The following is a 72,089-nucleotide window of genomic DNA, read 5'->3' as shown; positions in this document are numbered from 1 at the left end:
AAAGAGGTGCCCATGTGTTTCATTTACTTCAGCTCACCAAGGTAATTCTGTTGGTCTTTGGGTCACTTGTTTCTAGAGCCTTCTTCCATCCTGACCATCTACTTGAAATATGTGTAATGTATCAGTCAGGGACCAAGAGGTGAGAAACTACAGTTGTTTAACACAAATCCATCCATATGACTGCAAAAGCACTTAGTCTATATTTTCTATTGAATTTAGACTTTTTCCATCTACAATAGATGGCTCTTCATTATTATTGCTAAAATGTCTGATGCTCTGCATAAAGTATACCTAAAAAAATTTGAGAATATATCTCATCTTTTAATATTTTTCCATGTACCAGGAAACTTAATAATGAGAAAAAGTCATAAATATAGACCTAAAGCAAATATTTTCTTTTATTTCCTCAGGTATTTAAGACCTTCTTATGAGGGACCCCTGGGTGGCTCAGCCTTTGAGCTTCTGGCTCAGGGCCTGATCCTAGAGTCCTGGGGTTAAGTCCCTTATGGGGCTCCTTGCATGGAGCCTGCTTTTCCTCCCTCTGCCTGTGTCTCTGCCTCTGTGTGTGTGTGTCTCTCATGAATAAATAAATAAAATCTTAAAAAAAAAGACCTTCTAAAAAAAAAAAAAAAAGACCTTCTTATGCATTTAAAAAATTATCCCTTTCTCTAAACGAAGCTATACTTAAACTCATACTCACAAACACATAAACACCGAATCATAGAAGCATGCTGCTGCCTCCTTAATTTTGTTCTCACTTTGCATTTATTTGGACAGGCATTAGCTGTCTCTAATACAAAGGATCTTCAACTTTCTCCAACTAGTGTTATATTTTATTCCAACAGATGAATCTGTAGACCACCTATTTCCACTTAGCTCTGATTCTATTGAGAAAAGAAAAAATCTGAATTAGATGAAGAGTAGGGATACTTTCGATAAGGAATAAAATTACCTTTGATGAAATATAGATAAAGATGCTTGTTTTCATAATATCACAAAGTAAATATTCACAATAGAAATGTAAGGGATAAACTGCTATAAAGTAATAAATTAAGTGATCAGTTTCTAAAACCAAGAAGACTCTCATGAGTCCCTATGAATTCATGAATCATTGCCTTATGGAAGCTATTACTAGTAGTTTTGTTTCCTATTAATTTGTCATTGTTTATTCCTCTGCCTAATGCCAAAGGTTTTAGTCTAGCTTTTTAATCACAACTTTTTCAAAACATATTTTTAATGAAAATGCACAAAACCAGCAAGTTTTGTATTCCAATTGTATACCCCAATTTTAGATAATGAAAATCTAAGATATTAAGAAAGACTTGAAAAGGTTTGGAGAAAAAGTCCAAAAATAATTATTCTTTAGTAACCAAAAGGGAGTAAGTAGTACCTCCAATCTCTATGATAAATGTCATTAAAGTGATTATTTTTATTTTCTACTTAAGAGAACTCCTTAATGTTAATTTTCTAATATTAATTTCCTCCATCATGTATACTTACTTTCACTAGACATTAGGTCACTCATCCTTTTAAGATAAATGGTATCTTTGGTAAGCTCTCTGATTCCCTCTGGTATTTGAGATTGTAACATTGATGAATGAAGAGTATGCAAGGGAAAATCCATATGTACTAAGATAATTGGAGAAGGAATGACCAATGTTGACTCAGAAATATCTGGTTATATAAGGGAAATATGAAAAACAAAGAAGGCAATTTAAATTAAAAAATAGACATATGGGATCCAGTTCAAATAACTGAAATTACATTATCTGGTGAGAAAATGGCTGAGTAGACAGAGCTATGATTTCAAATTATGGTGTTTTTTTTTTTTTAATGTTAGACAAAAGGGAATAAGAATTCTCTGTAGATAAATATTTTCAGGTAGAGAATGACTAGAAGTTGTCATTCTACGGGAGTGTATTATTTAGGAACCTTTTGTATGCAGTGATAAATGAAACTCAAATTATCATTGAATCACTGGCTCAGAAGACTTGGTCAAGTGGCACAATGATATTACCAAAGACAAACTTCTTCAATCTCTTCTTTCTCTGTCTTCAGTGGTATTATTTCAATTCAAAATTGGCTCTAACTTTAATCTAAACCTCTCCTTCTGGTCAAAAGATGGAGACCAGCTGCTAACAGGAGAGACATGCTTACTTAATTATACTCAGTAGGAAAAAAGATAGTTTCTTCCAGTATATTTCTTAGAAAAACAATCCAACTTCTTTCCAAGAAATCTGCACAAAATGTCATAATTTGCATTTGCCCAAATTGTGTTCTGATTCCAATGGAGGAAGGCAAGGCAGTCAGTTTCCACAAAGTACTTGTGCTTCATGGACAAGGGGATACAAACAATTGGGATATAGTGAACAAGATGAAAGATGAAAGGATCCTGAGAAATCCATTGTGGCAAATATTTGCCTGTGGGAGGTTTTTTTACTTTTGCAAAAGACAATGGGATTTATCCTGGTTTTTGCCATTGTCACTGGGAGCTCACTTAGAACAGGGCAAATTCTGTGACTGAGGTCTTTCAGAGAAAGCTGTCTACCTGAACTTGAGAGGGAATGGTGAGCTTTATCTACTAATGATAAAGGAATCTGATATCTTTAAAGCTAAGTTCATGTTCCTCTCCCTCTCTGTTCCTTTCCCACTCAATCCTCACTTTCAGTACATACACACCTTCAAATAATAGAATCACAAACCAAAAGTATAGAAATAACTAATATGGTTCCTCTGAATCTACTCAATTGTTTTGATTATTCTTTTTCATATTTTCTTCCTTGTCTGCTATCTCTAGTGTCTGATCATGTCTTTGTTCTTCTGTATCTTCCACTAATTTGCAGTATTTTGAAAAATTGAGTATCTTAGGATTCTTTCAAAATAGCTTTTAAACATTTTGGGGTTGAGAAGATTAATGGATAAATACATGCATTAATGTGATATATATTTAATGAGAAAAGTGCTTTGAATTACATGAATTCTAAAAAAATCTTATTCATTTAGTAAACATTAACATGATTATTTGTTCTATGAGGGACATTTTTGTTTATAAAGCATAAGAACTCTGCTTTGTGTTAAAAAAAAACACAGACACATACATGCACACATATCATTTTTAAAAGGAATTTGCAAGACATACAAAAGATAGATTGGTAGATTATGGCAAAATGCCTTTGAGGTTTTTTTATTATACATGTTACTGTATTCTATACATGTTTCATTATATTTTTATGGCTAGATCATAAACTATGCTAAATAGAACCTTCATAGGCACCTTCATTGATTTTACCTTTCCATGGTTCAATGTCCAAACCCCTGACTCAATGTACTAGAGGATATTTTTTTAATTTTCTGCTACTCAACATCTCAAGCCCTTTCTTTCTCAAGAGATTTCCTGATTACGAGGTTAAAAGCACTAGCTATCCTACCCTCTTAGCATCAAAGGAACCAGCGGAACACATAAACTAGAGTCTGCCAATTGCATGGTTCTATTCTAGACTTTTGAGTCTTAAGGGAGTGATTCAAAAATAATAAGATAGCTAATATTCACATACTTTTTATGTTTCAGACCATGTTTTAAAAGTTTTACTCATTTAATCTTTACAACTTTATGAAGTAGAGACTTATTTTCCACATTTTGCAGACTACAGAAATGGAAGCCCAAAGACAAAAGCCCAGTTGGTTTAGTATTAATGGCAGTCAACTTTTTTTTTTTTTACATTTTATTATTTATTCATGAGAGATACAGAGAAAGAGGCAGAGACACAGGCAGAGGGAGAAGCAGGCTCCATGCAGGGAGCCCGACGTGGGACTCCATCCCAGACCCAAGGATCACAACTTGAGCCAAAAGCTGATGCTCCCCCACTGAGTCACCCAGGTGCCCTTGGCAATCAACTTTGAAAGTCCACTGACAAGCTAGGCACTAAGATTTGAGCATCAGTTCATTCCTGCTGCCAGCCATGCTAAAGTAACGGTCTCTATGAACAATTCTAAAAGTGGATAGAATACACAATAAAATGGTTTCCACGCATTGGATAACAGGAGCAAAAGAAAGTGATCCCTGAGACAAGGGGATGTCCAGGAGATGAAACCTGGTTACCACCTCTTGCCCCAGCTTTCAGCCGGGAACAATTTTCTGACCAAAACACAAGTAGCTAGAGTCCATGCAAGGAGTGCATCTCATTGAACTGAGAAGTGCAGATCAGAGTCTGAGACTGCTGAAGCATCTGGTATCTGCAGGGCAAAGTACTGGAGAGACTTAATATTAACAAGATGCCCATTCTTTCATGTCTAGAAATTCAATGCAATGTCAATCAAAAATCAGCCAGGCTCTTATTAATTTATTTTTTAAATTGGTAAACTGATTTTAAATTTCAGATAAAATCAAAGAATCTAGTAAACCCAAATTTCCTATTAAAATGAAAAAAAGGAAGATGAAGAATAAGAACAATAAAATTAAGATTTAGCCTACCTGATTTCAGGACTCATTAGATGGCTACAGTAAGCAAGAGAATTTTGTGTTGGCATAACGATCACTGAAATACACCATGGAGTCCAACATGGGCCTATACACATGAGCAACTGATTTTTTTTAAATAAAGATATCAAAGTAATTTAGTAAGAACAAAAAATAAGCTATTTTCAGCAATAGTGGAAAAATGAAATATCCAAATAAGAAACAAAAATAAAAACAAAAATAAAACCCTGACACTATCTCATACCAATACAAACATCAATTCAAAATGGATCATAGACCTAAGTGTGAATCCTAAACAACAAAATTTTAAAAAGGAAATAGAAAAAAAAATGTCGTGACCTTGACATAGGCAACAGTTTCTTGTAGAGACTACACAAAAAACACTAAACATTTTTTTAATGATAAAATGGACTTCAAATTAACTCCACTCTTTAAAAATCACCATAAAGAGAATAAAAATTCTAGCCAGACTAGGAGAAATATCTACAATCATATATCTGACAAAGTGTTAGTGTCCAGAATACTAAGAAAACTCTTACAACCCAATCATGAAACCAACCAACCCAAATAGAAGATAACCAAGAGGCTTAAACAGACACACCAAAAAAGATGGACAAAGGCCAATGAACACGAGCACATGAAACATGTGAAAATATGTTCCATCTCAGTTATCAATGAAATACAAACTAAAACCCTAATAATATATTACTTAGCAGTCATTAGGATGGATAAAATTTAAAAAGAGTGATGGTATGAAATGCTGGTGAAAATGGAATTTGAAACATTGCCAGCAAAACTGTGAAATGATACAGTGGCCTTTGAGAACACTTTGTCAATTTCATGTAAAGCACACATTTACAATATGATGCAGAAATTCTACTTTTACATATTTGTTCAAGAGAAATGAAAACATATCTATACAAAGGCTTTTACAAGAATGTTGATAGCAGCATAGTTAATAATATTTCAACCCAAATCCCATCAACTGAAGAATGCATACGTTAATAGTGATATATTTATTTATTTTATTTTTATATGAGATTAACTTTTATGTATTATTATTATTTACAAGGACTACAACTAAGCCCTAAAATGAAACAATTGACAATAATAAACACAACAATATGGACAAATCCCAAAACACTATGCCAAGTGAAAAAGAGCCACATGCAAAAGACGGCATAGTGTATTCCTTGCATTTAAATGACCTTCTAGAACAGGCAAAATTAATCAAAAATGATAAAAATAAATCAATTTTTGATTCAGATGTGAGAATGGAGGTTGACTATGAAGGGAACGTTCTGGGACATGAAAATGTTCTGTCTTGATCAAGATGGTAATTTCAGAGGTATACACAGTCATCAAAACTTATCTAAAATTGCATGCATTAGACGATAAAGTAGATTAAAAAAAAATTTCAGCACTAGCCCTGGAGTCCTGAGTCTACTGGCAAGCAAGAGCATCAAGTGTCCTAGACAGCCGTCTTAACCACAGTGTTCTCATGTGTTGACCTTTGCTGAGTTTGCTAATCCTTTGGTTTTTCTCTGGTTATAGAGCCTGAATTTCCAGACTGCACCTTGATTCTGTGAACTCTCCAATAGTCTGCCACTTTCTTATTTTCTGCTTAATGTAATCAGAGTCAGTATCTGTTGCCTGCCTACTAATAGAGCTACCTCCAGATATATGGGAATAGTGTGAGCAGGACCTAAATAACTCTTTGGAAATTTAAGGTCTGCTCTTTATAATCCTAGATCTTATAATAATATGTTATTTGATTTTTAGTCAGTCTATTTCTTCCTACCATGTGACTGAGTCTCCTTTTTATTCAAGTCTTCATGAACACTGCTGTATTGTTTGAGAATTTTTTTTTTTATTGGTGTTCAATTTACTAACATACAGAATACCCAGTGCCCGTCACCCATTCACTTCCACCCCCCGCCCTCCTCCCCTTCTACCACCCCTAGTTCGTTTCCCAGAGTTAGCAGTCTTTACGTTCTGTCTCCCTTTCTGATATTTCCCACACATTTCTTCTCCCTTCCCTTATTTTCCCTTTCACTATTATTTATATTCCCCAAATGAATGAGAACATATAATGTTTGTCCTTATCTGACTGACTTACTTCACTCAGCATAATACCCTCCAGTTCCATCCACGTTGAAGCAAATGGTGGGTATTTGTCATTTCTAATAGCTGAGTAATATTCCATTGTATACATAAACCACATCTTCTTTATCCATTCATCTTTCGTTGGACACCGAGGCTCCTTCCACAGTTTGGCTATAGTGGCCATTGCTGCTATAAACATCGGGGTGCAGGTGTCCCGGCGTTTCATTGCATTTGTATCTTTGGGGTAAATACCCAACAGTGCAATTGCTGGGTCGTAGGGCAGGTATATTTTTAACTGTTTGAGGAACCTCCACACAGTTTTCCAGAGTGGCTGCACCAGTTCACATTCCCACCAACAGTGTAAGAGGGTTCCCTTTTCTCCGCATCCTCTCCAACATTTGTTGTTTCCTGCCTTGTTAATTTTCCCCATTCTCACTGGTGTGAGGTGGTATCTCATTGTAGTTTTGATTTGTATTTCCCTGATGGCAAGTGATGCAGAGCATTTTCTCATGTGCATGTTGGCCATGTCTATGTCTTCCTCTGTGAGATTTCTGTTCATGTCTTTTGCCCATTTCATGATTGGATTGTTTGTTTCTTTGGTGTTGAGTTTAATAAGTTCTTTATAGATCTTGGAAACTAGCCCTTTATCTGATATGTCATTTGCAAATATCTTCTCCCATTCTGTAGGTTGTCTTTGAGTTTTGTTGACTGTATCCTTTGCTGTGCAAAAGCTTCTTATCTTGATGAAGTCCCAATAGTTCATTTTTGCTTTTGTTTCTTTTGCCTTCGTGGATGTATCTTGCAAGAAGTTACTATGGCCGAGTTCAAAAAGGGTGTTGCCTGTGTTCTTCTCTAGGATTTTGATGGAATCTTGTCTCACATTTAGATCTTTCATCCATTTTGAGTTTATCTTTGTGTATGGTGAAAGAGAGTGGTCTAGTTTCATTCTTCTGCATGTGGATGTCCAATTTTCCCAGCACCATTTATTGAAGAGACTGTCTTTCTTCCAATGGATAGTCTTTCCTCCTTTATCGAATATTAGTTGCCCATAAAGTTGAGGGTCCACTTCTGGATTCTCTATTCTGTTCCATTGATCTATGTGTCTGTTTTTGTGCCAGTACCACACTGTCTTGATGACCACAGCTTTGTAGTACAACCTGAAATCTGGCATTGTGATGCCCCCAGATATGGTTTTCTTTTTTAAAATTCCCCTGGCTATTCGGGGTCTTTTCTGATTCCACACAAATCTTAAAATAATTTGTTCTAACTCTCTGAAGAAAGTCCATGGTATTTTGATAGGGATTGCATTAAACGTGTATATTGCCCTGGGTAACATTGACATTTTCACAATATTAATTTTGCCAATCCATGAGCATGGAATATTTTTCCATCTCTTTGTGTCTTCCTCAATTTCTTTCAGAAGTGTTCTATAGTTTTGAGGGTATAGATCCTTTACATCTTTGGTGAGGTTTATTCCTAGGTATCTTATGCTTTTGGGTGCAATTGTAAATGGGATTGACTCCTTAATTTCTCTTTCTTCAGTCTCATTGTTAGTGTATAGAAATGCCACTGACTTCTGGGCATTGATTTTGTATCCTGCCACGCTACCGAATTGCTGTATGAGTTCTAGCAATCTTGGGGTGGAGACTTTTGGGTTTTCTATGTAGAGTATCATGTCATCAGCGAAGAGGGAGAGTTTGACTTCTTCTTTGCCAATTTGAATGCCTTTAATGTCTTTTTGTTGTCTGATTGCTGAGGCTAGGACTTCCAGTACTATGTTGAATAGCAGTGGTGAGAGTGGACATCCCTGTCTTGTTCCTGATCTTAGGGGAAAGGCTCCCAGTGCTTCCCCATTGAGAATGATATTTGCTGTGGGCTTTTCATAGATGGCTTTTAAGATGTCGAGGAATGTTCCCTCTATCCCTACACTCTGAAGAGTTTTCATCAGGAATGGATGCTGTATTTTGTCAAATGCTTTCTCTGCATCCAATGAGAGGATCATATGGTTCTTGGTTTTTTGTTCCTTATAAAAGGCCCAACTCAGAAATCTCTGGGTGGCTCAGCGGTTGAGCGCCTGCCTTCAGCCCAGGGTGTGAACCTGGAGTCCTGGGGTCAAGTCCCACATCAGCATGGAGCCTGCTTGGAGCCTGCTTCTCCCCTGCCTTTGTCTCTGTCTCTCTCTCTCTTTGTGTCTTCATGAATAAATAAATAAAATCTTTAAAAAAAAGAAAGGTCCAACTATATTTATAAGTGGTGTGTGAAAAAATAAGTTGGTAATGTAGAGCATTTTACATCCTGTTTTATCTTGTATAATTCTTTCAGGCTATTTATACTTACATATAAATATAAGTATCTAAAAAATTTAAAAATAAAAATAAATAAATAAATATAAGTATCTTACATATACTTACTTACATGTAAATTCCCAAACAACCTTACATGTAAATTCCCAAACAACTTTGTTTTGTTCAACATAAACATTATAGGAAGTCACATTTTAGACTTTGGAAATGTAATGAAAATACTGGTTTTCAAAGTAAAATTATGTCAGAAATATTGCATATTAGGTATCTCCCTAATTTCAAATTAAGCTAAAATCTAATTAAACAAGAGTTCTTTATTAATAGTTTTCTTTTTAATATCTTTGGGGATAAATTTCTGACCTACTAAGGATTTATTGTTTTTAAGCTCTCATTGAAAAATATATGACTTGTGTAATTTTGCACTAGTGGAATTTTAAGATTATGTTGCATCATGAGCTTATTATTTTTATATTTTATTTGATTTTATACATTACAAAATGAAAATATTCATTCAACTTAAAGAGTTCACAAATGTTGAAAATTGTATTGATTTTACTTTCTTTTTTAGTTGTCTAGATAAATTTTGTAATGAAACCAAACAAATTACATATTTAAAATGAAAGCATTTCTGTAATTCTTGACTGCTATATACTTATAGTCATCATGTGGCTCCTAAAAATTTGACAATCTGTCAAAAATAAATAAAACTAGTCATTAGAACATTTCCTTTCCTTTAAAACTTAGATTACAACAATTTTAATACCATGAAAGTAAGTCATTCAGTCCCAGATAACATTATACATATGTAATTTCAAATAATCATCCATAGTATTGTGGTTTAGTTCAATAAGAGTAGTAAGTTGTATACAATAATAGCTGGATTCACAAGTATAGTTTTAAGTGATTATAGAGATTGTAAGGCATCATGGAAATGATTAAACAGAAAATGGATAAGAATGTAAAAAGATGCTCCATATCTCTAACTATTAGGAAATGCAAATCAAAAACACAAGGAGATACCACCTCACACAATGGGATGATTACTATAAAAAAACAAACAAACAAAAACCCAGAAAACAAATGTTTGTGAAAATGTGAAGAAATTGGAACCTTGGGGCATTGTTAGTTGGAATGTAAAATGGTGTAGCTGCTGTGGAAAACAATATTGCAGTTCCTCAAAACATTAAAATTAGAATTACCATATGACCCAGCAATTCCATTTTTGAGGACACACCCAAAAGAACTGAAGCAGACTATTGAAGAAATATATTATACTCCTGTTCATAGCAGCATTATTCACAATAGCGAAAACCTGTTAGCAACCCAAGGGTCTATGAACAGGTGAATGGATAAAAAAAAAATGTGGTTTACACCTATAATGGAAAATTATTCAACCTTAAAAAGATAGAAAACTCTGACACATGCTGCAATATGGATAAATTTTGAGGACATTATGTTAAGTAAAATAAACCAGTCACGAAAAGACAAATACTGTATGATTCCACTTATATTAGGTACCTAGAATAATCAAATTCAAATAAACGGAAACTATACGGGTTGTTGCCAGGGGCTAAGACGAGCTGAGGGGTGGACAGTTCTTGCCTTATGGGTATAATATTTGATTTTTGCAAGATGAAAAGAGTTCTGGAGAATGATTGTGCTACCATGTGAATGTATTTAATACAAATTAACTGAATACTTAAATAAGGTTACAAGGATAAATTTTATGCATATTTTCTCACATTTTGTAAAAGAAATCTTGAATTCTGATGCACATTTGTTTCCAAGGATTTTACAAAAGGGATTGTGGTCCTGTCTTCTTGAGCTATCAATTCTAAGCTAAGTAAGAAGGGAAGTGAGAATGTGAGAAGAACAATGAACCATAAAAAGGGGACATGGATTTGAGGTCCTGGTGAGGTGGGCTTGAAGCATTAATGGAGTAACTTGGAAAGATGCCAGGTGGTCATCAGAGACTTTGAAGCTTGATGTTTTAATTTGGAAACGTTATGGTCTAGATTAGGATCATGGGAGTGGAGAGGAGGATGCAATTATTGGGGAAAAAAATCTAAATAATGGAACTGAGAAGCTAAGATTAATGGATACTGAAATCTCCAAGAATGATAACAGGGGTTGGAGAAAAAGACCAGGAGTTACTTCTCTGTCCTCATCTCCTACTACCCTCCCAGTGAGAATATGGCAATAAGAAAGGAGAAGGATAACAACCACCCCCAACAGGGACCAATATAATTGGGTTGTGGAAAAAATGCCTGAAAGGACTTCAGGGGAAGAAGTTCTCAGGAGAGAAGGAGATTTCAGTAAAATTAAAGGTAAAGGTGATACTTGGAGAAGTATGACCCCAAGAGAGGTGATTAGAAAGAAAATAAGATTCCAGGGAATGGAGAATCTATCTGTTTCACAACCAAGTCTTGAATAGATGGCTGTAGCATATTTAGTTAAATCTGTAAACCTTTACTTTATCTTCCTCATGCAAAGCATTCCATTAAACAATATGAAAAATATATTTCTTTTCTTTTTAGAAGCTCACAAGTTTAAGAAAATTAAAATTCTCAAAGAGAATTTTCACAAAGCAAACCAACCAAACAAACCAACACAAATTAGAACTTTTTGGAAATTCCAAATTCCAATGTATTTGGTACATAGTAGGCATTGTGTTGAATGAATGAGGGTATTGAGAATTTATCTTACACAGATCTTTTAAATAAAAAAAAAAGAGAGAAGCTGAAGGTTTTGGAATTGGGACAGATGCTAGAGATATAGAAGAACATGGGAAATAGATACCATAAGAGTGTCAGGTTCATATATGAAATGAGAAGCATAAAATGCATTTTTGTTGAGTTGTATATCCATCCATGCTTTTTCATACCAAAAGTCATTTGGTTACATATGTTTACTAACACAGTAAGTATTTAAGGCCTCAACTGAAATTCTAATCATTTTAAATGTGAAGAAATAAAAACAAATACAATGAATGGTTTATTCAACTTACTCTTTTTAACTTCATTTTAGATGATATACATATTGCCTTAAAAATATTGTTCCTTTCCAATGTTTGTTTTATTAAATACAATTTTTGATAGTATGACTTGGAATCTATAATATTTTGTTCATAAAAATTAATCATTTCTAACAGATTCTCACTATCTGCCATGTGAAGTAAAGTAATTTCAGCTGCCTTAATCAGGTCAGTCATTAGACCTTTATGGATGTTAGTTTTATCCAATATTATTATTAACACAATATTAATATAATTATTCACATATTTTATTTGTAATCTGATTAACCATTTTGTTCTTTCAATATAATATTTGGTGAGTAAGATTAAGTCAATGACTAAAATAGTTTTAGAAGAAACCAGCAAATATTGCTGAAGTAGCCTGAGAATAAGGGTTATGCAGACTGAGAATAAGGGTTATAAAATTGTTATTAAATGCCTTCTTAGGATCAAAATCATGACTGATGTTAAAAACTTGCATGCTGGTAGAAATTGTTAGATTAATTTCAAAAGACTAAGTAAACCCCGTATACTTGAAATCATTATTGACCTTTTGTCTGTCATTGCCAACATTCCTAAATTGGCATGGTTTTCTTCTGAGCAATGAATGCTTAAATGCACATTGGCTTGCATGAACAAGTGAAATCCTTGCCAAGCTGGAACTTAGGGAAGTATTTCTAAATATTTTATAAATGGAGGAAATAAAAGGTGGTCCATAGAGTCCTAATGGTCTCAGTCCAACCTCTCCCCCTATGAAAATAGCCAGGGAAGTGTAGGCAGGGAACTCCACAGGTTTTAGAATGTGCACAGTAAGTCTAGAGTTGTCTTTCTTTTTGTGTTAAGAAGTGACATTTTGTATTAAGGGTTGAGGTTACAGAGTCTCTTGGTAGATTTAAAGCATCCCATCTAGAATAACCAGTATCCTTATTCTGTTATTATGTAAAGTTGATCAGTAGAGCCCAAATATTTCATTGCATCTGAACATGTTGGTCTATAAACTATCTATATAGAAGGTTAGTCTGTCTAAATGGTCATTATATTTTAGGCAATTAGGATATTTATTATAGTTTTGTATTTTCTATGTACCTTCTTCTTTCTGGAATACATCCAAATGAAGACCACTGTCTAGGTGAAGTGTGAGAGTGAGGAATTTCTTTATTTCCACTGTCTCAGAAATGCCCTCTGACTTGTGGGTGCTTTAAAGGAGCTTTCACTTTGTTATCTCTCCATGTCCCATATAGCCTCTACTCCAGCTCCAAAATCCTATCTATGATGTGCCATTGGCCAGGAAGAAGGTAGAAGGCACTGTAGGAGACATCACATATCCAGGCTGCAAGGACACCACACATTTGTGGTAAAATAGGATTATGAAAGAGAAACACCACCATAAACAATGAGGATAACTGATCCTGGGGGCAACAAAAATGATACTGCAAAAAATAAGGAAAGAACTTCAAACAATTCTAATTTCTTAGGGGGTTCGAGAACATGTATAGACATAAAATAAGAAGAGGTTGCTATGAGAAAAGAACATAAGAAAATAAGACATAGATATTAGAAATTAAAGCTCAGATTGTCAGGTAATTATGCACTGAGCTAAAGATCATGAGTCAGATGGAAAAAAAAAAAAAGTACGGGAAATTTTCCAGAATATAAAATAAAAAGGCAAAGATAGAGCATGAGGGAAAAAGCCAAAGAAATTAAGGCTAGATGAAAATAGTCCAGTAAACATCGAATGGGAATTTTTGAAGGAAAGGAGTGGGACTATTGAAAAGTATCTCTTGTACAATAGTTAAAACAAAAATCCTTTAATTATTGGAATAACTTGCATTTTAAGCCAATCTTGGAAGCAATTACCAAACTGAGGATATGGAGGAAAAAAAAATACAAGGCCATGTATTTATTTTCAAATATTAAGACTGGCTTAAAAAAAAAAAAAAAAGATCTAATACTTGCAGATCTGAAAGCAAATGTTACCAGTTTTGCCTATATGAAAGCACAGCTAATAGAAGATGAGAAAAAAAATTGGGGAAGGGGGTATGCAGCAAGAGATAGGGGCCTTAATACATTGGGGCATCAAGAGAGGTTTAAAACTTGTTGGGGGAGAAAATGAAACATTTATGTAAATTATTTAAAAGTCTAGTGATATCAGTGGAAGAACTAAAATATTAGCTTTCCTTAGTCTACAAGAAGAGGGAAAGCAGAAGTCATATTAAATAAGCTGAATCCTTCCTCCTCCATGGAAGGGAGTTAAGAAGTAATATCTAAAACTAGAAATTGTAAAGAAGCATATTATTTATAATTATAGTACTAACCATTCAGCAGAATTTTTAAAAAGAAATGGTTCAAAGCTTTATCTAGAGAGCTAGATTGAGTTTGGAAAGAAATCAAAGTGAATCTTCTGGCTTTCATTTGATATCCTTCCCTATTTTTAAAAAAAATAAGTTTCATGCATTACTTTATGATACAAATGTATATATAAATACACAAAAATAAAATGCCTAATTAAAAAGTTACACATTTATAAAACTTAATTTGAATTTGTTTATAATTGTATCTGTATGTATTTGAATTATATCACATGCAGATATATATAAAATATTTACTGTTTGAGCTTAAAGAACATGCACATTTTTGCATTTGCAAGAATGCTTATGAGTTGAAACCTGTCTCTATCTCAGTGGTTGACAAAGTTTTTCCTTAAAAGACCAGGTTGTAAAATATTTTAGGCTTTGTGGGTCAATATGAAAAAATTCAAGGACACCAAGTAGGTACATATATAATAAGGGAGAAAACAAATTTCCACAAATTTTTATTGTTGAAATTCAGAATATAATAAAAATTGAGTACACATTTTTATAATATAAATCCACTCATGGAAAAAAAAGAAAACCTACTATGAGAAGAATGGAATTTTTTTTTTTTTTGAAGAGCTGGTAATATTTTGCCCAGTTGAGGTTCAAAGTTAGTACTCCCTATCATCAGATCAATTGCAAACTTTCATACATGAAGGCAGGTTTGTTTTTGGGGCAATTAAATACAAAACAAACCAAAACAAAATCCAGAACAGGCAGTGGACAGGCTCAGGAGTGCACATTGTAGTTTTTCTATTTGGCTCTTTCATTTAGCTACAATCCAAACCTGGATTTCTCAACTATCTACGGTAAAGAATCAGGGTTTTTTTTTTGTTTGTTTGTTTGTTTGTTTGTTTCCAGTTTGTTGCAGAATCAATATTTCGTTAAATAGAATAAAAACTGGATCACTAGAAAACTGAAATTTAAAAAACACGCAAAACACAACCCCTAATTTCTGTATTATTATAATCAATAAACATAAAATTATCCTGTTAAATCAAGGAAATTTTCTCAAGACTACTTTTAGTTTTTATGTTTATCTAGTGGTAAAACATACTAAAGAGTTTTGGGGGCTGGTACTAAGTAGTTTAGGCGTTATTCTGGATTTTTTTTTAATATGTTCCAAATGGATTGTAATATAATTACTAACAGACATGGCACTTAGCAAACATGTGGAATGTGCTCTTCTTTGCCACCAATGCTTTCTCGCTCCTCCAATTGGACCACACATGTGTTTGTTTCCTTCAGGCCTAATTGGCAAGACTTTTACAGATTTTCTAGAGGGAGTGAGAAAAAAAGTAGATAAATCAACCAATGGTTCTGTTCTGGCCTCTTTGGTGCTTCCTTTGTGAGTTTTTCATATGGTGGACACCCTTAGAAAAAGCAGTAAGAACCAGATTGAGTCCATCAATTCTTTTCATGGAGCCCAACCACCATTTCCTGAATTCATTACTCATTATTTTGTAGTAATTGTCTTGTAGTATTTTGTTGCTGTAAATGGCATTTTTTACTGATGACATATACCTACTAAGGGTCCTCAGGTTCATTTTTATCATAATGCTCCATTTCGATTTAACCAACTCAGAGTCCAATCAAATAGAAATATTATGCTTCAACCCTCTATTTTTTTCAACACTCTATCTAAATGATTCGCTTAATGTATTCAGAAATTTCCACAAATGCTGCAGGTACTAACAGAAAATTATTTAAGTTCATATTCTCTAGCCACGCTCCTCTGGCTATGCAAGTTTAAAATGTGAGAGCTAAAATTTTCATTCATTTTGCTGTGATCTTATCCCCAAATGTATTATGTTCATTTCTTTGAGAAGCATCTATTACATTTTTTAAACACAGTTTCCATCATTTTCTTTCTTTGTAAGAATAAAACAGTTTAAAGATACACCAGACCTTTAATTACCTTAAGAAAGGAAGAAAAACCATGTTTCTTTTCTCTTTCTCTGCCAGCTACAAGAGGAGCACATTCATAAGCTGGAAATTAAAGACTTTCAACTGTTTAAGACCATTTTTTTAATGAGATGTGCATTCTGTTTCTTTCTTTCTTTCTTTCTTTCTTTCTTTCTTTCTTTCTTTCTTTCTTTTATTTATTTATTCATGAGAGACACAGAGAGGGAGAGAGGCAGAGACACAGGCAGAGGGAGAAGCAGGCTCCATGCAGGGAGCCTGATACCGGGACTCGACCCGGGGACTCCAGTATCACACCCTGGGCCGAAGGCAGGCACCAAACCGCTGAGCCACCCAGGGATCCCCTGCATTCTGTTTCTGACTTAAATCTTACCTCTCCTCACCTCAGGCTTTTGGAAGCAACAGGAAAAGCATTCTGTCTGCATCTCTTCCAAGTTCTCACCTGATAAGTCCTTGTGGAGTGTTTTTCATTTTAGGGATTCTTGGTCTTTGTTATTGTTTTCCTCATTAAATATAACTCGCATGGCATATGTGTTTTGTCCACCATATGGAAGATGAAATAACTAACGCCTATTCATGGCAACTGTTTACCTAAATATCTGGAATGTTTTATCCAAATTACTCTGTAAACTTCTACTTTTGAAATAAATTATAGGTTAATTATAAAATAGTATACTGGGTCCTAACTTAAAAGATCCTAATTTCTTTCATATACATGGTTACTAATGACCTGACACAAAAAGAACCACTTCCTTATACTATTTACCCTGGTAGCATTAGATCTAGCCTATGTAAAATCATCGTCTTGGGATACAGAGTTGGAGCTCAATTGTATTTGAGTGTTCTCATGTCACTGTTGGGAAAAAAAAAATCTTTTTAAGATCGAAGAAAAGTCAACCCCATGGTAAACAGTCATGGTTTGAATGCATATCGTAGAAATACGAATTCTGACCTTAAAAGACCAGTGAAGGAAAGAGTTTGTGTACTGGATTCTACGACAAACAAGTTCATATATATTTTTAATGTGTATGAATAAGTGTTTCCTTTGTGTGAGATGCTGAATATAATCATATTAGCCCAATGAATGAACATCAAGTTGTGTCAAAAATACAGCCTCCTGCCCTGGTTAACTGTCTCATAAGGCTGTTTTCAATCTTCCTCTCAGGGAGAAATGTATCTGATGTCAGCAAAGTTGATGTTTCTACAACTAATGTAATTTTAAACTATGTAACCTAACATAGAACAACCTTGATGTTTTAAGACATTTTTCTTACAGAACATCAGGACTTGCAAATGCATTTCTAAACCTACTTTGTAATACCTTGAGTCCTTATCAACCCTGACACTAAGTTATCCCAGGTACCAAATTATGAATAAAGAAATAAAAATAATATCATATTCCCTGCAATAAAAGGATGCTATATAGTTTATGCTTCATAGCATTTTCCAAAATAGAAAATTCTGGTCTCACAGCCTTCATTTTAAGCATCTTCCAAATATGTGCCATTTCTACAATCAGAGAGATGGTGACAGGCCAACAATCTGAGGCTGCTAATAGAGATGTTCGGGGACAAATCCAACAGTCCAGTTTGGGTCAGGGACCTTGTTGGTTCCAGTGCATTCCATGGTGAAAGGAGAAAATTGAGTAATCAGAGTCTCACGCATTGGTCATTGGCACTGAAAGCTTGTACACACTCTACAATGATAATGTGATAATATCACCTAAAATGTTTATTTTTAAAATATTTAATAATAATAATAACTAATATAAATTGATTGCTTACTATGTACTAGTCACTATTTTAAACAGATTTACATATGTCGGTTCATTTGATTTTCATAGCAATTTTATAATACAAGTTTATTGTTATTCCATAGTAAGATGGGTAATGCAAGCACAAAGAAATTAGTAGCTTGCTCACAATCATAGGATGTAACCAGGATTCTAATCCTGGCAGTTTAGAGCCAAGGCTCTTAACCACCAGGTGTTATGACAAAGAAACATGCCATGAAAAATTAGTCCTTGTCTAATGCTATAGAAGTTAATCCTCACACCATCAAATCTACTATCATTTAAATTCTAGGTAATTTGGGCTCAAATCATAGTTCTGCTACTTATGAGCTCAGTCACCATTCCCAAATTTCTTCACCTTGTTGGGCCTTGTAGTATTTTAATCTGTAAAATGGTACATCTATTTTGCAAGATTATTATGAGATTGTCAGTATATGTTAGTTACAAAGAAAACCCACCAACATAGTTTCCCAGCCCACAGAAGATACTCTACAAAGCATATCCATATTATAAGCATGACAGTGAGACCAATAAACACATGCTAATATACACTAAATTAAATATCCACCAAGTGGTTAAGCAGGTACAGTCTGACCACAAACAAACGATGTAAATGCAAAGTAATAAATATCTCAACGAAATATTCCAAACAACTTGTTAGGTCATTTTAAAAAACTGCCCATTAGGTGAAGGGCTTTGCTATTGTAGAGCACATGGGATTAAGTGAACAGCAACTGATGTGCTAAGAGAGGCCTGGGTTCCAACTTCATATCCTGAATATGACAATAGGGGGAGTCCAAGAAAGATGTTCAATATGTGCTTGGTGCTGACATTTACGCTGAACTGCAGTGACCATTCTTCTACATTGAAGAGTTTGGCTGAAAATATCAATATACAAGTAGCACATGTGTGCAGAAACTCAAAATGATGCTTATATGATGCAAATAACCTGTGTAAGATGGAGACTTTGATGCTAGAATCACAAAAGCTCCAAATTTTGCCACTTCACCAGAAGGCAGTGGTACCTAACCTGCCAGTCCCCAACAACCTTCAAGACGTCCCTCATTCGACACTGCACCAGGTACTCTTTTTCAAAAGAATCGCAAGCTGCTATTCTGAATAATAGACTGTAAAGTAACTTATAGCTTATAGCTTATGTGTGTGTGTGCATGTTGTGTACATAAGTTTTTATTTCTCTGGGATAAATGCCCAAGGATGTATTTGCTAGATCAAACAGTAACTGTATTTTGTAATGATTTAATTTTTAATAGACTTTTTTTTTTTTTGGAGCAGTTTTTGGTTCACAACAAGTATGGAGAGTTCCCATTTCCCCTCTACTCCCACACATGCACAGTTTTCTTCACTATCAATATCCTGAACCAGAGTTCCAAACAATGAATGTACACTGACATAGCATTACCCCCTAAAGTCTATAATTTACATTAGGGTTCACTCTTGCTTTGGTACAGTCTTTGAGCTTTGATCGATGTATAATGATATGTACCCACCATTTGTAGTATCATACAGAGTAGTTTTACTGCCCTAAAAATCCTCCGTGCTCTGTCTATGCATCTCTGCCTCCCCCTGAACACCTGACAACCACTGACCTTTTCACTGATTCCATAGATTTGCCTTTTCTAGCATGTCATATAGCTGGAATCATACAGTAGTATGTAGCCTTTACAGATTGCCTTCTTTAATTTAGGACTATGTGCCAAGGTTTCATAGCTTGACAGTCTCTTTCTTTTTATTGCTGAATAATACCCCATTGTCTGCCTTCACCACAGTTTATGTATCCATTCACCTAAAGCAGTCAAGATGCCTTCAAAGTTTTGGCAATTATGAATAAAGCTACTATAGCCATTAGTGTGCAGGTCTTTGTGTGGATATGTTTTAAGTTTGTTCGGGTAAGTATCAAGGAGGGTGACAACTGGGTCATATGGTAAGAGTCTGTTTAATTTTGTAAGAAATTGTTTAATTTTGTAAGTACTTCCAGAGTGGCTATACCATTTTGCATTCCCACCAGCAATGAGAAAGTTCTGGTTGTTCTATATCCCTACTGGCATTTGGCGTCATCAGTGTTCTGGATTTTAACTTTCTTATAGCTGAATAGGTTTATCTTGCTTTATCTTAGTAGCTCTTAATATTATATATTTTCTGAATCATAGAACCAAAGCATAATAACTTAATCATGTGGGAAAACTCAAGATTTTGACATGAAAGAAGGGTCCTGATATTCACAAAGGTTGAGTTGAGAACCACTTAAAAGAGGATCCTGATGGGAAAATTGGATATTTTGAAGTACATGTGTAAAAACGTGCCATTTTACCTTCTGGCTATACCCTGTTCCTTTGCCTGAAATTCAAGTGCAGCCCAACAGGCTGCTGTCTTCTCCCTGGTTCACATTCCTCACCAGCACACAATGGAAAATCAACACCATCTTTCCTGAGAGTAAGTTTCTAAAACTGCTCCACAGGACACTAATGCACTATGAGATGTCATTAAGGGTTCCATGGGGGGAAAAAATAATCATGTGTTTGGCCAAGTAGATTATTATAGTTCTCACTTCCTCATCCATGGAAAAATACAGAATCCAACAGGCCATTAAAGGTTTGAAAAGTTTTAGAATCAAACAAATAATAAACTAGCATTCTAAACTTTTTATATGAAATATGTATTAACATGGCAGAGGTCCCATAGGTAACCAGGGTAGGCAAGGAGAAATATTCATCTGACACAGTTTTCTAGAAAACATGTCATGACAAAAGGAAATTGTGTATCCCTGAATTGTGAATTGTGTATCTACTGAAACAGGGCAATTTCTGAAACAGGGCAGTTTCTACTTTACAGACTTAAAAAGGTGAGAGACAACAGTGGAGAGGTGGGTAAAGAAGTCAATGAATGCATGTCACATGCCTTTCCCTGGTATCTTCAAATATTCAGTAAAAGTCTTTAAAATCAGGAAAATGTCGAAGATAGTGGGTTTCCTAGAAAAACAGCAAAGGACAGACCAACACACAAGTGGCCATGGAGACAACCTGTATGGACAAGGCACAGAAGAATCTGTGCTGGGAGCCTCTGATTCACAGGCTGCCAAATTCATTTAGTTGTCCAAGGGGCAGCAAGAAGGGTTGTGCTGACATGCAGTAAACTCAAGGAGCTCCACTCCAGATGTCTTAAAGTACTTTGGAATGTAATGTGATAAAATGTAAACAAAATAACCCAGCTCTTTTTTTTTTTTTATGGCTTAAAATAACCATGCATTCAATTCATCAGCCGTCTTAATTTATACCTGGCCAAGCTACATGGAATCCTAGATCTTGAACCATATTTTTCTCCACACAAAGACTGAGAAATGATTTTCTTGTAGTTAGAATGAAGTTTTTATCTTTGTCTCAATATCCTCTCCCTTTTATATCCCTTTATAAAAAGCTATTTAAAGAAAAAGAGACATCTTAATACAGCAAAGTTCTATAAAAATTGGCTTTCTTGATATTAAGTAGTAAGCTTTGTGTGCTTATAATAGATGATGATCAGCATGATGTTAGCTGGTGTTCACACAGCCTGCAATTGAATGGTTTGGTATTAAATAAAACTGATAAATAAGCTACCAAACTATTTTTCTTTTCATAAGGAAGGGTCCACAAGATATATGCTGCAGAACTGACATAGGTATTCTCTCAACACACTAATTCTTAAGCCCACCCTAGATCTATTAAACCTAAGCACTAGGGAGAGAAGCAAGAAATTTGAATGTTAACACCACTTGTGCTCCTTTGTTGGCTATAATTTGGTCCAAGAACCACTGGCTTAGATCCTCCTGTACTGCAAATGTAGGCATGGGAAGTTACTCAGAATGCAATGAGAATACGTGAAAATGAAGAAAAACTAGTTAGAATTACGGAATTTCGGGGTTGCCAGGGTCTGAAAAGATCATCTAGTTCAATCCCATACCTTTATATAAGAGGAAAAAATGTGTCATTTCATAAGGGTCACAAAGTTCAGTCTGTTGAGCATCCTTTTCCTTCTAAAATGACATTTAGCTGAGGCATTTCGAGGAAATGAAGACAATCTGAAAGTAGGAAGCACAAAGAAACATCTCTGAAGAAAGTCAACTGACCCATTTCAGAGAAAAGTCCTACTCTTTCCAGTTGCACTCAGATTGGACTTCTGACCTTGTAAAAAGATTTTTAACCCATGAATTAGCCAGCAAGTCTTGTTTTACATATTGGCACTGCTTTAGAAAACACAAGGTCCTGTGGACAGTAAACTGAATGGTGAATATGTACTCTTTTTGACCAGCAAATTACAGAATAAGTAATCACTACTTAATTTCAAGGTTCCTCTTCTTTCACTCATTGAGAACTCAGACTTCAAGCTAGTCGGTGAATGCCAGGTTTCTGTTCATTACAAACAATTTATCTTAATTAGCTTGAAAAACTGTTCTAACAAGAAATAAATCACTGAGCACAAAAAGCAAGTTTGCGAAATGTTTAATGTTCCTTTAAAATCCCTTTCAAAACAAATGGCAGTTGAGAATGCGGAAGGTTGGAAAGAGAACTCTTGTTGCTGGACTGATATCAAGCCTTCCTCCGGTTGCGTGCAGGTGTAGTAGTATTTACTTAAAAATTTATTGTAACAGATCACATCATTATAATCAAGATGGTAATCAATATTTATTAAGGCCACAACAAACATTCTGTGATTAAAGGCCATTTGTTTCATCACAATGCGATCATTTATTTATTACTGGGTAAATTATTACAAATTGCTCACTTTGGGGCAAGAAGAACATGGATATATGAACTTGGAGATTAAGGCTGAATCTCCTTTACTGGGTGAAATTCTAGCAACTTAAGGAGAAGGTTGAGTGAGGCACAGGCACAAACCGAAGGCAGTGCTTTTACTCATCACACAGTCCAATGTTGTGATCTGATGGTACCAGTTCTGGACATTATATCACCCAAATCTACCCAGTTCCTAATTTTTCTAAATTATGTGCCTTTGGGCTCTTGCATAAACTGTTCCAAACAACATAGAAACTGAGCTGTTCCCTTTCTGTAATCCCATAAGGCACTCCTGGCTACTGTGCTGATGTGATAGGAGGAGAGTGGGAGATGTGATAGTGGCTTCCTCTCTGCATTTGTTTTTGTTTTTGTTTAAACCCAAACAAGAGTGTCAAATCCATTCTAACTGCGAGAGTGGGAGAGTCACACAGAGATTGGATGCAGGGACATTTCACAGAGAAAGGAGTTCTTCCCTTGAATAGATACTCCCTTTTTAGCCATCTAATTCGAATAAACACTGTCACACTTCGCAGCCACCAGCTGGATCCTCCCACTCCCCATTCAAATTCCAAACAGTCAGTGCAAACAAATATTTTTTCGAGACACATTCAACTGCTCTAGTGTAAAACTGCTTTGGGCTCATCTCCAGGCCAAACACAGTGGCTCAGGGAAATCTCTTTGCTGTCAGACAAAGGCTGTTACTGTAATTCTCATTCAGAGTTGCTCTCAGAGGATTGTCTCAGCTGATCAGACAGGGTGAGTCAGATAATCTCAAGGAAAAGAGAAAGGAAATACCACCCACTGACTCCTAGAAAGTCTCATATGAAAGGTTGCTCTCTCTGGCCCTTGAATCAGGGTGGGGGCCACAGCAGATCTTTGTCTTTACATTTACTGGGCAGGAAATATTACTCCTGTTTCCTCAGTCCAGACTGCATGTCCTCCCAGATTTTCCTTTTTAGAAGACAAGGTGTCCAGGAGTACCAAATATGGCCAGCAGTTGCTCCTGTCCCCCCCAAAACCTGAGTGATCCCTGAGATTAAGCAGGACTCTGATGGCAGTTTGGAGTTGAGTCAGGTGGAAAAGTAGTAAAACCTGTCGCGAGGAAACATGCCAAAGCCTTTTGCTTGTTCTGACTTTCGATCCCTCGCATCTGAGCTCATGTTGCCAACTGTCCAGACTCGTAAGTGAAAAATTCAGACATGAAAATTCTTTTCATACAAAATCAAAATCTAGAAGGAGCATACCTTTCCTTTCTTTTCAGACACTTAATCTGTAAAGTCTCAAGTATATCTCCCAATCCCCAGTTCCCATTTTTTGAGGTAGACAGTGTATTGGTTAAGAGGTTATGCTCTGAAGGGAAATGGTCAGGATTAGGATTTCACTCAATGCTACACTTAATACTCTTACTTTACCTCACTTAACACGATTAATTCTATAAGCTAGAATTTCCCACTCAATGATATGAAGACTAGTGTCTATACTATGAAATAGTAATCAAAATAAATAATATGATATATAGAAGCCTCTGATACAGCCCAGGATTAGCAGTCAATAGATTTTACTTACACTAAAAAAAAAAAAAAAAAAAAAGGGAAGATTTATTATTTAACTAAAAGCTTAATGAGTAATTTCGTTGTCATTTTTTTCTTATCCTGGATATAACACAAGCACGTACAGAAACAAAAATAAAACAAAGTATGCTTAACATAGGAGCCTGATTTTATTAAAAATTTTTTCAGCAGAATATTTTTCCTCCATGCATTTTAAAAAATAAATGAATACATACATCAAAATGCATGTAAGATTTTGTATCAGTTTTATGTACAGCTTTATCATGAGCATCTTCTCGTGTGCTACAAAGTTGTCATCACCAATATTATTAATGGCTACTTTATAAGCCACTAAATGGGTCATTTTAGAAATACCTAATCACTCCCAATTGTTTATATAAGTTGTTTCCAGGGTCTAAAAACAGAAAGTAGAGCCAGTGATTAATATTTTTCTGCAGATAGCTTTTTCGAAATATTTTCATATTTCCTACATTTATCTTTAAATTCATATGGTAAATTTCAAGAAGAGGGATTACTTAGTCACAGGCAAGCATTTTTAAGGCTTTTGATGGTTGCTGTCAATTGTTTTCTGAGTCAGTTCTGAGGCAGTGTATGAAAATATCAGTCATGTACTGTCTTACCACCATCAGATTTATTCTAGCTTTAATCCCAAAATAAGTTAATGGCATTAATCAGCATCTTTGCTTTAAATATTTATCTGCTTTTGTCTGTCTTCATTCAAAGTCAATTAGAGAAAGAAATAGAGAAAATTATTAAGTATTTATTAAGTTAAAGCTCCTTAATATAATAAATAAATAAATATTGGAGAAGCTCTTTCGACCTAAGCCTAAATCTTAACTGGCATGAGAACTGCTGTCTTTATCTAGATACTATTTTGTTTCGGTTAATAGAACACACACAGGTAGGGATAAGCCTTTTTTCCCTTCAATAAAAGCTTGCTATACCCTAAATTCCACATCACTGGGCCATCTTTATCATTGTTTTTTCTATGAGACCAAGTACACGTGATATGCACAACTAGAGTATCCCCAAAGTCTTAGCTTGACCTTGGAAGGAAATTCGTAATAGCAAATTTTAAACTCAGAGATGAAGCCACCTTGCTGAAATGGCTTTAGTATAAGGAATGATAACCTATAAGTCCTGTGATTTGGATGCCCCTCATTGTTGCTTCTATTTGCTGTGTGCTCACTGTGGTAGAACTCTAATACCTCTGAGAATATTTCTGGAAAGTATATATTTATTTGTTGCCACATTTGATCAATGAAGGATGCATTGTGTCTCTAGTATGATGTAGTCATCAAGGATAAACCAATAAATAGAACTAGTCTCTGCCCTGAAAGAATTCACCCACTTATGTATGGGTTGGCATGAAGTAAGTGTGAGTTACAGTCCGCATGGGACAGTGTCAATCATGGGATACTTCTTAGGTATCAGTGTGATTTTTCATCTTCAAACATACACTCTTTCATTTCTTGCTTAAATGGACCATCTATTAAAGAAATGCATTTCATTCAATTCTTCCTGCATTTCATTCAATTCATCCATACATGATTTCAGATTCTTCATAAATTACCTAGCCTCCTAATATCAACAAATATTGATACTTCCCTGTCCTCTCTTAGACTGTGTGAGCTAATTTCTCTTGATGTATTAGGTGTGATGTATTAGGTGTGCCTGTTAAATTCTGGGCTACTACTATTGGAGCAATTGAATAGATAAACATAGTGAAAGCATTCAAGATAGGTATGAAAATATTAATATTGGTGCCTACCCATGGAATTTTTGTGAGGACTGAAAGAATGAATATATATCCATAGATTATCTGATTATCTATATATCTATATCTATGTAATTTAACATGATTTTGACCCACTGGTGAAACAAATATCACGTAGAAGTAGTAATAGCAGATATGGTCTTCATCGTCAACATCAAGATAACAGGATCACTACAGCCACTTTGAAAAGCAGTTGGGCTTTTTTTTTTTTTTTTCAAAATATTAAACATAAAACTATCATATTACACACTAATTCCACTTCTAGGTATCTACCCAAGAAAAATGAAACATATATCCGCACAAAGACTTACACATAAAGGTTCATAGTAGCATTATTCATAATTGCCAAAACCTGGAAACAACCTAACTATCCATCAATTGGTGAGTGGATAAGCAAAATGTGGAATGTCCACACGATGGAATATTACTGAATAATAAAAAAAAGAATGAGCTACAGATGCATGCTACCCCATACATGAACCTCAAAAACATGCTATGTGAAAGAACTCAGAGACAAGAGATTAAAAGACTTATGATTCCACTTATATGAAAAGTCCAGAAATGGCAAATTTATAAAAATAGATAGTATATTAGTGATTACCTGGGGTTGAGGGTGGGAAGAAGGATTAACTGTAAATTAGCAGGAGGGATTTTAGGTGGGATAAAGAAATGTCCTAAAACTGACTTTGGTGATGTTAATGCTACTTGTCAGTGACCAAAAATCATCAAATTGTATATCTGAAATGGGTAAAGTTTATAATATACAAAATATACCACAATAAAGTTCTTTAAAAAATTATAGAGTAGCAGAACTAGGGCCAATGTATGCCAAATTTATCATTGTCTCTTTTATATATTTAGAGAAGTTATGTCCACTATAATCGCATTTACACTGTCAAATTTAGGACTACAAAATTATGTAATCCAGTAGACTACCTCAACCTAACCAAAATGCATAATTTAGGCTTTACGTGATTTTCGGATTCTGAATGACATATTTACTTGTTAACTGTTTCCTAGATCACAGAAAGCTATATTCCACCCACAAATATGGTGGTAATCACATAATCTGTAGCACAAATGATCCAGTCCTTCTTCAACACATATACATACAGGCACATAAGACAGCCAGAAAAAAAATTAGGTATAACCTTTCTCTAATCACATAGCATCTCCACCATGGGATTCTCCTGCCCCATAAAGGAGCCAGCCCAAGCCAAGCTCCTCAAATCTGGTGTCCAATAAAACTCACTCAGCATTGGTGGTTCTTCTCTTTGGCATCAACCTTTACTTGTTCCAAAATCATTCTCGTTCTAATCCTCTCTCAGTCCTGAGTCTGATGTGCTCAGCTCTGAACTCCCAACTCAGAGACCTCCCCTCCCCCAATCTTGAATCCTGACCGTGCACTTATGGCTTAAGATCACCCTCCCTCACTTTGAATTGCTTGTCTCCTGTATGTCTGTCTCTGGTAGAAATCCGCAGCTCTGGTCACTTCATAGGCCATCCTGACCCAGGTCTTCTGGCTCTGCCCCCGCTCCTGTCCCACCACCTCTTAGCCCCTTCAAAGAAGAAATCACCTCTTCTTTTCCACACACAAGGTATTTCATCTGCACATTTACTATTAAGCATGATGTTTTCTACCATGTATTAGATCTTGTTATTTGTGTAATGTCTTAATTCCAACTGCTTCATCCTTACTGGATGTTCCCCCAGCATTCAATACTGAGCTTAGCTCACAGGAAAAAAAAAATGTATTTTCAGATGTGCGTTGATTGATAGAATTATCTGTTATGATTATTTGAATGGGTTGGCTCTGTGGGTCATTCTTTTTTTTTTTTTTTTTTTTTAAATATGTTGGGAGAAGCATGGTGATTGCTGACAATCATTTTATCAATTTTTTTTTTCTTTTTTTATTTATGATAGGCACAGAGAGAGAGAGAGGCAGAGACACAGGCAAAGGAAGAAGCAGGCTCCATGCACCGGGAGCCCGACGTGGGATTCGATCCCGGGTCTCCAGGATCACGCCCTGGGCCAAAGGCAGGCGCCAAACCGCTGCACCACCCAGGGATCCCTCTGTGGGTCATTCTTGTTGCCACCAGTACGGTGTGCATGGCTGCTTCATCTACTGCTGGAAAAAGTTGCTTTCTTGTCTCTTTAAGGCATTTCAAAAGTGTGAAAAGACTGAATTGATCCCCAAGTTTTAAACAAATGAGAGAAAAGTTAAGCACTTTAGTGGCTTTATTAATGTTAATTTTTTTAAAAATCAAGCTATTTTTTAGGTTGTTAAGAAATGGATCTTTAGGGTTTTTGCAAAAGGATTGCCTGGTTAGAAAAAGATTAGAAAGTCAGTCTCAGGCAGCAGTGTATAGAGATACAGAACACTTCACCTAGAGGAAAGAAAAAGCCAGCATCCCCCCTTCATCTCCATTGTGTTATTCCTTAATGCTTCACTTGGCAGGACAAAGGAAGTCTGATGTCTCAGAGGTGAGTTGCAAAGTGGCCAAACCACTCTTCAATGCACTATAGCTTGACATAATATTTGCTGCCAGCTTTTTGTTTAAAAATGCCATCAGTTTAACATTAACTGAAAAAGTAATTATTCTCCAGTTTCACTGAGCTATTAAGGGGAAAAAAAAGTTCATTGAAACGCTAGGAGATGAAATACAGTGCTTTCAGGACCTGTTGGAAGCCTTTCAACATTTGAGCAGAAAAAAAGCATAAATTTATTTTTTAAGAAGGAGATTTAGGAACTTTACTGAATGGAAAGTGAGAAAATTAATCTAAATCTCGGGAAAGATAGTTCGGATCAACAAAATTCTTCAAGCCCTGCTTTAATCATTTTCTTTCTATATATTCCAGACACTCCATGTCATTTATTACTAAGGAATCCTTGGTTTAGGGACATGCACACATGTACTTAAATCAAAGAAACTTCAGATTAGTTTCAACTATGAAATGTTATAAATTACATTAATGACTAAACATCTCTTTATACCCAGTCACCAAATGTTATCGAGCATATAAGCCCGGAGAGGGTAAGAGTGTGTGGGCACAGAAGGGAGAAATGAAAGAAATAGCACAAGAGATCTCTACTTGGAATACTATTCTCAGTTTAGTTATGAAGAACAAACATATCATCCAAATAACAATTGAGGAAAGTCTTGCCAATGTATGTGTAAAAGCTGAGTTTATATAAATTTGAGAAAAGAAGGATAAGGAGTAGAGAGATATCGCAAGGTTATGGAGATTGCAGACTGCCTTCAGAGACATGAAATTTAAAAACGAGAAAATATGGGGGCGATTGGATGGCTCAGTGGGTTAAGCATCTGCCTTCAACTCAGGTCATGATCCTGGGGTCCTAGGATCTAGCCCCACCTCTGGCATCCTGCTCAGCGGGGAGCCTGCTTCTCCTCTCCCTCTGCCTGCCCCTCTGCCTACTTGTGCTCTCTTTCTCTGTTAAATAAATAAATAAATAAATAATCTTTACCAAAAATAAATAGATAGATAGATAGATGATAGATGATAGATAGATAGATAGATAGATAGATAGAGCCGGGGACTCTGCATCTTATTTGTTAGGCAACTTTAAACAATTCTTTTCTCTGAACTACAGCTAAGTAGAGCTAAAAGTGCTTTACAAAATGTAAAAGATAGCTCAAATGTTAGTGATTATTTAGAGATTACCTCCTGCAGCTTTAAGCAGAAAAGAATTCTGTTTGAGTGAATTATAAGAGTGTAACTATACATTTAATGCTAACATCTTCCTGACATTTTTTATGAAACATTTTAATTCATGTTTCACTTCTGTGTGTTACTCAGTAATTTTAAGATGTATGATGAAAAAGAAAAGAAAAAGGTCCAACTGAAAGAATGTTGCTAAATGAATTGATCGTGATACTGCCTCATTTTTATAATTGAAGAAAAAAGGAAAAAAGTAAAACAATCTTAACACTCATCCTTGGCTGCTTGAAAGCTAATTAAATATAAAACTGTTTAGCTACCATAGAAGATAATATTTTAATCTATTGAAAACTATTACAGTAGAGAAGTTTTAATTTAAAAGTCCAGAAAGTAGTAGTCAGCATCATAGTATTGTTTTTTTCTGCAGTTTTAGATTTCATTTGCTGAAAAAATGAAGAAAATAAGGTATACAGTAAAAAAGAGAATATATTTCATAAGATGATTTATCTTAAAATATTTTATTGGCATAATTAGAGCAGAGAGTTTGTGAATAAGAGAGCCAGCATAAACTGATGGTTTTTCAGTTAGACTATTTTTAACAACTGCTATTTATTCTGGGAACACATAAAAGTAACAGATCTGAACAACACAAAGAACTTTGAAACCTTATGTGTTACAAGATAAATATGGGAAAGGAACTAAAATATAAATGAAAATGTAATTCTTGGGGGAACCTCCCTTCCTTTGCCCAACTTTGTCCTTACATTTCACCAACCTCTTAAGGAAAAACATTTCTTTATTGCTTTCTAATCTCAACATCTTGACTTCTTGTCTTGATATTGTTTCCTAGAAGAATTAGAGGGAAAGGTAAGGATAACCATAAAATAAACTTTTCTTTAGATGTAATTATTTTCATATTTTCCATTTATAACAGAATTAATAGAAAGGCAATAAAATATAGTCATGAAACTAGCACAAACACCAGCATACAAGAAGCATGGGTCAGTATACAGTAGCAAAATGCAATGTACAAATAATACCATATATATTACAATCCCATACAGTTTAGTGGTCATTCCGCTCACAGGGCATGGCACTATTTCCAAAGGCAACTTGAAAATAATAGACAAAAAGCAAAGACATGCCCTGTGAAGGCCTTAAATGTGAGGATCCAGTTACAGAGTTTTGAGAAGTAGATCCTCTTGATATCAATGGACTATTCAGGGTTGACACACTCTCAAATGCGTCTTCCAGGTCTTTCCATTTGTAGCATAGCCAAGATAGATTTCACTAATTACTTCAATTATTCACCCTTCTGCATTTCCACCTTCCCTGCACTGTGACTTTGCAATTCCTTACACAGTAGATGATTCAATTCAACAATAGAATCAGCTCTAGCTGCTAGAATGAGATGGAACTGACACTGTGCCTGCATGTTTCTCCTTGCTCTTTTGTGTTTCCACTTCAGCCAGTCCTTGGGTCCCAAGAGGAGGATTAACAGACTCATAGAAAAGATCCCCACTCAGGTATTCCAACCCAACCAAGCTGGCCAACCTTGGGACCGTTTGCATATATGTGAGCTAAACTAGAACCTTCCTTCCTGGTCTCATCTGGATCCACCAATCCTGCAAACTAGTAAGAAAAAAAAAATGTTTAAACCCATTGAGTTTGAGTGCTTGTCACATAGCATTTTGTGTATGTGTGACAACATGCAACTAGTATGAGGTAGCTGATCTCAAAATAGTGGTCTTTCCTATTTCTAGGGCCTCTTTAGAAAAATTCATGCTATTAGCACATGTAAGATGACATGGAAGGGAGGGGTACCTGGGTGGCTCAGTGAGTTAAGTGTCTGCCTTTGGCTCAAGTCATGATATCAGAATCCTGGGATGGAGCCCTGCATCAAGCTCCCTGCTCAGTGGGGAGTCTGCTTCATCCCCTCCCTCTGCCCTTCCTTCCACCCCATGCTTGCTTGCTCTCTCTCTCTCTCTCTCCCCCATATTAAATAAAATCTTAAGAAAAAAAAAAAAAAGAGTATCTGCTGGACTTTTGCTTTAAAAAAAATGAGCATGAGTCATGCTTAATCTCAAGATACAGTACAAATGTGATTGAATGAATTGATCAAATGCAGAATAGAAAAGAATTAATTCTCTGTTTTGCATCAATAAAAATATAAGAAAGTCTCCAATTTCCATATTCTCTGAAACAATATATTTTTTGTTGTTATGACTTTGCAAATGATATATTTATATTTATTCTGCTCATTGAATTATCTCCTCTAGGGGGGGCCTGGCTGACTCAGTCAGTGGTTGAGCTTCTACCTTCAGCTCAGGGTGTGATCCCAGGGTCCGGGATTGAGTTCCACATCGGGCTCCCTGCGTGAAGCTTGCTTATCCCTCTGCCTGTGTCTCTGCCTTTCTCTGTGTGTCTCTCATGAATAAATAAATAAAATTTAAAGAAAAAGAATTATCTCCTCTCTGAAAATATATTTGGAATAAAATCCATGTCTCTGTTCAACGTCTTCAGCACATCTCCATGTGTGTAAATGGATGTACAGTTTTTATTTCATAGTGGAAATATCAACCACAACCATCTGAAAATTATAAAGAGCTTTAAGATGATATAGTGATTAATTTTTCTCTTAAGAAAACTTAATGTAAACTTGTCCTTAATTTGATGGGTGGGAAAGAACAAATTATGTTTCTCTCTTTTGTTCCTGCCTCCTTCAATGTCCTTTCCTTTCTTTTCATCTGTCTCTCTCTAACCAAATTTTGTGAGCCAAAATTGGCAAGCACACTCAGCAATTGTTAAGATGTCAATGTACATTTAACCCTCAAAGGAAATATCAAAAGGTTATACTAAATTTGTTACAATGACTCAATCCATATTCCTTTGGTTTAATTAGCTAAGCCCCAAGTCAGAAAGTGTAAAAAAAGTAAAAGTATTGTTCAATTACTTTGGCAATTACTTTGCACTTATCTCTCTCTCTAACACTGTCTCAAGTCTCTCCCTCTCATTCCAATCATACTCCATCTTTTTTTACCTTGAATATTCTTTCTCAAATATACTTCCATACAAATTCTAATAAACATATGTAGATATGAGCCTATAGTGCATGAAGGTGCCCCTTACAGCACTTAGCACAAATGAGACTTTTAATAAGTGCTTGTTCTACTATGAATGAATGTTGTCTTGGTAGATGATTGGCCTAGAATTCATTTTGAAAGTCTTTGTGTTGCCAAGGTTAATACTCTCCTATTCACAAACTTCTTCAAAACATGATAAATAGCATCAAATACATCAAAGTTTTAAGGTGCTTGCATCTAAAAGTGTAGTCTGTATTTGTTAAAGTCTTAGTAAAATTTCAAAACAAAAAATACTAAGAATAATAGAATCACTACTATATTTCAAAAAGGAATCTCAATGTATAGCTATGCATTCCTCAACTTTGTAAGAGCAACAGAATTCCATAGACATTCTACAAAACTTTTTCTTTTGTAATATCAGCCAAATAATTTGTAATATTGATATTTTTACTTGTTTCCGCTATTTGAGAACACACATCTCATCTTTCTGATCTTAAGTTCTTAAAAACATAGAAGCTCTCCAACCCTGTGAAAATGTGCCAGATAGAAGACAAAATTCTATTGTGTGCTGTATGCTTAACACTGAAACTTGAAATTAATAACACCTCTACTTGAATAAAATGAAGCCTATCCAACGAAGAACACTTGAATATTATACCAACAGCGTCATGGAAACACCAAAGACCTTAGAAAAGCTAATAGGGCTAGTGCTGACAACATAGTATCACACAGTAGCTATGAGAATCCCAAGGTTCTCATGTCATTGAAGAAGCACCTCCATGAATACAGCTGAAATGGTCAAGTGACCAGCATTCCTTCAAGAGGTGGAGGTAAACTACCTGAAGGGTATTGAAGTTTCTCCAATTTTTACCTATATATTTCTTATAGTTTTTCTTTCCAAATAGAAATATTCAAGTTATAGAAGAAGCAAGAATTAAGCAAGTTATTGAATGAAACCTAAGCAGATGTATTTTAGCAAACAATGGATTTGTTGTTGAGATACTACTTGTAGAATCATAAAGGTTTTAAATTTTTGTTATTGTTTATTAGCTATAATCCTGTTTTTTTTCTCTCTTTTTAGTGGTTGCTGTAAGATTTACAATATGCATTTTTATCTTCTCACAGCATAACTTTAAATAAAATTCTAACACTTTGCATAGAACATAAGAATCTCATGGAATTTGACCATTCCAGCCCTCTAACTTCATCACTTGGGCTATGTTTTCATACTTTTCTTTGTATTTTAGAAAGCCCCAAATATGTTGTTACTATCGTTATTTTTAAATCCACTTTATAAAGACATTTTAAAAACAAAAGAGTATTTTATATTTCTGTCATTCTTCATTCACCTGTACAGAATTAATTTTTCATCCAGTATGATTTTCCTTTAGCCTGAAGAACTTCCTGTAACATTTCTTACAGGGCTGGTCAACTGGTCGCTGGTTCTCTCAGTTCTTTTTTGAAAATGTCTTTAGTTCACCTTCAGTTTATTTTTTTTTTACCTTCAGTTTTGAAGAATATTTTTGATATAGAATTCTAGATTGAGAGGGTCTTTTGCTCTTGTTGTTTTTCAGTACTTTAAAAATGTATTGTTTTCTAGCTTTCATTGTTTCTGACCAAAATTTAGCAACATTTCTTATCTTTGTTTTTCTTTGATCTCTGTTTCAAGAATTTCTCGTTATAGTCGGTTTTCCATAGTTTGGTTAAAATACACATGGATGTATTTTCCTTCGTGTTTATCTTGCTTGGTGTTTACAGAGTTCCTTGGAACTACAGACTATATTTCTTCTTCAGAAAATAATATCATGAGGAGCTGAGGTATTAACAATAGTGGGAAGCTGTTATGACTCCTATGGCTGTAGAGATAGTAGGAAAGAAGTAGTATTTCTAGAAGCAGAATCAGAGTGGGGTTTCCTGGAAGGAACAGGGCTCATCAAAGAAGAATAACTGTGAGAGAAATACTTTGGTTTATCCACACCTCCTACTCTCTACTCTGCCAGTACCTCCTATATGCTGAACTTACCCAGAAGTCAGACAGCAAGAGAGCCTGAGGAAGTGTTTAGCCCTACCATGCAGAATATGAGAAAATTGGAAACAGAGCTGAGAGCAAATTAGTAGTTGACCCTCACAGAAGGGTTTTGTTCTCTTCCTCACTCTGGAATTCATATCACTTAGAAGAAAACTTGGGCATGTCGCTGATGAATTAATGAATGAATGAGTAAGTGTATAGATGAATGAATAAAAGATAATGTCACAACTCATGTTTTATTATTGAGGAAATTGAAGCAGATGCTTCACAATACTCAAGAAGTTAGTGGAAGAATTAGGACTTAAAATTAGGTTCTCTGACTAATATTTCAACATAGCAACTGCCTCTAATTTCTGTAAATTGAATTGTACTCTGAATGTCTATGAGAACACTTCTTGTAAAGACACTCTGTATGGACTCTTTCTGTAAAACTGAAAATCCTTCACTTAGGTAGATTTTTTTTTTCTAGATCTTTGTTAGGTAGATTTTTCAAGTTTCAGTTTCTCTCCAAGCTTCCTGGATTATTCCTATCACTATGAGGTTTTATATAACAACGCTATTTTAAAAGTACAGAGCATTCCAAAAGAGTAGCTGTATTTCATTTTGGTAAAAGAATCAGCACAATGTGAAGTAAAGAACTTGGCTTTTGATATCAGGTAGGATTAAATTCTGATCCAGGATTTGCAACTTAATAGCTGTCGACCTTACACAAAACATTTAACTTCGTTGGTCCCTGGTATCTTCTCTGTAAATTGAGGACAATATCTACTCCAATCACAGAACTATAAGAGCAAAATTCAGCGATGCATACGCTGTGGAAATACATGTGCTACCATGGTCAGCTGTGAATCAGCCTTTCTGCAGATCAGTGTTTATTGCTCAGATAAAATCCAGTTCCATGGTTGTGATAGGTGGGAGTGACTACAGATAGTACTATGGGTTGGAAAGTAAGAGGCCGAGACAATAAAGACTTCATTGTCATATGAGAGTGAGTGAAAACAATAATGCTAATAGCAGATAAAAGCCCTGCAAAAGGTTGATAGGAGTCAGTAAGAAAGCACCTGAGATCAATTTATCCCTATCTTGTATTTCCTACACTAATCATTTTCTTTGGTGAGGACAATCAGATAATTTTTAACCAGACTAGCATCACGGTAAGAGAACTATCGAGATACTTCCAATGTGTATTCTTGGTACCACTAAAGCTACATGGCTTTTTAAACAGTTTTCTTGAGATATAATTAACCTGTTGCACAATTCACCCATTTAAATTCCCAATTCCATGGCTGGCTTTTAGTGGACACACTAAGTTGTGCATCTGTCACCACAATCAGTTTTAGAATAGTCTCATTACCTCAAAAAGAAATCTTCTACGTTCTTTAGCCATGACTCTGGGCAAACCCTCCTCCACTTTATGTCTCTATAGATTTCCCTATTCAGAACATTGCACATAAATGGAATTGTACAGCCTTGTAGTGTTTTGCGTCTGCTACCTTTCACTTAGCATGACGCATTTGAGGTGCCCCATGCTGTAGCACATGCCAGTACTTCATTTACTTTCATAGTTGAATTGGCTATATATTTTTTAAGCATTCCACCTCAGTGCTGCTTGAATTGCCACTGGATTTACCTATACTGACATCTGAGTATTAAAGATGAAAAGAATCTTGAAGATCATTAATTCTACCACCTTTTAAATTTGAAGAAAGGGAAGTTTGGATTGTTTGAGTGTCTAGCGTTACACTTTTACCTGTGTCCAGCTTCTGCCCCATTATTCAACAAGGCTGGCATCCTATAGGATCTACTCCAAAATAATAGTAATATTTTGGATAGTATCATTTTCAGATAGCACATAGTCTATGAGATGCTTTTATATACATGAACTCATAGTCTGAACACAAAATGTGTTCTGGTAAATAGTAAGAGCGCTGGATACTTGAAGCATACATTACTGATCAAAATCATCAGATGAAAATTGGACATATCCTAAAAGGGCTCCCCAAATAGCCTTTGGAAATGACAAATGTAAAATGCTGGCAGAGTCTCACTGACTAGGTAGTGAATTCCAAATACTGTGACTTTCTGTTCTTACGCATAAAAACAACAGATGTAAAAACCTAAGACCATCTTGATGGCAATGAAGAAGCATGTCTATGTTGACAAAGTGGTTCTGCTTCAGAGCTGTTAGAACGTAGATGCTCTGAGCTAAAACATGTCTTCTCCTTTCCTTCCCAAAACGTATCATAAATATTCTGGGACCTTTTATACCAAAGCAACCCAGAATGTATGTTTATACACAATTTCAGAAGATTGAAATGTAGTAATTTAATATCAGTACTAATGGAATATAGTTTAAATCAAATGCTATTGGTTCTGTTATTTAGTTCAAAATGAGTAACCTTAGTTTGAATAATAGTGAAGACCTTTCAAACCCAAAGCTTAAAATCTTATTTCCTTCCTTAAACTTCATGTTTTCTTCAGTGCAATATTTGCATGACTTATTATGCCATCACTGAGCTGCGCCCTGACCTCATTAACATTCTTATCTTTCTGAAAAAAATGTTGTAAGAGATCTGTCTGGTTATTATCTCTGCCACCTACGATTTAAAGTTTGGCTATTTTTTCCAAAGATATCTGCCTTAAAATATCTAAGGCTTATACACCTCAGCTACTTCCCCAAATGTGCTGGGTTCTGATGTGTGAGATCCACTCAATGTTTTCTTTTTCATACTTCATGATTCTTCACACAGGAAATGGCCCAAAGCAATAACTGTGTTTAAAAAACAAAACAAAACCAAAAACCCAAAAAAATAACCCATAAAATTGTAGAACCATAACAGTAGGATATACAATAGGATATAGCAGAGAAGAGGTCCTGGTTTATTCCTCTGTTTTGATATGTGTGAAATTGATTTTTGCAAAGAGAAAATTGTCAGATTATTATACTATTGATGGAATGTTTGGTATACTAATTATGGATTTGAAAATTAAATGGTTGCATTTTCAAATAATAGAGCAGCATGGAAACTGTGAAATGATGAAAAGCCATATACTAAACAATTTTTAAGATATATCAGGAAACATAATTTCTTAAGTAATAATTTATGATTGAAATATTACTTCTAATTATATGTTTTATGAGCTCTTCAAGTGTATAGTAATGATCCAGCAGCTCTGTTCTCTCCCAAATAGCTCCATTTCTACTCTAACTTATAAGAAATAATGTGAAGTCTTTTTTTAATAACGTTTAATTTTTTTTATTTAAATTCAACTTGCCAATGTATAGTATAATGCCCAGTGCTCATCACATCACATGCCCTCCTTAATGCCCATCACCCAGTTATCCCATCCCTTCACCCCTCTCCCCTCCAGAGACCCAGTTTATTTCCCAGAGTTAACAGACTCTCATGTTTTGCCTTCCCCTCTAATTTTTCCCCATTCAGTTTCCCCTCCTTCCCTTATCGTCTCTTGCACTATTTCTTATATTCCACATATGGTGAAACCATATGATAATTGTCTTTTTCTGACTTAACTTATTTCACTCAGCATAATACCCTCCAGTTCCATCCACATCAATGTAAATAGTAGATATTCATCCTTTCTGATGCTTGATTAATATTCCATTAATAACATGAAAACTTAATGAGGATTTAAAACACCATTTGGTTTGAAAATTTGTCTTGCTCATGGAGTACTTATAACTCAACCAAAATGTTTAGTTCCCTTTACAACATTGCATATCAATGTGATAAGCCAACATGTAGGTAGGTTGTAGAATGGTTTGCACAGACATTGTTGTATCAAATGCACACACCTCTGCACACACACGCTTGTGTATCTGTGTAAATGTGTATGCATCAGTATCCATATCCGTATCTGCATCTTCAATTTATCTTCTATCTATTGGGCTGACAAAACAGAGGAAAACATCCATGTTTCATTTCATTATTCTACTTTTGGGTGGCTGGGGATGGAGACAACCTAGCCTGGGAGTAAAACAACTAGGAGTTGTTTTCAATATCTGTTCTCTCCTTTTTCCTCATTAATAAACCCTGACTTTCCTATAGGCATATGTCTACTCAGCATAAAGACTGTATCTGTTTTTTTTTTTCCCTTGAAATCAATAGCAGTAATGTTTACAACTGCCAAAACCTGTGTTCTGAAAAAAGAAATATGCTCTTTCTTTCCTTTTTTCTTTCCTGTTGGCAGGAACACATATGCAATGGAAGAGACGGAGTGGCTCCTTCCTATTGCAGCATGGACACTATGTCTGAAGAGGTAAAGCAACAAAAGTTGAGGTTCCTGATGACTATGGAGCTCCCACAGCTATGTTGGACCAACTATAGTTGTGAGTAAACAAATATTGCCCCTTCACATCTAGTTGTTCAAATTTGGGGAGTCTTCCATAAATGCTTATTGGGTTCATCTCCTCTTTCACCTTTATGACTTAATTCCAGTACATTTAATTTCTCACCCAGGCTTTTATAATGATCTCAAAATTGCTCTTTCTATATCCAGTTCCTTCCTTCTGCTAGTGTCTTCTATATGTTGTCTTCAAAATAAACTATGTAAATTATGCACCTGGTCATAGAAAATAAGTAACAGGGTCAGGATTCTAACTCACTCTGTCTTGATACAGAGTTAGATACCTTAGAAACATGGTGGATAGCCAGGAAAAGAAATAGTAGATCCACTTAGAAGAGGTACATGCTAAGATCAAGTGGCAGATTAGAGGTAAAATAAATAAAATCTTTAGGGAAAAAATGGATGCTTAACCAACGGAGCCACCAGTTATTTATTTATTTGAGTGAGAAAGTGAGCAAGAGAGGAGAGAGCACACACCAGGGGAGGGGCAGAGGAAGAGGGAGGAGCAAACTCCCCACTGAGCAGGGAACCCGATGAGGTACTCAATCTCCCTGGGATCATGACCTGAGCTGAAGGCAGATGCTTAACCAACTAAGCCACCCACATGCCCAAGCATCCAAATCTTGATTTAGGCTCAGGTCATGATCTTAATATTGTGGGATTGAGCCCCACTTTGGGCTCCACACTCAGCAGGGAGTCTGCTTGAGATTCTCTCTCTCCCTCTCTGCTTACCCCTGCTTGTGCACACACATTCTCTCTCTCTCTCTCTCTCTCTCTCTAAAAAATAAGTAAAATCTTAAAAGAAAAAGAATATAAGATATAAAAAGTAAATAATATTTCCAGCACCCCAAAACACTTCCTGTATAAAGCTATCTCTGACTAACATGCACCTATGCAAAATACTCCTGCTATAGAAGCTCTATGATGAGCAATAATTTTTGCTCAATTATTACCATGGTTTGCTCACATGTGCTGATCTTGTCTATTTTACTTACTTGAAAATTCTGTACCTCTCTGTAACAACCCACAATGTAGCAGTATATTAAAGAAAACACTAAATGAATATCCTTAATTGAATTTATTATCTTATAATTGATGTGGAGTTAAATTTATTTATTTATTTATTTATTTATTTATTTATTTATTTATTTTTTTTATGGGGATGCCTGGATGGCTCAGCTGTTGAGCATCTGCCTTGGGCTCAGGGTGTGATTCCGTGGTCTGGGTTCAAGTCACACATCAGGCTCCTTGCTGGAAGCCTGCTTCTCCCTCTGTCTGTGTCTCTTCCTCTCTCTTTCTGTCTGTGTCTCTCATGAATAAATAAATAAATAATCTTTTAAAAAATGACATATTTTTTTCTGAAGAGAAAGCTCTTGATTAAAGATATTAAATAACTCAAATCCAGTTCAGTGATAGGAATAGATAACAGAATTTTGATTCTTACATCTGTTTTTTGTTTGTTTGTTTTTTGTTTTGTTTTGTACAGATCCTAAAGGTAACTCTAAATAAATAACTTTATTAACTGAACTTGACTTTCAGCCTAGATTACATAGGAATACTCTATAATCACAAATGAGAAATCACCCTAGAGCTTTTCGTACTCTTACAATCAAAACTCAAGTGAAGCCAAATCAGATAAAGCAAAATGGTTGCCTTCAGAGTGAAGAAAGACAAAGCACACTTTTATATAAATGAAACACCATCTGTATTAAAACATATAATACACAGGAAGATAGTAGTAAATTAGAAAAGCTGTGCACTTCAAAATGCTTAGTCTAGTTATAAATATGCTAAAACAGAATTTGATGATCAAAACATTTTCTTACCAAGAATATCTTTACAAGCCATTGTCTGAAAATACTTTATTTAACTAGTTTGTGGGCTTTTATTCTAGAGGTGTATAACATTAATTCTTATCCACTTGCTTTTAATTTACCCCAACGATCTGACTGCCTAATACCTCTGAACTATGACAGTGGCGTCCTCTTTGAAAAGACCAAGCCACCATTAGAAATGGGTCATGAAGCAAAAGTCATTAACTCATTTTAAAAAGGGCAGAGCCCAACAAAGCATTACTGACAAACTTCCTTCCCTGTGTCCATTTGTCTTTATTAAATATCACATTTAATATCTTCCTCCATGCATGAGATAGCCTTTGAAACATCTTCCCTGAAAAAATTAAAAACCATTAGAAATTAAATTTACTTTCAGGTTTTTACTTTGAAAGAACAACATAATTCTCTTATGCAATATTAAATAGAAAAATAAGTATTAACAATTCCCAGTAATAAATGTAATGATTCCAAATTTGCTAGCTTGAAAACATCCATGGACTCTTAAAAGAGAAAAATTCAATTAATAGAGGCAATGATGAAAAACAGACAGATCAAGGTAGGGTCTTTTATTTTTTACCTTGATGTTGGATGCAAAAAGACAACATGGGATAGATTTTCTCCACACACCAAATGAAAGGCTTGTGAAAAATTAATATTAGCATAATAACAAAAATTATACAGAATGATATTGCTATCTCTTCGTGGGTAGACTTCCTGTACTAACCTTTCAAGATTCATTTTAGAATGAGCTTCAGTCTTCAATATTCAAGGGGAAATTTCTTATAATGAGGAAGGATGATATATGCTCTATAAATTACCTTCTTGGAGGAACACTGCTAGAGTCAATCTTTGCATCTGTTTTCCTCTGTTCTATCCCAGAAAATACAAATTTTATGAATTTTCTCTCCTCTGGGATGTCAGTTATAGATGCATTACAAAATGAGGCTGGTGTCATTTCTGGTGACAGCAATGTCCAGTCACACAAAACAGCTACTTTGGAACTTTTAGAACAGGCAGGGAGAAAGGTTATACGAACTAAAAGTCTGCATTTCTGTCCCACGGCTGACCCCAGGGAAAGAAACCAAGTACTGGCACCTTTGGTTATCTAATTTAAAAAAAAAAATCTGTTTTGTTTTACTTATAATGAAATCCTATAACCTCAGATGTATTTATAAACAAAATAAGAAAAATGCAAACATTCAAATATTTAGGAGTACATGCAAAGCAATCTGTTTTCATCTAAAGCAGATATAATGCTGTTTTATAGGCAAAGCAAAGCACATAATTCTACCAGTTTAAAAAAAAACTGAGTTTTTGCCTTTTATTCGTGCCATATTTTATTCTTGATTATAACCTATCTTTACTTCTTCTTCCTCCTCCCTTTCTTCTTTTGCTTACTTACTATCTTCATTTTTTATCTCTTTTTCTTCCGTTTCTTTTTTTTTTTTTTAAGATTTTATTTATTTATTCATGAGAGACAGAGAGAGGCAGAGACAAGGCTGAGGGAGAAGCAGGCTCCATGCAGGGAGCCTGATGTGGGACTCGATCCCGGGACTCCAGGTTCACGCCCTGAGCCAAAGGCAGACGCTCAACCCCTGAGCCACCCAGACAGCCCTCCTTTCTTTTTCAGTTAGGACGATAGCTGCCCTTGAACAACACAGGAGTTAGAGATGCTGTTCCCTCGTCCCCACCCCCATGCAGTAAAAAACCTGCATATAACTTTTGACTCTCCCCAAACTTAACTACTAATAGACTACTGTTGACTGGAAGCCTTACTGATCAATAAAGTCGATTAACACGTGTCTTGTATGCTCTGTGTATTATATACTGTATTCTTACAATAACAGTAAGCTAGTGAAAAGAAAATGTTAAGAAACTTTAAGAAAGAGAAAACATGTTCACAGTAGTATACTGTACTAATGGGGAAAAAATACCCATATAAGTCAACCTGTAGTTCAAACTAACGTTGTTCAAGGATCAACAAGCATAGTCACATTATTATTATTATATTATTATTATTATTATTATTATTATTATTATTATTATTATTTTGGGAGAGAGAAAAAGAGAGGCAGGGGAGCAGCAGAGGGAACGGGTGAGAGTCTTTCTTAAGCAGACTCCAAACCCAGCACAGAGCCTTACATGGGGCTTGATCTTATGACCCTGAGATCATAACCCAAGCTGAAATCAAGAGTCACATGCTTAACCAACCGAACAACCCAGATTCTCCCAAAGTCACATATTTTTTAATTCTTACTTTCCAGTTACAATAGGTATTAGATATTCTGTAGCAAATCAGCTCAGAGCCTCTATACTTCTCATAATAATCACTCCACACATGGATCTCAAGGTTTACTTTCCAGAGCAGCTGCATCACATCCACCTGCTTCCTACCCTACAGCTGCCTTCTCCAGTCCAGTGACTCTCACATCAAGTATAGTCCTGCCCCTGCTGATGCTCCTGGGTCCTTATCTGGACTCACGTGTGCCTCCATTGGTTGTTGCTAAATTCTTTTTGTCTCTATGGTGTCTGACTCTCTTGATGTAGTTCCATTGCAGTGTTGACTCCTGTCAGCTCTCTCTGAATTGTAAGAAAATGCCCAGCTTTCTTTGATACAAATTTGCCTGGTGTATATTTTCCAACTGTCTTTTTTCAGTGAGTATTTTTGGTTTTTGTTTGTCTTTTCCAGACAACATAATTCTTCATCCAATTATGGACTCTTGGTCTTTTAATTAGTAAGTTTACTCTGTGTTTTAATGGATGTAGTTATTACAAAATTAGATCCTATTTCTGCTATCTTAAACTACATTTTCAATTTAAATGTAAATTGTAATTATCGTTCAATTAAGACTTCTTTCTGCCATCTTGTGTTTTCATTCATTCTTCCCCTTCTATACCTTCCCCCCATCTTTTCTCTTTTCAATAGAATAAAATTTTCTCCTTCCTGGGTAAAAGTCATATATTCTGTATTTATAATTTTGACTGTTATCTTTATCCTAAGACTTATTCTCTTTTTTATTGATTTCCTAAATTATAAATATTGATATCTTCTTCCTAACACAATAAAAACTGGATGATTTCTAATATTTTTTGTCTTGCCTCTCACTATTCTGTTATTATTACTTAGAATTTCAGTTTTAGATTGTCAGTATACTCTTCCTTTTTTAATTTACTTTTATTTACCTAACATAAAAATAATCTTAACCAAGATAATTCTTCCTGCTTACTTTCCATTTCTTTCAGCATCTCATAGTTTTGTTCTTCAAAAGGTATTTTATTGTATTATTTTTAAAAGATTTTATTAATTTATTCATGAGAGACACACACAGAGAGAGAGAGAGAGAGAGAGAGGCAGAGATACAGGCAGAGGGAGAAGCAGGCTCCATGCAGGGAGCCCAATGGGGGACTAGATCCCGGGTCTCCAGGATCACGCCCTGGGCCGAAGGCAGATGCTTAACCACTGAGACACCCAGGCGTCCCTTTTGAATACTTTAAAAATAATATTATGTTGTCTTACTATTTTGTTTGCTATTGAAAAGTCTATTGCTAATCTTATTTTTGTTTCTTTGCAGATAACCTTTTTTTTTTTTAAAGATTTTATTTTTTTAAGTAATCTCTACACCCTATGTAGGTTCGAGCTCACAATCCTGAGATCAAAAGTCATATGTTCCACTGACTGAGCAAGTCAGGCACCCTACCAGTAATCTATTCTGCTGAAATTCTTTCCATTCTCTTTTGCTTTTGAATTCTTCATTTTCATAATATCTAGGTTTGACTTTTTCCTTATTCTCCGTTTGGCTTCTTATCAGCCCTATCAATTTAAAATCTTTCAACTTTATTTTTTTTAAGTTATGTATTTTTTAAAGACTTCATTTATTTACTCATGAGAGACAGAGAGAGAGAGAGAGAGAGAGAGAGAGAGGCAGACACAGGCAGAGGGAGAAGCAGGCTCCATGCAGGGAGCCCGATGTGAGACTCCATCCCTGGTCTCCAGGATCAGGCCCTGGGCTGAAGGTGGCGCAAAACCTCTGAGCCACCCGGGCTGCCCTCAACTTTAAATTTGAAAAATATCTTGACATGTTTTCTTTTGTCATTTCTCTCTCCTTTGGGAACTCATCCAAAATTTCACTTATTCTCTACAACTTTAATTTTTCTTTTATATTTTCTCTTTATTCTTACCTGTAGTTTACCTTCAAGAGTTTCTAATATGATCTTTAAGCTCACTTATTTGTTCTGCTATACTCATCAAAGTTATTTGTCCCATGTATTGTGTTCTTTATAACAGTTATTATGTTTTCTTACCTTAATATTTCCCCTGAATTCTATTTTATGGTTTCTTGTTCTTGTTTCATATTGATAATAGCTTATTGTCTTAATTATATTATCAGTTAAAAAACTCTTGGTTTACCTACTCTAATAATTCTCATTTATGGAGTAGAGTGTCTATTTCTTTATTTTTTTTTTATTTGAGCTTATAAATGCATGCAATGTGTAAGGCCAGGCCATATTCTGTGCTAGTCTTAAGTAAGAGTGAGATCAGACAACCTAATACCATCGAATCAGTAACATCAGTGACTGTTTACTAGACAGTCCTTCAGATCAGGTTTATGCTTTAAAGCTTGAGATGCAACCCCACAGGGAGATGGTAGTCTCCCTAGGATCTAGTCTGCCAGGCCTGAGGGTAGTTAGCAGGAAGTGAGAGGAGGGAATGTCTTGGGGACACAGTTATTGTAAACTTAACAAGGTTTAAAAATCCTCCATCTCAGCAGAAGTTTTGATCTGCCTTGATATAACTTCAGGATATATGTGTAGGAATGTGGGTTGTTGCTAACTTCTGCCACTACATGAGAAAAAAAAAAGGAAGTTTTTCTTTTACAACTCATTCCTTTGTTCTCTTGCTAAAACTTTCAGCTAGAATCCCCTAGCCCAGGATTCTACTACTCACTTTTCCAACTCATATCAATTTGATTTTGTATCCTGCCACACTGCCACATTGCTGTATGAGTTCTAGCAATCTTGGGGTGGAGGCTTTTGGGTTTTCTATGTAGAGTATCATGTCATCGGCGAAGAGGGAGAGTTTGACTTCTTCTTTGCCAATTTGAATGCCTTTAATGTCTTTTTGTTGTCTGATTGCTGAGGCTAGGGCTTCCAGTACTATGTTGAACAGCAGTGGTGAGAGTCTTTAGTCTTCTGATGTATTCCATGTTTTTTTCTTTGTCCTCTCTCTTTTTCTTCCTTCCTTCCTTTCTCCTCCTTTTCTTTCTTTCTTTCTTCTTTCTTTCTTTCTTTTCTTGGGATGGCAGGGAGGGCGGGAGGGAGGATGAGGGGATGGTTTCTTCGTTATTCTCTTCGTCGTCTGCTGCGTGAGGAGTTCGTTCGTTCTTTCTTTCGGTGCTTTAGTTCGTGTATTTTCTGGCTGTCTTTCTTCGTCTCATATTTCTTTACTTTCACTTTCTTCTTTCTTTTCTCTCTCACTTTCTTTTTTATTTTGATATCTTGTATCTTGTTTTTTTCCTCTGCATCTATAGTTCTCATGGATTGGTTTTGGGAAAGATACCAGACCCTGCATACCTGTAGAACCCACAGCTGCTGGGCCCAGGAGACATTTTTACTCAGTTGGTTGGCATTAGAATGAAATTATAATCAGAACGCATTCAAACTATCATATTCCTAGAATCCTCTTGATTTTAATATTCAGTGCAATGATTTTGGTCTAGAAATTATATCACTAGAGCAAGTTTCATGGTTATGCAGGAAGCCAAATCATAGAACTTTTCTAGGCTTCCAGCATCTAATTTTGGTGAGTACTAGCATGGGTCTTGTTGAAAGCAACTGGAGAGCTTAAAGCATATAGAAGACTAAGTTAAGTTTTGGTTCATATTATCTTCAAATGCAAGCTGAAATATGTATTTTCTTTGTCCAGAAATCCTAATTGAGATCAGATAATACTGGTACCTTTCTTCTTTGTTTTTTCTAAACTACAAGATAAATAATCCATAAAATAACTTTTGGTTTGGAGCCTTCCCTGGTCCCTACTTATGTGTTCTGTTTTGTCTTTCACTACTTGGAGTCTCTAACTATATCCTCCAGGTATAATCCCTAAATGATTTCCCTGAACAATTGATTTTCTTACTTCTAAGCGCTTGCAGATTCTCCTTCTGCATGGAATACTACCGTTTTCTCAGTGTTACTTCATTTTTCTGCCTATCATCTGATCATGCTGAAGAGACTCTTTGCTTACTTTTTTATGTGACCTTCAGGATACATACCCTCATTCATCTTTCCCAGTTGGGTTTTACAGTAGGGTCTCCCTGTATGTTACCATCCTATTCTATATGATTTCCTAAAGTGTTTTTTTTTTTTTTTTTTTTTTTTTTTTACTTTTCTTCCATAAGAAGGCAGAGTCTTTGAAATTAGGGGCTGTGTGATTTTTACACTTTCACACCCATCCTTAGCCACAGATAGTTCCTGGGCAATTACTGAAAGGTAGTAACCATTTTTTGGGTTTCACTGGAAGTCTGTTCTAAAATGCAGTTGAGTTTAATGACTAAGAGGTTAGGCTCTAGTGTCAAGTAGGGGTTCAAATCACTCCTCCATTGCTTAGTAGTTAAATAACTCTATGGTTATGTTACTTAATCTTAGTCAACTCTCTGAGTTTGCATTTTCTCAAAAGCAAAATGAGGCTAATAGATTTACTATAACCAAACTATAAGGATTAAAAGATAATCCATGTAAAGTGCTAAGCATTTCGATCTGTAACATAGTAAGTTATCAATAAAGATTAGCTATTATCATTTGATTCACTCAAGGTCCTTCCATGAAAAAAAAAAGCGAAATTGATTAGATTAAATTTTGGTATTCTCAAAACCCCTTTCCCATCTTTCCAGCAACTTCTCTGTGTTTTTGTGGGACTCTAGACACTTTTTCTCAGAGGAGAAAATAATCTGATAAAAAAGATTAAATTTATATAAAGGTGTATATGAAAATGACTTAATAAATTGTCTTTGTTTATATAGTCAGTGCTAATCCAAAGGAGAAAATACCTAACACAGGAATTTCAAGCATCAATTTCAAATGAGCTACTGGAAATAGTTTTGGGCAAGATGGCCTGTTGGGACTCACACAAGAAATTTTACCACTTAAGGTATCTGCTTATGCTTTATTCATTTAGTTGAAAATATGTACTGAATTCCTGCTGTATCAAATATCCTATCAGAGGTGTGGAAATATAAAGATTTGTATTACTTATTCCTGTCCTCAAACATGCTTATAATGTAATAGAGCAGATAATAACACATTGTACTGCTTTAACATATATTATATTGTTTACTTATAACACTTACTTGTGATGAAGGTTGCAAATTTTATTAACAATTTGCATATTTGGAGAAATTATGGAGCTTACCTCAGGTCACACAGTTAGGAAGAAGTAAAGTCTGGACTCGAAAGTTGCTTTCCCGAATAAAAGTTCTTTTTATTTTCTCTCTCTTTGTATACCACAATCCCTCTACAACTAGAATCTAAATAAGTATCATAAATAACAAAGTAGTAAAGACATTTAGATGAGGGCAAAATTAGTTTTTGTAATTAATTAGCAATGGTTTCATATGTATTTTTCAGTATTCGGGCACTCAAAGGATGAATTGGATGTTGATAGTGGAAGGGGTAGGAAGGACATTCCAGACTGGGACTTGACAGCAGAGATGGGAAAGAACAGATCGTATCTGGAAAGCCAAAGGTCCTGACTAACTGAAACACAGGACATACGAAAGAGTCGATTTTGATAAGATTTCAAAGATAGATTGGAGCCAGATTACAGAGAATTGAAAGTGTGCACTTTTCTCTACAAGCCAATAGTTCTCAGCCCTGGCTGAATATCAGAATCAATTTTATAGCTTTTTTGAAATGCCCATGCCCTGGCAAATCTCCCAGAGATTCTATTCATTAGTTCTCAGGGGCATAGACATCTGCATATTTTAGAACTCGCCTATTGACTCTGCTCTATTGGCGTAGCGGAGATCGGTGACATGGGCACTGCAGAGGGGTACACTCTACGTGCTGTCTGTGGATGGTGCTCGTTTTCAAACTTACCATCCATGCTGAGCTCTGAGAATGGGAGTGTAAAAACTGTAGGACAATTTAATAGAGTTATTTCTGTTACAGCCTATAACTTAAAAAGTGGTGCTGTACTTTGTCCTTTTCTTATTCTTGTATAATTCACCTTGTTGTATTTTATAAAGTTATTTCTTCTTACAAATTGGAAATTAAAAACAGAAACAAAACCAGCCTTCAATGCAGACAATTTAAGATGTGTTGCTCTGAGCCATAGTGTCTGCTGTGAATATGAAACAGTGTTTTGAAAGTGGTGCTTTCCCGTTAATGAGGCTTGCCATATTGGACAGAGGAGAGTGAGGGCAAGTAAGGCCAAGTGATAGGATGTACTTGGACTCGGTTAGGCCAATGGTAATAGGAAGAAGAGGGAAAGGAGTCAGAAATATACAAAGAAGAAAAATTCAAAATAGCATAATTTAGGATAAAATAAATGATCAAATATAAACTGTTTCTGATATTTCATGCTTGAGAGACAGAAAAATTAAGTGCTACTATTAAGAGATGTGGATATTAGTAAGAAAATTTGGGGAGAGGAGTGCAGGGTGTGTGTGTGTATGTGTGTGTGGCATGGGGATAATGATTTTCGTTGTAGAGCATGTTGATTTTAAAATGTTTGAAATAAATCAAATGACGATGTCCCAAAGCCAGTTGAAAATACAGGCCTGGAACTTGTTAGAGAGCTAGAAGTTGGGGATAAATCATCATCATCATCATCATCATCATCATCATCATCATCATCACTGTATCTAACAACCAGTGGAGCATTGTTCCAAGAAGCCTGAATATACAAGGGCATAAACATATGTTACTGTCAGTGCCCACCAGCAGGTTTTTAGACCATGTGTAGGGGTTGGAGATGGGTGGGGACAGTGGGATCTCTGGGGGAGAGATGACAGAAAGAAAAGAAGGAGTTTAAGAAAAAAACTCTTTTGAACCACCCATATTTTGCAGATTTCAAGTGAAGAACAGCAACAGGGGATATTGAAAAGATAGGAATGTGTTAAGAAATTGATTTTTTCTTAAAGTCAAGAAGAGAAGAAATTTTAAGAGGGACGAAAAGGATGACAAATATTGCTGAATTCTACAGGGAAACTGAAGACAATGAGAAGCACGGCAAGGCATTTGGATTTAGTGAACATGAATAAACAAAAAGCATGAAGAAATCAGTTTTGTTATGATAGAGTAAATTTAAGATATAGAGCAATAAATAATTATATTTGGAAAGCAAGTGGAGGCAGTGAATATAAATTCTTCTTTCATAAATATTATCAAAGGAATAAAGGGGAAAGATAGAATTAAAGCTTAAGAGGGTAGAGGGAGAAAAGGGCAATATTTGAAGAGTGAATGCTGAGAATTTTCCGGGATTGTTGAAAGACATCAACTAATAGATGAGAGAATCACAAGATGAGAATCACAAGAAATTACAAACAATTTAAAAAATCCACACTTTACTGAAACTGTGTAGTATCAAATACATGGAACTCTTAAAAGCAGACAGAGATAAAAGATCACAGGTAAATGCTGTGTAAACCAAAAACAAATTTCTCAGTAGAAATTCTAGGAGCTGGAAAATAATGGATTGTATTCTCAAATTGTTAAAACTCAGAAATCCATATCCAGCAAAAATCCTTTAATAGGAATGAAGGTACAATAAAGATTTTCAGATAGTGTGGAGAGAGCTCGCCACTAAAGAAAGTGTTCCTGGTAGAAGGAAAATGATTCCGATTGGAAAGCTGTAGTTACAGAAAGGAATAAAAAACGTAAGACTGGTATATGTGTAGAATATTTATATAAGCATCAACTATATAAAACTATAATTATGTCAGTTGGAGTTTAAAATATAGAGAGAGCAATTAACATACAGCACATCAGTCACAAAGGGGGAAAAGTAGTTGACATGTTTTATGGTCCTTGCAAAAAAAAAAAAAAAAAGACTGTGGAGGGGCCAGGGCTCTTAATGTTCTAGAAAGGCCATCATTACCATGGTGGAGTCAAGGCGTAGGTAAAGCCAGTAGGAAACTAATGCTTGGAAGAAGAAATGTTAACATCACCTTGAAAGTGAACAGAGGATGGGATCCCTGGATGGCTCAGCGGCGTAACGCCTGCCTTTGGCCCAGGGTGTGATCCTGGAGTCTGGGGATCGAGTCCCACATCAAGTACTCTGCATGAAGCCTGCTTCTCCCTCTGCCTTTCTCTCTCTGTGTGTCTCTCATGAGCAAATAAATTTTTTAAAAAAATCTTTAAAAAAGAAAGTGAGCAGAGGAACTTGTTAGTAAAAGAAGTAACAAGTCCTGAGGAAGATCTATCATGGCCAAAGGGATTTATATCTATTATCTTAAAAATATTTATTTATTTCTGCCTACTATAGGGCTTTTATTATTACCTCCATTTCACCTCACTGTGTGATGTGAGCTAACTTGTCCTGAGGAAGAGTAAGTTGCAAAGTAGGAATTGGTACATCCTGATGCACCATCATCCCTTCTAGAAAGGAGGCTGCGTTGGGGATGCGGAAAGAGATCCATGTTCACCATTCCTTGGGTATTGGGAGGCTTGGGCTTGCAGAGTGTGGCTGCCTCTGTTTCTTCTGGGCCTCAGGAATATGAAAGCCAAATGTATGAGGACAGAACACTTCTGAGGCTTTGATAAGTTGTGAGAAAGCCCCGTTCTCTGTAATCCATTGATCATCTTGATTAATCATTTTTCCTCCCAGATAAAATCCACGTCTATCACATACTCTTATATAGACTGCATTGCCCAAAATTTCTCCCCTCATTTGATTTCAAAAGTGGCCACAATCTTATATACTCCCTTCCTTTGTTGTTTTTTATTAGAAACTAAGTATTCCTGGGGGTTTTTTTTGTGTGTGTGTTTAACCTTATAGTCACTTGCTTCATGTTTATTCTCTTTTTCCCTCTCTCTTTGTCTTCTTTCTCCAAGCAAGTAAGACTTTGCTGTTGTTTACAAAAATTGCTATTTAACCAAAAGTCTAAGGTATTACTCTACAACATCTACAAGTTCTCAGGAATTTATTAGAAATATGCCAACAATTAAATGACACTTTATTTCTTGGCATAAGTAGAGGCTCCTGCTGCCCAAGCTCAGTCTGGCAGACAGAGGCAGGATTTTTAAATGACCACTGCCAGCCTCTCTCTCTGATGGATACAACTCAGCCAATATACCAGGAATATGATCATCCCAATTAAAGACCACGGCTTATTATAGTATCAGCCCATCAATGACAATCCTCCACACAATTCTTTCACAAGAAAGAAAAAAAAAAGTAAAAATTATACGTCCATTAAAAGAGGTGAGACATGGAGATTTAGCTACCAAAATATATTCAGAGTGTATGTTTTAGGAAATATGCTTAATTACCCAGTGTTTTAATTACCATGAGTTTGGACCTTCAAACCAAAAACTCATAATCTAATTAAGGAAGTCCATCATATAGACAGAGCATAAAGCAACATGCAATTAACATTTCCTAAAAATGAAGCCAATGCAAGAACATTTTGATTTACTCTAATTATACTGTTAATCCTGTACCTAATGCCTTTGCATTAAAAAGAAAAAAAAGTCTTTTAAAGGTCTTCCTCCAAATTGCAATAGGCTTATATTTCTCCCACTGTAGCTGCTTGTAATGTACTTAAAAGGGAGAATAACAAAGAATTATCAATCCATGGATATTATAAAGTATAGATGACAGAAATCTGGCTCTCAGTGTTCCCCCAAGAACAGTTTGCAAAAATCATACTACAAAGAGTTTTAAGGATAGCACTTTGATCAATCTGCTTCATTCATCAGCATGTACTTTAAAGAAATGTCTTAGAAAGAGCCAGGAGGCAATATTCCTGAATTCCTAAATATAGGCTTGCTCTTGGCACCTGATGTTGAGTCTTACTACAACGCTATGAGCTCACTAACCCTTCACGCAGCATTTCTTTCTAAGCACGGTAGTGAGTACTTTCCCGAACAGTATATACTCTAGTATATAAGTGACAGTGTGGAGAGTTGATGAGTTGTGTGTGACTCCTGGTGTTCAAAGATTCTAAAAGCAAAGGCATTACTTTCTAAATTCTGAAGATTCAAAATGAATAAAGTGGAAGAGAACTTGAGGATATCACTTAACTGGGTTATTTTTATGAATGAGGAATCTAACACCCAGGGAGCCTAAATGGTTTTGCCTATTCCTATAACAAATCCTGCACTACATGGGAGGAAAATCAGCTCTAGTGACCTCTAAATGTTTCAAGTCAGAAAGATCTGCTTTATTTTTTTTTTAAAGATTTATTCATTTATTTATTTGAGAGAGAGAGAGAGAGCATGTGTGCGTGAGCAGTGGGGCCCGTAGTTTGGCAGAAGGAGAGGAAGGAGGAGTGAAGCAGACTCCCTGCTGAGCACAGAGCCCAACACTGCTGGGCTGGTACTCAGGATCCTGAGATTATGACCTGAACAGAAATCAAGAGTCAGATGCTTAATCGACTGAGCCACCCAGGTTCCCCAGAAAGATCTAGTTTTAAAACTGACTTTTGCATTTAACATGTGAACATGAGCAAGTTACTTCCTTGACCCTTGTTTTTTTTTTTTTCATCTTTAAAATGGAAATGGTAAAGGCACATCCATCAGATGTGAAGATCAAATAAAATAATACATGGGGAACATTTGATGTTCCCACTGTTCCAAGCTGCACCCTGCATGTCATGTTTTTCCTTCCAATGTCATACTCTGAGATGGTTACTGAGGAGCAAAATGTGAGGTAAAAACTTGTCAGATACTTGATCAAGAAGCAAACTAGAGGAGGAGAATTTCATAAACTTAAAATCATTGGTTGACATTTTCTAATGCATTCAAACTGGCTTTTCATATGAGCTGTACAGTTGGTGCTTCATACTACACTTTACTTTTTTAGTGAAATAAGAGGAAAACTTATATTCCCAAATACAAATGTCTTATCAGTTCATGAGATGAGAATAGGATAACTAGTTTCTTTGGACATTAACCAAGAACTATACTAAATAAGTAAAGAGAAGTTTGGACCCTAAGTTAGAAGAAAAACAAAATATTTTTTTAGTTACTGATTATCCTACATCTGTCTGATACCTTAAGGAATATATATAAACATATATAGGATATTTTAACATCATAAGTTAATTAGATCTTCTGTGTATTACATAGTCTGAAAAAAGACCATATAAAAGATAATAAAAATAGAAATCTAACAATGGGACACAAGATAAATATCTAATTGATTATTAATTCATTTATTATTTTTTAATATGTATTTATGGAGTCCCTTCTTTGTGCCATAATTGTCCAAGTTTGGGGACTATAAAAATGAATAAAATATAATGTTTTAATAAAATGTAGATATTTTCCTGGTGAGCCTTCTGTGCTATGGTCTTTCTGCCAATATTGCAGTGCCAATTTGCAAATTGTCAAAGGTCATACAAATCAGAACGTATTTTAAAAAGAAAATAAATACTCATATTTTCACACTCAAACTCCAACAAATATCATTTCTTTAGTAAGCATAGGGGTTTTCAGATGTCTTGAGTTAATAGTCTTTCACAATAAATTATACACAAAAATTATTAACGTAAAAATTTCTTTTGTAACTAAAATATTATTTCAGAGTCTCAGTTTTGGTACATATATTTTCCATAATTATAGTCATAGAGTGCATGTAATTTTGTGTCACTTGTTATACACCTAGTGTTTTATTCCAAATATGTCTCCAAGTGATAAATTACTGTTCTTTTTTTATTAAAGTCTGCACTATAATCAATTTGAATAGTTATTTACTTAAGATCTCCTTATTATTGAATATTTAGAATTCTGCTTTTTAATTATAATGAACAGTGTAACTGTACAGAGTTTTAAAATGAGACTATTTTAGACGTAATTTCACTGAGATCCCCAAATAATAGTCATCATATTCCAAAATGAGGTGCAAGAAACCACAAATGACTTACAAGCAAAGTGCCAAAGGGATTGGAAGGTGAATTTTTGGAAGTGGAAAGAGCTGCCATGAGCTGTCATCTCCCCGCACTGCATGAATGAGGGTGAAAGCGTTTTCTCCTCACCTTAAGCCATGGAAAGGGCCTGAAGAGCTTGCTCTGCGGTCCCTGGTGTTTGGGATCCAGTGGCCTGATCCGACTCAGATGTGAACAATCAAAAATACAGGAGACTATGACTGGCAAGGAAAGGTTCTTGCATTGCTGGGTAAAGGATATGTGAGAATTAAGTGCTCTCTAGAGAATGTCAAAAAGAGAAAGACTGCTGGATGCTTCAAAGGTTAAGAAAATAATCAGCAATCTGTCATTTAAAAAAATAAAGATGCTTCACTAATATCAAGAGAAATATAAATAAGAAACCTTTAGATGTAAGGGGGTCTTCCAAGAAGCCACATGAATACTCACCATGGGATGTGCCAATTGAATGCCTGCCAAGGCCAAGGAGCATCTATGTATTCTCATAACATTACCAGTCAAGGAAGACATTTTGTTCCCCCCTTCTTTTTTTAAGATTTTATTTATTTATTCATGAGAGGCACAGAAAAAGAGGCAGAGACAGAGGCAGAGGGAGAAGCAGGAGCCCTGTAGGAAGCCTGAGGCAGGACTCAATCCCAGGACCCTGGGATCATGACCTAAGCAAAAGGTAGACGCCCAACCACTGAGCCATCCAGGTACCCCTTACTCCCCTTTTTAAGTGAAAGGTAATGTGTGGACAGGAGAGGAAAACTAGATGTGAAAAAGAGGGAAAGAAAGAAGAAATCTGACATGCTCTTTACTTTCCATACTCAGGACTGAGATCGGGGAGAAAAGGAATAATAGTTTTGAATAAATATAAAGTTGTAATTTTATAAAATAAAATGTGAGAATTTTTTAAAATGTAACTTTGAAATTATTTTTATTTGTTTTTGTAAAGTCAGTAGGACTTCATTATCTTCATTATCTAAGAATGTCTGGGAAATCGAGGGACCTGAGCTAATTGCCCTCTAAGAAGATGGCAAAAATTAGTCTCACAGAATGGATTCAATAATTTGATATCTGATTATAACCCATGAACCTTGCTCCTCGAAAATAACAGACTATAATAAAAAATTGTTTTGCAATTAAATTTTACTTTCTTTTTGTATGTATCATTTGGATAAATTTTCACAAATAATACTGCTGAAGATTTCATGTAAGTGCCATAACTTGCTTAATCAAACCCTATTTGTGACCACTCTGGGTGTTTTATTTATTTTTATAATCATGATCAATGACATTGAAATAACCATAATTTTATAAGATAGATATTTCATAATTTTGAATTATAAACTTAAAATAAATACCAATTATGAGGTATATGGGCCAGTGGCTGTGAATTATTTTTGCTTTTGAGATGTATCACCAAACTGCTTTCTAAAGAGATTGCACAACGCTTATTCACTATCGGTGGCATAAGAGCATGTCTTTTTACGAAAAATTAGATGTTATTTGTTAAAATGCAAGATTAAATGCAGGATTAATAAATATAAAATAATATCTATCTTTTAAAGTTGAATCTTTTTAATTTTGACAAAATATTCTCCCATACATTTACCACTTATAATTTCTTCTCTGTGGAATGGTTTATAGTTTTGCCAATTCATCCCAATGGCATTTTCTGATGACAGGATGCTCATGTGTCACATCAGTCTCTCCAGTTGCATTTCTGCCAGCAGAAAGGAAAGGGCATTCTGTGACCCAGCAATTGCACTACTGGGTATTTACCCCAGAGATACAGATGCAGTGAAATGACAGGACACCTGCACCCCAATGTTCATAGCAGCAATGTTCACAATAGCCAAACTGTGGAAGGAGCCATGATGTCCTTCTACAGATGAATGGATAAAGGAGATGTGGGATATATATACACAATGGAATAGTACTCAGACATCAGAAAGGGTGAATACCTACCATTTATATTGACAAAGATGGAACGAGGGTATTATGCTGAATGACATAAGCCAATCAGAGAAAGACAATTATCATGTGGTTTCACTCATATGTGGAATATAAGTAATAGTGATAGGGACTATAAGGGAAGGGGGAGAAACTGAGTGAGGAACAATTAGAGAGGAAGACAAACCATGAGAGGCTCCTAACTCTGGGAAACAAAGGGTTGCAGAAGGAGAGGTGGGTGAGGGATGGAGTAACTGGGTGACGGACATTAAGGAGGACTGATGATGAGATGAGCACGGGTGTTATACTATATGTTGGTAAATTGAATATAAATTTTAAAAAAATTAAAAAAGAAGGAAAGATATTGTAGGGGGTAAGATAATAATATATATTTGTAGAAATGCCACTGTCCTAGCACTACTACTTAGTGCTTAGTGAAAGGCAACAGAATTTTTAGAAAGATTCTCTTCTTGGTAATAAAAACCAAACAAACCTTAATTTCTTTTTTCTTTCTTTTTTTTTTCTTTTGTAAAATGTAAGTACTTACAGGCATGATTTAGATCAAAGATGGAAAAAGAAAAGAGGATTTTTTTCACCTTTCCTGTAATGTGCTTCTGATACATTTTATCAATCTTAGGATTATTGGCTTCTTTTCAGAGAGGGTCGAAGTAGGACTTTGAACTAAGTAAAACTAAAGTAAAAATTTATTGTGAAAAACACTAGAACAGAACAAGAGAACTCTTTTAGAGCCATTAGAAATTCTGCTTTCTTAAGGATAATTTTGGTTTTGATTATCAAACATAACTTTGCATTTTTCTAAAAGTGAAGATATGTTTTTCATCTAAAAAAGAAGCACTTTTATGGAAACATTTAAATATTGAATCATTGCAAATATTAAAAACAATTCTCACAGAAAAATAGAAAAAATTCAGAGAAAATGGATAATGATGGCCACACATACACACACACACACACGCACACACACACACAAATGGTTAGAAGGATATTTCACAACAATAATGAACAACATAAATATTTAGTTGTAGGGATCCCTGGGTGGCGCAGCGGTTTGGAGCCTGCCTTTGGCCCAGGGCGTGATCTTGGAGACATGGGATCGAATCCCACATCGGGCTCCCGGTGCATGGAGCCTGCTTCTCCCTCTGCCTGTGTCTCTGCTTCTCTTTCTCTCTCTGTGTGACTATCATAAATAAATAAAAAAATTTAAAAAATATATATATTTAGTTGTATGAATCATAAAAAAGAGGTATATTATCAAAATTGGTGATATTTACCAAACATGTGCATGTATAAAACATATGAGGATTGGTTAATTCTGGGGAACAAGCATATTGATGTGGGTTGTAGGAAAAGTATTTATCGAGATTGACTTCTATTTTATATGTATTAACAGAATAATTTACAATGTGAATAAATTCACTTCTTGATTGTGAAGTTTTAAAAATTAATAAAAATAAGATCTGTCATTTAGGAAGCACTCAATAAATACTTGTAGATAGGAATCTAACAGTTGAAATTGTATACTAGTCTCTTGCTCTCAAGGCACCAAGAGCCTACTTTTCTAACCTCCAGAATGCCACTCACAGCTCCAAATACATTTTTTTAAGCAGTATTGGATCACTAAAGCAAAGTAGAAGCTTGCATAGTTTCCAAGTGACCAGGAATAGCTGTCTAGATTGATTTAAGAGGAGAGAAAAAATCTCAGTCCTCCTATTTCCTTCAGTAGACTTGGCCCAACTAACAAAGAGCTTGCTACTTGCAGAGAGAAGTACACCTTGAGATACAAAGAGCAAGAAGAAACTTAACATTTTGAAGGCTGTGCCTTTTTTTTTTTTGTCTTATTTACTTTCATTTTATCTTCATTTGAAAAAAGGAATCCCATTATGATGTTCTATCTGTGTAGCTGACAGAGATGTAATATATCTGAGAAAGGCAAAAACAAATTGCCATAGTGTTCTAATTTTGATTGTTAAAAATACAATATGGTTAATGCTGATTTGAAACCTCAGAAAACAGGATCTGCAAAATTCAAATGATATTCAGATAAAATGTTAAATTCCCTTTGACAAGTTTATATCACAGAAGCATCAGTAACTGTGGGTCTGCCCTTCAGCTCACCTCATAGAAATCTCCATCTTTTCTTGGTCTGTCCTTCAGTAATAGATATAAGGTCAACAGTTTGGTATATTATACTTAATGTAATGGTTGTATCCAATTTATCCCTTTCTCATCTAATGCTAATTCTTATTAATGTAAGTTATGTGGAATAGATGGAGTCAGGCCATTCCTGAACTCCCTTGACTGTAGTTATGAAATATGCTCAACTTCATAATGATGGAAAGTCGTATCTGGAAATTCCGAGGGTATCTTCAACTTGCAAGTTAACTTCTTTGAGTAAATGAGGATTGTCCTTGGCAAATGGTGAAGGACCTCACTAAATGAAATGCATAATTAGATTTGCGCTGACATAAATGTATTTCTCTATTCCTCAATTTATGCAATTGTAAAACGAGATGGATTAGATGATCTAATCCTATCTTCCAGTTACAAAAAAATATCTAATTCTAAATATGTGATTTCCTATTGAAATCATTCTATATAAAATCACAACTATGTGATTGTAAATAAATGTTAAAGAAGTAAATAGAAAATAGATATATCCTTGATGAAATTCTAATACAGATTATCAAAGATGTGGCCCATTAATACTTTATAAAAGGTAAAATAATAATAGTAATGATTTAGCAAGAGTTGCATAAGAAACTTTGTCAAACAATAGTTTCCTTTTGAAGCAGGGTAACTGGATTAATCTATGAAGAAAATGCTGGACTTATTACCTGTCTTCAGGTTGTTATGAAGATACTCAAAGATTGAAAAATGCAGCCACTGAGGTCTTCTTGTGGTTTAGGAGACAAAAAGATAGTTAGTTCTTTATCAAATTGAAGTTCATTTTCCTTTTCAAGGGTTAGTAATTGGTCCATTACCTTTTTTCTTCTGAAATTCTTGCCCATGGTCCTGACCAAGTTCATATTTTTATAAATCTTAAGCTTGTAGATACACAGAGTATCAAATTTATAAATCATTTAAATCAAAGAAGCATGACTAACTATGTGTACATCCAGTGACAAAACTGTGACTCTAAAAGTTTAATGGACTAAAATGATGAGATTAAAACAATGAGATGAAATGTAGCAAATATAAAAATCTTGCCTAGCAGGGGAAAAAAAATCTAGGGGATAAATATTCCCTAGGAATAAGACTTAGTTTTTTGTTTGTTTGTTTTGGGGCTTTTTTTTTTTTTTAAGATTTTACTTACTTACTTGACAGAGAGAGAGAGAGCACAATCAAAGGGAGTGGGAGAGAGAGTGAGAAGCAGGCTCCCCACTGAAAGGGAGCCTAATACAAAGCTCTATCCCAGGACTCTGAGATCACAACCTGAGCTAAAGGCAGACATTTAACTACATGAGCCGCCCAGGCACCCCAAGATGTAGTTCTTTATATGTAGAAAACAATCTCAGTATGAGTCAGTATATGTGATTGGCTGCCCTTCCTTCTCTTCCAAAATGACTGCAATTTAAATTCAGCTACTAGGGTTGAAAACATAAGTATACAGAGGCACTTGTTTGGTTAGTCTACATTGGAAATCTTTGTTTAGTTCTGGTTACCATATTTAAAAGGTAATGGTTACCTTTTTAGTTCTGGGTACCAAATTTAAAAGCATATTAGAAACACTTTTAGACAAAAGGTAAGTTTAAATATAGTAACTATTGGGAACTGTGTCACATGAAAGAATTAAAGATGGTTTTAACTCAGAAATGTAAGGTGTTTGCATGCCTTTGGAAGAGAAGTAAAGGGAGCCTATTTCAATATTTATAGGACTCTTAGAAAACAAATTTGTTTTATATTAACTTCTTTTTCTCCTTTTTTTAAAGTAGAAACACTTAACAAAGAAATAAAGAAATATTAGGATTATTCTCCACAGCCTCCCCATTTTTACAATCATGAAGAGAGAAGTGACAAGAAGAAATATATAGGCTTAATAAAAATCAAAACAAAACATTCTAATAGTGTTCATGTTTCTTCAGGCTTATTCATCTTTATGTATTCAGTGTCACGTATATTGACAGGCAAATGGTAGATAGACAGTGAATACTGGTTAAATGAATCAATAATGAAATAATGAATATGTAATTATTGGAGTGAATGACTTGTGAGGTCCAGTCACTAGAAATGTCCCAAGCAAAGCTGGGTAGCTATCTATCAGGGATCTCATAGAACAAGTTCTTAAAAAAAAAAAAAAAAAAAAAAGATAGGCCTAGATGACCCTTAGGATGCCTTTTACATGTAAAATTATTTAAGAGATCAAATAAGTAATTATTTTCTACAGTTCTGATTATTACTACAGCTTAAGCATTAGAACTTCTTCAGAGAAACTTGGAAAACAAACTCTTATCTATCAAGGGGAGAGTGATATAAAAATGTAAAACATATTAAGATTTCTGGAAAGTAAAAGCTTGGTAGAACCTTAGGTTATGTAAGTGGATTATGTTGATTTAATTCTATTTGCAAAATTAGAATGTCTTACCGAAAACTATTTAATTTGAATGGCAATGTACTATTCCACTTTTTTCATGAACTGCTGAATCCTTTCTAAGTTTTGCAATGTACATAGCAATTAAATTACAATATTTTAAAACAATATATCTGTATTTCATTTGGGATCTTAAGTTACCATGTAGCTTTAATACATTTTAAACGTATTTAAATATGTTGTGTTTTATTTTGTTTCTGTCCTAGAGAAGTAACTGCTATGAATAATAGCTACTTCTATTTCATACTTATTTAAGTTTTTTCATTACACTTTTTTCATTACATTTTAATGCTATAACTCAAATGTTATGCACTATTAGTTTTAATTTTTTAATAAAGAAAATTATTGTTCAAGTATTAAAAACAAAACATTACAGACATTATTAGCTGAACAAGGGAGATATAACTTAGATAAACAAAGGTCTAACCATATTCTATGGGATATTGAAAATATTTTTTTAAGTACATTATTGGGATGTCACATAGGTTTGGATATACAAAAGATAGTAACTTGAATTTGTATTAAACAAAAATCAGTAATCTCAGGAGCCTTAGAAGAGAATAATTATGTAAAAAAAAGATTGACATGACACATATACAGTTTAATGGTGTTTCTTTTGTTGGTGGGACCATGGGTGATTTTTTTCTCATTCTTTCTACATTTCTACGATAAGCGTCAACTATTTTAACAAACGGTAAAAATGGTTTATTTTACTTTTTCTTATAGAAAACCTTTATAGATAAGAGTAAAATAACACAGCAGTAATCTTTTTTTTAAAAAGATTTTATTTATTTAATCACAAGAGACATAGAGAGACACACAGGCAGAGGAAGAAGCAGGCTCCATGCAGAGAGCCCCACGTGGGGCTCGATCCTGGGTCCCCAGGATCAGGCCCTGGGCTGAGGACAGCGCTAAACCGCTGAGTCACCGGGGTTGCCCACACAGCAATAATCTATCCAAAAAAGTGAAATATTGATTTTTATACTATCTACAAAATTGTTATTTGACTTGAATCTTTTTATGTGAAATGGATAAAAATTTCTCCAAGTACACATCTTAAAAGGACCTGGGCAGAGTGACACTCAGCATCAATAGGAAATTAATTATCTCACTAAACTGGATTCTCCAAATTAGTAAAGTCATTTCTTTAAGAAGTAAAATCATGGAATTAATGAATTTATAAAGTTTTTTTTTAATAAATCATTTTAAGCTTCCTTCCTGCTTTCTTGATGTGATCAATGTCTTTCAACTTCCTCTTAAAGATTCAGAGAGAGCTATGTGACTTTCAGTGACTCTGCACTGAGGCACTTGGTGCCTGCTATGGTGTAGGGGGGGCATTAATTATCAAGACTTTAGTTTTTTGGTTAAAGGTGTTTTTTCTTTACAGTTTCTGTATTACATATGACTATTTATTAGATAATATTAATTCTTATTAAATATTACTACTATTACCATATCTTTCTCTAGCCTTCTCCTCTTTCTCCTTCATCTTCCCATGATTATGATTTCTAATACTTTATGGTGTGAAAAATAAGTTAATATTGTTTATGGTTGTGTTTAATAATAGCATGATTAATGTAGTCATCAATAAATGTCTTCTAGGGCCAGTCAGACTTGAAGGTCATTGATCAGCTGTGAATAGGAACAGACTATGCTTGAGAAAGTCTAAGTGGCCAGAGAAAAGTACAGACAGGATGGTGGTGTAGTAGATGATCAGAGATTAAATAAATCCCACATTATGTGGTGCATCACAAGTCCATGTAAGGATTTTGGCTTTAACTCCGAATGGGGAGGTACTGAACAGTCTTAGATCAGGAAGTGGTATGTCTGATGTACGTTTCTAAATACCACTGTGACTGTTCTACAGTAAATATATTTTAATGAAATGAGAGCGGTAGACATGAAACAGGGATGAAAATAATGGTCATTACTACCATTACTACGATGATAAGTACTACCATATATCTTATATTTTAAAAATCATACCCATAAGACTCCACTGGATTAGCCATTAGATAGGATAGAAAAAAAGGAAAAAAAGATGCTGCCCAGGTCTTTCATCAGATTAATAGTGGTGCCACTTACTGAAGGGGATGCAGTGAGGAAGTGAATTTGAATGGGAAGAAGCTAATAGGAAATTGAGGGTTCAGATTTTGATATGTTAAATGTCAGGTGCCTGCCAGACATATGGGCAGAGTTGAAGGCACAATTCTGCAGGCCAACCAAAAGTGAAGACGGGAGGTATCAGTTGAGGAATTATCACATTAGTAATAGAATTAAAACCTGTAAGATTGGATGCTATCAGCTAGAGGTAAGTAAAGAGAGAAAATCAAAGTATAGGGAAAAAAAACAACACAAAACTTGAACAGTCTATTATTTAGATGTCATAAGGAGAAGAAACATCCATCAAAGGAGATGGAGAAGATTCTAATGAGATAGGAAAAAATCCAACAGAATGTGAGGTCCTTTAAGCAAAGTGAAGAAATCTGTTAGAGAAGGGGAAACCAGATGTGTGTCATCTACTGCTAAGAGAATGAATAAGATGAGCCTATGAAAATGACCATTGCTCTGTGTTACAGAATCTGAGTCTGAAGAGTTCACACATAAGACTTAATATTTAAAATGTGTAATATTTATTACACATAATGTGAACTTTCTTCCAAACCCACTGTTCATTCAGTTTTTCTGTCTCAGTGAAGAGCTCTTACTGACCCATTTGCCCATATTCAGTACACTACAAATCATGGGTTCTACGTTCCAAAATATGTTTCAAGTCTATTCCCTTCTCCCCATCTTTATTGTCCACCATCCTGTGTGTACCATATCCTCTTCTTCAGGAACTACTGTATTTGCTTCTTAATTAATCTCCCAGTATCCATTCTTTCCACTCTTGGCCTGTAGATCTGTCTTGTAGAGCTCTCAAGATTTGTTGATGGGTCAATCATGAAGTATAAAAAAATAAAGAAAGAAGAAAGGAAGAAAGGAAGAAAGGAAGAAAGAAAAGAAAGAAAAAAGAAGAAAGAAAGAAAGAAAGAAAGAAAGAAAGAAAGAAAGAAAGAAAGAAAGAAAAAAGAAAGAAAGAAAGAAAGAAAGAAAGAAAGAAAGAAAGAAAGAAAGAAAGAAAAAGAAAGAAAGAAAAGAAATGTTTTGGTGTGAAAATTGTATAACTAATGAGTCATTAGTAAAGACAGGGAGCTCTGAGGAAGATAAATCTGGTGTGGCCAAAAGTCAACATAATTTTGAAAAGTAAGAATAAAGCTAAAGAATTTACACTCCTGAATTCAATACTTCCAAAAAGGTATAGTAACTAGTAAAGTGTAATACTTGTGTAAATAAGAAATAAAAATCAATGAAATAGATTTGAGAATCTGGAAATAAACTCTTACATATAAGATCAATTATTTTTTGCCACTGTTATTCATGGGGAAAGGATGGTTTCTCTATAAATGTGTTGGAACAGCTGGGTAACTTCATGTAAGAAAAGGAATTTAGACATTCTACTCACATAAAAAAAACTAATTGAAAATGAAATAGATCTAAATGTAAAAACAAAGATCATAAAATTTCTAGAAGAAAATTTTTGTAAACATGGGTTGGGCAGAGTTCTGGGATGTGACACTAAAAGCACAACCCATATAAAAGAAAAAAATGACAAATTGATCTTCATCAAAATTAAAAACTTTTATGCTTTCAAAATTCACTACTAGGGGACGCCTGGGTGGCTCAGTCAGTAAGTGTCTGCCTTCAGCTCAGGTCATGATCTCAGGTCCTGGGATCAATCCCCAAGTCAAGCTCTCTGCTCAGCGAGGAGCCTACTTCTCCCTTTCCCTCTGCCTGCCACTCTGTCTGCTTGTGCTCTCTATCTCTCTGTCATATACATACATACATACATAATAAATAGATAAATAAATAAATAAAATCTTAAAAAAAAACCCTCACTATTAGAAAATGAAAGGCAAGCTACAGGCAGGAAAAAAAATATTTGCAAATCATATATCTGATAAAGAACTTTTTTCCAGGGTATATAAAAGACCTTTAACAAATCTATAAGAACATAAGTAATGCAGCTAAAAGTGAGCAAAGTTTGAATAGACATTCATTAAAGGAATATGAATAGTAAATAACTTTTCACAGAAGTTAACTCAAAAGGAATCTTCAACCTAATATAAAACAAAATGATATAAAACTTCTAGAAATAAACTATCAAGCCATGAAAATACATGAGGAACCTTAAATGCATATGAAATAAGTGAAAATAATTGAATCTGAAAAGGCTACATATTTTACAGGAGTCCAACTAAATGACATTCTTGAAAGACAAAACTATGGAGACAGTAAAAAGATCAGTGGTTGCCAGCTAGTTGGGAAGGGAGGGATGAATAAGTGCAGCACAGAGAATTTTAAGAGCAGTGAAACTACTCTGTATGACCCCATAATGATGGACAGATATTATACATGCACCCAAATCCATAGAATATACAACACCAAGAGTGAACCATAATGTAAACTATGGACTCTGGGTAATTCTTATGTAGGTTTATCAGCTATAACAAATATACCACGCTGGGGGATGAGGATGATGATAATAAGGCAGTCTATGATGTGTAGGGGCAGGGTGTATCTGACAAATATCTGTGTCTCCACTTCAACATTGCTGTGAGCCTAAAAATGCTGTACAAAATAAAGTTCACTAAAAAAAAAAAAAAAGTCCATGTTACTTGAGTTTTTAGATACAGGACCAAAGCATAATCAATGCAAGAAAAAAATAAATTGGATTTTGTTAAGTTTAAAACTTTTCTGCTCTCTGATGATAGTAAGAGAATGAAAAAACATGCCACAGACTAAGAGAAAATAGATGCAAAGCAGGTATCATAACAAAGATCTGTATCTAAAATCTGCAGAGAAAAAATAAAATAAAATAAAATCTGCAGAACACTCTTAACAGTCAACAATAGGGGGGAAAAAGTGAAAAATAGAAACAATACCTAAATAGATACCTCCCCCAAAAGAGATGGCAATTGAAACTAAATATGTGAAAAAGACACTCAAATCATGTCATTAGGGAATTGTGCTTTAAAATAGCAAAGGGATGCCTACTAGGGTGGCTAATATCTAAAAATGGAAAACCAAAAACTTCACATTACCCAACGTTCATTAGAATGCAGAGCAACAGGAACTCCTATTCATTTCTGGTGTGAATGAAAAAAATGCATAGACACTTTAGAAGACAATCCGGCAACTGCTTACAAAGGGAACACCATACAATCCAGTAATGATGCCCCATTTTAGTTCAAAATTTATATCCACACAAAAACCTAAGTGTTAATGTTTATGACTGCTTTATTTGCAATTACCAAAAAACCAGAAGCAAATAGGTCTTTCCTATAGGTGAATGGATAAACAAAATGTGCTAGATCCATGCAATCAAATGATATTCAGGGATAAAAAGAAACAAATTATCAAAGCACCAAAAAACACAGAAGAAATTTAAATGGTACTGTAAGGGAAAGAAGCCAGTCTGAAAGGCTACACACTGTATGATTCCAATTATATGACATCTATAAAAGGCAAAACTAGAGAGGCAGCAAAAAGATCAGTGGTTGCCAGGGGGAGGAAGAGAGGTGAATCAACAAAGCACAGTGGATTTTTTAGGATGGTGAAACTATTCCGGACGATACTGTAATTGTGGGTGGATAACACTGCATTGTTACAACTCAAAATTTTATAGCATCACACATTATAAAATGTGTGCACATTTTAGAAAATAGGAGGCCAGGGATCCCAGAAATTAATGCAGAAGATGAGAAGAAAATCTAATAGTGTTATAAACACATGACATTACCTCACTGAAGTGTAGGGGTGAGGGGAAGGTGGCTGACCTAAGTGTCTTTGAAATTAAGTAGATTCCATAAGACTAAGGAAAAGGAACTGCACATAAGTACTTTACTTGATAAAGTTGTTTCCCATGAGGGTACAGTTGTACGATTCCTATACAGTTACACGCGTTTACTTGAACTGAACATCCATGTAAAAGGATTGTGGGAGGGGAAAGTCAGGGTTTTTTTTAAAGATATATTTATTTATTAGAGAGAGGGAGAGAGCATGAGTGCACAAGGGCTCAAATAGTGAGAGAGGCAAAGGGAAAGAATCTCAAGCAGACTCTACACTGAGGGCTGAGCCTGATCCAGGCTCCATCTCACAACCCTGAGCTCATGACCTGAGCAGAAATTGAGAGTCCGATGCTTAACCTACCGAGCCACCCAGGCACCTCAAGGAGTCAGGCTTCTTATAGCTGAGGTGGGAATTTACAGATCAGCAAGAGGACATTAGAATGATGTATGTGCTGATGGATCAGAGCTGGCAACAGCAGGTTAAGGTCATGTTTAGCTGAATGTAGGTACATATATACATGTGTGAGGATATACATGTATATTTCTGTGCTCTGTCAGCTAAGAAAAGCTAAAAGAACTAGCACTCCAGTAACAATGAACACATCTAGCACCCAGATCTTGGCTTTTGGGTACTTTCTCTAATAAAAGGAACCAGGGATTTTGGGGGAAATGGCTTATTCTAGCATCATGGTAGGAAATATATGGGATGAGCCTGAAATATTTCATACTGACAGAAACAAAAGAATCACCCCCCTCTGCCTAAAATGAAAGCCCACATTGTGAGCACATGTTAAAGGGGTACAGAAGTCAGCCCAGTACCCACAGCTGAAACAATTTGAGCAACACAATAAGTAAGGTAGTATTGGATTATAACCCAATGTATAAAATAAGTATCCATGAGTCCTCATTGGTAGAAATAAGTGGTTGAATAAATTAATAAATGGGGGAGTAGAGACAAATCTATGCAGAATAACTCCAAATAATATATGCACCCACTCTGCTTTTAAGAAGGTAAAGTATAACATCCCCTCCTGAGTCTGAGCTACCACATATCGACTACCTTCCAAAGAGTGGATTATGGGAATCAGGGGCAAGAGAAGAGTAACTTTACAGAGGAAAAATAAAAATTGACAAAACCACCTCAGTCAGGTGATCAAAGTCACAATCAACAATCATAAATCATATTGAGAGTAAATGCCTATGATAAAATGTGATCAAAATTTAGCACTCTACTTGTATGAATTGCCCCCCCCCCAAATATAACCCCAATCTAGTTGTGAGAAAAACACTGGAAACATTCCAGAAGGCATCCTATACAATACCTGAATAGCCCACCTTAAAACTATTAAGGTTATCTAAAACAAGGGAGTCTGAGAAACTATTACATCTGAGAGGAGCCTAAGGCAATAAGACAAAGAAATATAATGTGGTATCCTGGTTAGGATTCTGGAACACAAAATGGACATTAGGCAAAAACAAAGGAAGTCTTAATAAACTATGAAATTTAGTAAGAATTGACGGGGTGCCTGGGTGGCTCAGTTGGTTAAGTATCCAACTCTTGATCTCAGCTCAGGTCTTGATCTCAGCGTCATGAATTCAAGCCCAGCATTGGGTTCCATGCTGGGCATGAAGCTTGCTTAAAAACAAAACAAAACAAAACAAAACAAAAAACTGAATGTTAATCAAATGTACCATACTAATGTAGGATTTTTATAACGGTGGGATCAGTTTGGAGTATATGAAAATGATCTGCAATATTTCTCAGTTTTAATTAACATATAACTGGTTTAAATATCTACATATATACAGGTATATGTACATATATCTCAGTCTTGCCTACTCTAAACTCTCATCTTTGTACTTCTTTCTCTCAAGACTTTGAATAATTACTCTTCAGCCAGGAATACTCTTTCCCTTGCTATTTGTCTGACTTACCTCTAATTACTTTTTGGATCCCACTTTAAATTACATATTTGCATGATCTCCATGTTATCAGTTGGTTAAAATAGATAATTTCCATAGACTATGAGCTCCATGAAAGCAAGGGCCATATTTACTCCCAGTAACTAGCCTGAGAACAATAATCAGTATTCAACAATTTTAATGAAAAAATGAAAGAATAAATGAATCCTGACCTCTCAAAGATTATTTACTTATTTTTGCTTCCCTTTGGGCAGTGCACAGGCTTATTTATATTTTAAATTATTGATAGTAACTTCTATAATGTGATGTTATAAAAGACATTCTAATTAATCCTATATGACTCATACCTGGATATATAGGCATAAATGTCTAGTTGTTTAACTTCTGTGAATACACACTATTTTGGTCCTTAATTTGTAACGTCAGTGTGTAAGTACTTTATTGAAGCAATGTAAAATCTCTCAATTAAAAAAAAAAATCCACCAGGACACCTGGGTGGCTCAGTGGTTGAGCATCTGCCTTTGGCTCAGGGCTTGATCCCAGTGTCCTGGAATCGAATCCTGCATTGGGATCCCCACAGAGAGGCTGCTTCTCCTTCCGCCTTTGTCTCTGCCTCTCTCTGTGTGTCTCTCATGAATTAAAAAAAAAAAAATTAAAAAAACCTGCCAAAAGCTTTGAAACTAAAAAACAAGGGAAATGGACTATCCAAGCAGCATACTGGTTAGTGATTTGTTATTTGAAAAACAAACAACAAAACATCCAAATCAAAGTGGACAATATTTACTTCTTAGTTGACAATGACATGTGCATCGACACAGTTGAGTAGTATCTTAATCAACATTACAGCTACATAATAACAAGAAAACCTGATTGGGCATTACTACAGTTGGCAGTAGGCAGTTATTAAAGGCAGGTGACAATAATAAATAAAACTGTGCCAAATGCAAAGAATCTTCCATTATGAAACTATCATGAAATTCCTAATGCCTGTATAAAGAAAAAACAGATGTATCCTCTTTTGAAAGAAGAAAGTAGTTTTTTTTTGTTGTTGTTGTTTATTTTTAGATTTTATTTATTTATTTGTCAGAGAGAGAGAAAGACAGAGAGAGAGAGAGAGCACAAGCAGGGGGGAACATCAGGAAGAAGGAGAAACAGGCTTCCTGCTGAGCAAGGAGCCAGATGCTGGACTCCATCCTAGGATGCTTGAATCATGACCTGAGCTGAAGGCAGACAATTAACCAACTGAGTCACCTAGGCATCCCAAGAAGTTTAAACTTCAAAATATCTTTGTTTAAAATTGAGCCAATTTAAATAAATGGACTGCGATACAAAACTATTACTTTAGGTACTCAAGAGTTATTTCTTAAGCTCTCAAACCAGGATTCGTTAAAACTGTCTAACACCACGAACTAGTTTTAAGGCCTTGAACTATGTGTCCTATTATCGCAAGAATAAGATATGGAGTGGAAGGAGGGGAAAGCTGTTGAACTTCACAGAAAATGTATTGTGGAAAATAATTTTATGATCACCTAAGCAAGGTTGTAAACACTATTAAACTCCAGAAAGATTTTTATGTAGTTGTGTATACACTACTGCCACTCGGCAGACCTTACATCTGAATGTCAATGATGGTTATATTTGGGTAAAATAGGGCAGGAAGCAAGGCTTAACACAGTTCAAACTACCATCGTGCCTACTTTTTTCTTAGACTTGATAAATCTTCATTTAAAATCAGTTATGACCAGAATGAGGAAAAATAAATAAATAAAGCATCCCCCTTCACTGATTTGTTTGGCAAATGACCTGTTACTTGAGGTTTGCTTGTGGGATCAAAGAAGAAGAAATAGCACCACATCAAAAAAAAAAAAATTATACTGATTAATGTGAGCAAAATGAACACCAAAGGAAGTGGTAATCATTTGCTACTTGTCGATGTCACCTAGTTTTCCAGTGTGAACACATCACTATTTGCTTCTGCAGCATCAGAATTTCTGACAAAAGAGGAAATGAGATGCAGGATGTTGTTCCTCTTTTCCAGAGAATGCTGTGCATCTGTGATGAACACACTGAGGCCAGTGCATGTGTTTCTCTCCCACCTCACTCCTTCACCTCGTCTCTAACTTGTTGAGAACTTGACTCCCTATCAATTCTGAAGCTGCATGCCTGGGGTGTCCTGCTCTTACCTACTACCCTTTGGGCTAAATAACCTCTCTGCTCTCATATCATAAGTTCTTTCCACAAAATACCATCCTGTTGTCATCGGTGTGTTTGCCAGCTTACCATGCTTAAAGCTTCTGTTGTGCCTGCAGCAAGACTTCGTAAAATACTTGGGGAGAAAATAGAGACTTTGAAGCATTTGACGCTACACTCAGCATTGAACAATTTTGGCAAAACGATGATTTGAAATTTGTCTACTCTTCAATTTAGGAGCAACTGCGATGATCTATTATTTTGAGGAGTTGGAAGTTCAAAGGTAGAAAAGAACTTGTTTTCCCTAGATAATTCTGGCAAAAAAGGAGCATTAGCTGTT

The 72,089-nt window shown here is 35.2% G+C and overlaps 1 long non-coding RNA gene across 4 annotated transcripts; it reads left to right on the top strand.

Moving 5' to 3' along the window:
- The first annotated feature begins 22,522 nt into the window (after positions 1 to 22,522).
- On the top strand, positions 22,523 to 50,545 carry LOC111090180. Of its 4 annotated transcripts, none has more exons than XR_005371600.1 (5): positions 22,523 to 22,574; positions 27,576 to 27,701; positions 39,106 to 39,244; positions 48,113 to 48,240; positions 50,160 to 50,545. It is a non-coding gene; the product is annotated as an uncharacterized LOC111090180 (long non-coding RNA). The 4 variants fall into 4 exon arrangements; XR_005371602.1 differs by lacking the exons at positions 22,523 to 22,574; positions 27,576 to 27,701 and adding exons at positions 28,124 to 28,587; positions 31,253 to 31,310 and having other exon boundaries at positions 50,160 to 50,544; XR_005371599.1 differs by lacking the exon at positions 27,576 to 27,701 and having other exon boundaries at positions 22,526 to 22,574; positions 50,160 to 50,527.
- Positions 50,546 to 72,089: the final 21,544 nt, after the last annotated feature.

This window comes from Canis lupus, chromosome 16 (genome assembly GCF_011100685.1).
Source record: "Canis lupus familiaris isolate Mischka breed German Shepherd chromosome 16, alternate assembly UU_Cfam_GSD_1.0, whole genome shotgun sequence".
NCBI lineage: Eukaryota > Metazoa > Chordata > Mammalia > Carnivora > Canidae > Canis > Canis lupus.
Note: the sequence above shows the minus strand (reverse complement) of the source record. Positions and strands in the feature narration are given on the sequence as shown.